Source organism: Nymphaea colorata, chromosome 2 (assembly GCF_008831285.2).
Source record: "Nymphaea colorata isolate Beijing-Zhang1983 chromosome 2, ASM883128v2, whole genome shotgun sequence".
NCBI lineage: Eukaryota > Viridiplantae > Streptophyta > Magnoliopsida > Nymphaeales > Nymphaeaceae > Nymphaea > Nymphaea colorata.
In genome coordinates this window covers 21,106,750-21,178,838 of record NC_045139.1, presented here as the reverse complement: position 1 = coordinate 21,178,838, position 72,089 = coordinate 21,106,750, and the positions used below count along the sequence as shown (strand labels likewise).

General features: G+C 39.4%; 3 protein-coding genes across 7 annotated transcripts; all 3 read left to right on the top strand.

Moving 5' to 3' along the window:
* Positions 1–39,424: 39,424 nt before the first annotated feature.
* LOC116247176 (thylakoid lumenal 17.9 kDa protein, chloroplastic) lies at positions 39,425–43,148 on the top strand. Of its 3 annotated transcripts, XM_031619186.2 has the most exons (5): positions 39,425–39,794; positions 39,930–40,044; positions 40,130–40,199; positions 40,618–40,759; positions 42,694–42,834. In XM_031619186.2, the coding sequence occupies exons 1-5, from the start codon at positions 39,466–39,468 to the stop codon at positions 42,716–42,718; spliced, it is 681 nt and encodes a 226-aa protein (XP_031475046.1). In that variant the 5' UTR covers positions 39,425–39,465; the 3' UTR covers positions 42,719–42,834. The 3 variants fall into 3 exon arrangements, with proteins under 3 accessions (XP_031475046.1, XP_031475045.1, XP_031475047.1); XM_031619185.2 differs by lacking the exon at positions 40,618–40,759 and having other exon boundaries at positions 39,433–39,794; positions 42,694–43,148; XM_031619187.2 differs by lacking the exon at positions 39,425–39,794 and having other exon boundaries at positions 39,976–40,044; positions 42,694–43,148.
* Positions 43,149–54,917: 11,769 nt separating this feature from the next.
* Positions 54,918–58,872, top strand: LOC116248198 (protein NUCLEAR FUSION DEFECTIVE 4-like). 2 transcript variants are annotated; one of them, XM_050076273.1, is made up of 4 exons: positions 54,918–55,049; positions 55,180–55,925; positions 56,664–57,601; positions 57,994–58,872. In XM_050076273.1, the coding sequence occupies exons 2-4, from the start codon at positions 55,590–55,592 to the stop codon at positions 58,508–58,510; spliced, it is 1,791 nt and encodes a 596-aa protein (XP_049932230.1). In that variant the 5' UTR covers positions 54,918–55,049; positions 55,180–55,589; the 3' UTR covers positions 58,511–58,872. The 2 variants fall into 2 exon arrangements, with proteins under 2 accessions (XP_049932230.1, XP_049932228.1); XM_050076271.1 differs by lacking the exon at positions 54,918–55,049 and having other exon boundaries at positions 55,062–55,925.
* A 3,126-nt stretch (positions 58,873–61,998) lies between these two features.
* LOC116247141 (uncharacterized) lies at positions 61,999–65,414 on the top strand. 2 transcript variants are annotated; one of them, XM_031619129.2, is made up of 3 exons: positions 61,999–62,167; positions 62,417–62,528; positions 62,632–65,414. In XM_031619129.2, the coding sequence occupies exon 3, from the start codon at positions 62,729–62,731 to the stop codon at positions 65,048–65,050; it is 2,322 nt and encodes a 773-aa protein (XP_031474989.1). In that variant the 5' UTR covers positions 61,999–62,167; positions 62,417–62,528; positions 62,632–62,728; the 3' UTR covers positions 65,051–65,414. The 2 variants fall into 2 exon arrangements, with proteins under 2 accessions (XP_031474989.1, XP_049931868.1); XM_050075911.1 differs by having other exon boundaries at positions 62,417–65,414.
* Positions 65,415–72,089: the final 6,675 nt, after the last annotated feature.

The following is a 72,089-nucleotide window of genomic DNA, read 5'->3' as shown; positions in this document are numbered from 1 at the left end:
CAATACAAACACTGGCAACTAAACATGGATAACAAATTGAAGATTAACTCTACGATATTCTAGATTATTCTCCTATTCTTCCTGAATTCGATTATTCAATCTGCATATATACAACGATTGATTTAAAAGGTAATCCACAGAGAAGCAGGATACAAATGGCCATCGGCGCAATAGGCAAGAAGATTCATGATAAGGGAAACCAAAAAATTAAGTAGATAAATCAATCCCTTTATTGAATAAATTAACAGATCATACACTAATTCAGATCTTTCAACGGTTGGACATTTCAGTTCATCATTACAACTGAGTTTTCCAAAACTAACTCTGAAACATCAAAAAGTTCAAACAACAATAAACATTATATTTAGAGATATCATACTAATCTATGGCTTCACATATACCTTTGCATCTACGTCTTTCATATATATCATCTTTAGAGCCCACAACTGTCTCCCAAACATACGATTACCATATACGATAGGTGCCCAGGACACAATTGACCTTTTTCTTTATTGCTCTCTCTCTCTCTCTCTCTAAAATCAGACATTACAAGCTGTAACTTGAGCACCATTCCATTGAAGTGGGGCGGTCTTTAAGAAAGTGACTTAAGTGGTTCGACCACCAACACACAAGCAGCTCTACTCACCTAACACGCCTCTCCGGGGCTAATCACCAAGGACATTATGCTTTCTTTTATATAGTTTTTTATAATATTATTTATATTGTTGATCCCCTTCAGAATATCCCAAGTTGGCTCAAGTTCTTAACCTTGTTAATTAATTAGGTGCACCACTTGCTACGTACGTTATATGCATGTGCCTCCCACCAACTTGCCCACTTGCAGGCTTTCCATGCACCTGTTGTCCTTTACACCTCAACTACTTGATCCAGATTGCTTCTATAGAGAGAGAGCTCCAACAGAATAGGAGAGGACGAGAAGCTTTCAGGAGGAAACTAAAAAAAAAAAAGGAAAACAGTCTGTGGTTTGACGCTGGAGCATTTTTGCCGACACTTTTGCAACACCTGATATGTGAAAGTGGCAGCCAACTTGCTGGGTTGCTGGCAGTGCGTTTGTTTTTGAGCATGTGCTCCTTCATTTTTATTCAGCTGGACATCACGCAATTGTGTTAGAAAGCAACTAGGGAAGAAGAAACGAAAGAAATTAAATGACCAGAGAGACGAGAAAAGTGTATTGTATTATGAGCAGAGAAGATGCGCAAGCTCATCCACAATGGTAGGTGAGTTCATTAGTACCGTTGCTATTATATATTATTGTATTACCTTCATGAAATAATTAATAGGACCAAAGTTTTTTGCACGTCCTATTTCCAGGCCAAATATATGCTTCGGGTTTTAGTTTCGGTGGTGTGATTGTTCACATGCATGCTTGTCATTACAGATTGTGAATGTATATCTATTGATGTCAATGGATCTGATTCGAATCATGTCCACTTTTTCTTTCAGATATTCGTATATTCAAATTCAGATTTGGATTCAAATACAAATGAAGAAAAGTCATATCCAAATCCTATTCTGAAATCCAAGTTTACAATCTGAATCCAATCCGTATATGATTTAAAATCTGAATCCGAATTTTGAACCAAATCTGTGGAGTTTGATATAGGTTATTTGTTTAAAAATAATTTTAATCCAAATCATAATCTGAATCCAATTGAATATTTATGTATGTCCGAATCTAATCTGATGTTGTTTCTTATATCTGAATCCGATCTAATTTCTTAACCGGATATTACATTTTTTCTCATATCCATTTTTTTGTTGAAACAGTTTGATCGAATATTCGATCCAAATTGGATATATTTACATTGTCCGTGTAGGTTAATCATGGAGGGAAATCAAACAAAACTGTATTCACAACAAATTTTGTTTTTGATAAAATTTTTCTTTTAACAAACTTATTTCAAAAACAGTTCTACAATATAAACCTGAGAATCCAATGTTCGCATCTTGATCGAAGATGGACAAGACAGAGATAGAGGGCAAACGAGCTTCATAAGGAAGGAGTGCGTGATAAATAGGCCGCAATTATTTATTGCACCGAAAAATCTGCTGAGCGCTTTATTTTGCTTGTGGTCTTGCCTGACGATCACCACCAGTCCAAGAACACCTTACTGCCCTTTCCCCTTCACCTCCTCGTTTCCACTTCTATCTTTTTCATTTGTTTTGATCCGTCTGTTGCAGCTAATACTGATTTAAGTTATCCAGCTGGCCACACGCTAAACCGGAAACAGAATGTATGCAGGTGTTCATAAGTTCCATACAGACGTCCCACAAGTTGCGAATGTATGCACTCTTTCAGTAATTTATGTATGGTAACTCTGCATTGTTTGAATGTCAAATATGTGATTGAATTTGTCAGGACTAACAGTTAGGTAGCCACTTCGGTACAATACATTATAAAACTTTTTCTAGTTTTCGGAAATGAATAGCTACATAGCATTTTCATAATTATTTTGATCTCAAGTATAATACCTTTGTAGAGAAAAGATTTAAGTAACTACTCTTACCAAATGGTCTTTGGCAAGTGCATCTACAGGGCTAGATTTTGAAAGAAAAAAAATTTTGGGCCAAAAAATTTTAACTATTCCCACCAGATGGATCCCTGCAATTAGTGTGTCTGTGGTGCTAGATTTTGAAAAGGAAGATTCAAAGACTTAGAAAATTTTAATATCATATATATATATATATATATATATATAGATATATAGATATATAGAGTAATTGATAAATACCAGACCACTTGGGTAATGGATAAAAACCAGATCTCTTAAACTTGTATTACCAAGTCTTTTAAACAAAGTGTGAACCTCGTAATGTGTTTATAAATACTAAGTTTATGTAATTCATGTTTTTGTTCAAGTTATTTTTTGTAGAAAAATCGTTCTTTTCTACCAATTATGTTATAAGGGCATTCATTTTTTTTATTATGAGAAAACATTACTAAAATAAAAATGACCAACGTGACATATGTTTCTCACCAAATCACAAGCACTCTTAAGATCACATGTACATGGTTACATTGCAGAAAAAAATATTTCATGATTAATATTATTAAGTAGCATGTTTTTACTACATACCACACCTCACTTAGACACCCGAGGCGAGCCAGTTGCGGATATGAGCCAATTCTAAGTGAGGCTATCTTCCAGAGACAGAACACGACGGCTAATGCTGAGCCTAGCGACCTGGTTACGGGCAACACTAGCGCCCAATCCCACCTAGATGACGAAGGTGTGTTGGAGCGTTGAGGATGGGTCCGGACTCAGCGTACGGCCAGGTGCACACTCGACAGAAGACCTAGGCGAGCAGCGCCTAGTTGGCTCAATGGACGAGATAGGTTCGGGTCAAGGTCAAGATGGATCTTCTTCAGCAGCAGCCTAGGGCGAACCTAGGCGAGTGCGGGCGCGAACCCAGTTTTCTTTCAGCACAATAAAGGTGGACTTGGACCAGGATGAGCTCAGGCGCAACCTGAGCAAGTGCGGGCAAGGACCCGGTTTAGTTCTTGTTCTTTGCTTATGTTTTGTTTCAGTTTTCTTTATATATCGTCTCAACTTGAGACAGTTTTGTTTGAAGCGGATTGACTTGATCATATAAAAGCTAAACCATGCATGTAACCCTAATTATCCAATCATTAATCAAAGTTTGAAGTTTCTTCCTGCATGGAGAGTTTGCCCTAGCAGCGTGGCCCTCGAGGCACTATAACCCAAAAGCTCACCGGCGTTAGTTCCATTGCCGGATTTTCTAGAGCAACGGCGGCCAGTTGCCGCTACCGGATGATTCGACAAAGCATTTTCCCAACCGAGGGATTCGGAGGTACACAGTGGTGTATTCTCCTCGAACACGGAGGAGTTTAGAGGTTGTTGATCTATCAGGAACTTGGAGGAGGATGACGGCACCGGTGGCTCTGGTGCGGCTTCCAAATCTATACATCCGACCACCAACAAGGCTCCAAATCGCAGCTAAGTATTCGTTTCTCTCGGTACTTTCTGTAGGAGCCTAGGTTACAATCGGTCAAGTTGATCTAACGCTACGAAAACCCACATGATTCCGTTGAAAACTAGTCTAACCTGTGAGTAGATCGGGGATCGGGCGATTTCAGCCGAGATCAAAGGTTGGACCGATCGAGCAGTTAGGGTGATATCCCAACACATTCATTTGTCGATTCGGCGAAGGTCTAACACCAGATTATCAGTCCGGTTGGTCTCGGTTTGATATGCATTCCTTGTCTGTGACTTATTAATCGATTTACTTAGATTGCACGGAGAAGAATGGAGGAGAACAAGGAAGGAAGAGAGCCAACAATCGGCACTCACCCGAAGGCGATTGGTGGCAGGAACCCATGAAAGTGCTGGCTGAACAGGGGCCAGAATCCAGCATCCAGACAATGATTGGAGGGTGCGACCTATACCAAAAGGAATGCCCTGATTTGAGGCATCTTCAGTCTAAGTGTGAAGCAAATCAGCGTTCATTTAGAGAGGCAACGGCCGGTGGCCAGATCTCGAGCGTGCCCCGACAGAGAACCGGAAACTCTACCGCCGATCGGTGACTGTTTCCCCAAATTCCTTCCAGATTTGGTTTCTTTCTGAAATCCAATGACGCTTCCATAATTGCCCTTGCATTTGAATTCTTTACTAATTTGGATTATGATTTGGTCATGTGTTGTGGGCTGTCAACAAGGAAGACGCATCCAATTTGGTAAGTGAGGATCACGTCGAGATTGAAAAGAAGGTGATCACGCCAAATTCGAAGGAGAGGCTACCACATGTGGATTGAGGAGATCAGCCTTGTGCCAAAGTTGGAAGGTGGCATTGCCACGTGTTGATTGAGGAGATCATTCTCGCACCCTAGTCGAAAAGTGTGACCACGCCTCACTTGGAAGGAGATAACACCAAGAGCAGTCCCCCCTAATTGGAAGGTGCTCTCATGTCCAAATCGGATGGAGATCCGCAACAAATCCAACAGGTGATAAGCATGACAATATCGGAAGGGGATCTTGCCGATCCTAAGCACCCAACAGAGAAGGTGATCCATAACCTAAACGGAAGGAGGACTTCGCATACCAAGGAAGGGACCTCGACGTGGCTAGAGTGGGACCCACACCGGTGTTGGAAGACATGCGTTCGTTTGTGCTTCCAACGATTGCCTCCCCCAATTCGAATCTTCCTTGGGGTCCACTTACTCTCTGGTGACGTGTTCTAACTTGGGCAGTAATTCAAATTGATTTCATTCCCAATCGTAACTGCCCTTTTTTGTTTTTGGGTGAGCTTACTTCAGTTGGTTGACTTGGTGACCGACGGACCGGTGTAGCCGACGACCATACGAGTGAAGCAACCTGAGATTGTGAGTAGGGCCGCAGCGACCACCAGCGTTTTCCGGCAACTATCTCTCCTAATCAATACATTGACTGGGGTTTATACGGTAACACAGTGACGACTCTACCCACCAGATTTCACTGTTAATATCTAATTCTGACAGTGATGTGCTGTTTTTCTATTATTATCATTGCAAAACAGCCAAGGAGCAGGAGCTACAACCCGCGGCAGTGAGTTGGTTGCAGCTGTGAGAAGGAAGGCACCAGCTGGTGACATCTAGCAACTTCATCCCCCATATATTCATTCAACTTGCGGTATATTGGGCATCCGGTGATTGCATATCCATTCTCTAATTTCTGCTGTATTAATTGATAGAATGGTGACTCCTTGTCGCTTGATTCTAGAAAGGTGTGGCCGGACATTGTAGCTGCCCGTTCTTGAAGGAAGCCGAATACCACGTTGCAGTCCATGCTTCCGGCAATCAACCTTGGTGATTTGCTCAAGGTGATGTCAGGCATGGCCCGACAGGTGAGACCAGAACCCCCTATAGAACCGGGGAAGGGTGCATTTGTTTTCCAACGAGCCTACTTGGCGTATAACTGGTGGGGATTCTTTCAAAGCACATTCGGATGAGGACACAATCCTAGGTTACCTTGCCCTACCTAAAGGGTGCAGGGTGTTGCATCGCCTAAGAATTGTATGACGGGATGGTTTGTACACGGTTTGGATGAATGTCTGAGTGAAGAGTGAATTTATATATCGCTCCCGTTTGTATTAAGCCTCACACACTCCTAGTTTTTGTAGTAGGCTGAAAACGGCCTGGGTTAACCTCACTTGTAAACCGTCCCAAGGTTTGATTTTGCTCTGGGGTGACTATCCGGTCGGGATTTAAAAGTGTAATTAATATTTATTGTCTTTGATCATCACCTACCTCCATAAATCTTGGGAGTAGGATCGGCCGTCGGTGACACTTGATGCCGCATCCAGGTCGAGTCTTGGTATCAGAGCAGTTGGAGTGGTAGAACAACATGCTGGAATTTGGTGATACCGATCTAACAGTGGTACTAGGGCAGGTTTGGTGATACAGGTAGACTTGCGATATCAGATATTCGGTGTTTTCAGCAAGTATATTAGTTGGTACAGCCAGTATTTGTTAGATTTTGTCGGTATGACACGTAAGGAGAAGACGGTTGAGGTCGATGTTATTGAACCCGTGGAAGAAGCAGAAATTGACTGTGATCAAGATAGAGGGAACCATTTGGGCAATGATAATAATATGAACGAAATTTGTGACCAACTTGCTTATATATCCAAGTTTATAAAAAAATGACCAATAGTTTTCAGCAACAAGTCCAAAGAATTTATGCCTTGAAAAACGTAAGGAGAATCTGAGATCCCACACCTCATCTTACTATAGACGCCATGAGCCAATTGGTGTCGTGAGTGCAGCCTTTCTAGAAGATGCACATAGAGCTGCTAGTCAAGTTAGGGAGGAGGTAGCCTTACAAAACAATGCCCAAACCTGTGAGCAAGGAGAGGCGCCCCAATTACCTAGTAGACATGAAGGACCCCGTGAATGGGTACATGTGGGCATGAGGGCTAGGAGAGCCGATGATGGACGTGCTACCATTGAGGCTAGACGGACTACCAACCATGGTGAAAGGCAGCCAAGGGTTAGACCCCTAGAGCAAGGTGATGGCAATAGCCGGCGATCTATTGGGAATTCCATAGCATTTGAGGATATTGAGGCCAACATTGAGCATGAATTTGGGGATGTGATTATCTGAATGAGAGACCACGACATATGGGACATCACCATGAAGAAAGGAGAAGAAGAAATCATGAGAAACCAAGACTTCCAAGTGTCAAATTTGATTTTCTATAATTTAATGGCTGGAAAGTCCAAGATTGGATCTTCAAAGCCAAACAATACTTCTTATGCCGAAACATCCCAAATAAGCAAAAAGTGATTCTTGCCGTGATGCACTTCGAAGATGAAGCGATGCAATGGTATGGATGGCTAGCCCACGTTTGAGATGAAATCACTTGGAGGGATTTCAAAAGTGACTTCTCTTGAGATTTGGAGATTCTTCGTTTTTGAATTATGAGGTCAAACTCAAAGACCTCAAACAAATATCCATGGTACAATAATACCAAGGACGGTTTGAGAACCTTGTGTGTAAGGTTAGAGATTAGCCAGAGAAAGCATTGATTGGCACCTTCATTGGGGGTTTGAAAGAAGAAATTCGTATAGAAATGCTAGCACAACCACCGATAGAACTACGTAATCATTTAGCTATGGCTAGAAAGGTCGAAGAAAAGAATAGGCATTTGTATGCTTTGAGAAAATCTTTCAAATCTGGGGAATCATCTAACCCAAAACCAACCTTGTGAGGGCACCACAACCATTTAAGAAAGTGGAAACTAAGCTGGCATTCCAAGACAATACTTGTATCAACTGTATCAGCCTCAAAGATAGAGAGGAATGTTTCAAGAAAGACCTTTGCTTCACATGTGATGTGAAGTGGGATAGAGGCCACAAATGTAAGCACCTTCAACTCTATGAGGTGCAAGATGATAGTGAGGAGGAAGACCAATGCACTTCCCAAGAGGATCCATCGGGGATCTAGAGTCCAAGACTGAAGTTGAGAGTGATGGACTATGTCATGCACTCACAAATCCAAATGGTTCGAATTTGATGAGAGTTATGGGGAAGATTGCTAATCACAGGGTTATGGTTTTCCTGGATACGGGGGCAACACATAACTTCATGAGCTCCAAAACAGCCCAAGTGGTTAGAGACAAGCTAACTGCACAAGCTTCATTCAATGTGATGGTTGGAGATGGTTCACGTCTAACTTGTAGTGAGGTTTGCAAGGATGTTGAGTTGGTGATGCATAAGGTTCTTTTCAAAGTCGACTTGTTTGTTTTGCCCATCGGGGGAGTCGATGTAGTTCTTGGTGTACAATGGACAAAAACGGTAGGTAAAATAACTTGGGACTTTGACAACATGTCTATGTCATTTCTTAAGGAAGGTGGCAATGGCCATGTCACCCTAACGGCAGTAAAAAATAATGTAGAACCTAAATCTGCCTTGAAGGCACTCACGGCCCAATAACTGCATATTGGTTAGTTTCCATGGCAGCCAATGTCTTGCCCATAGAAGATGAAGAGAAAGAGGTACCAAAAGAGGTGCAACAGGTGTTGTCTGAGTTCACGGATATCTTTGATGAACCTAAGGGACTACCGCAAAAAATGGCCTACAATCATCAAGTCATCTTAACTCATGGGGCAGAACCCGTGAATGTTAGGCCATACAGATATGGATACGCTCAAAAATCTGAAATTGAGAGGCTGATCAAGGAGATGTTAGAGAGTGGGATCATACGCCCTAGTAGCAGCCCTTTCTCATCTTCTGTCCTTCTAGTGAAGAAGAAGGATAACATGTGGAGGTTCTGTGTGGATTATAAAGCACTAAATGAGGCCGCAGTTAAAGATCATCATCTCATACCCATGATAGATGAGTATTGGATGAACTCATGGGTGCGTCCGTATTCTGAAAGTTGGACTTAAGGGCAGGATACCATGGACATTACGAGTTTCTAGTAATGCCTTTTTGTTTGATGAATGCACCAACTACATTCCAATGGTGCATGAATGATATATTCCGACAACATTTGAGAGACTTCATCTTAGTCTTCTTCAATGACATATTGGTATATAGCTAGTGTGGAATAGCATGTTGAGCACCTGAGAAGAGTACTACAGATCTTGCATGAGCATACCCTTTATGCTGAAATGTCTAAGTGCAGCTTTGGATAGTCATCTATTGGTTATCTTGGACATATAGTTTCAAGAGATAGGGTACGGGTTGACTCCGAAAAACTCCAAGCAATGGTGTGATGGCCCCTACCTAAGGACCCACGAGGGTTAAGGGGATTTCCTAGTCTAACCGGGTACTATAGGCGATTCACCTAGGGATATGGGATGATAGCCTCTCCCTTGACTCAGATGTTGATGAAGGGGGAATTTACATGGACAAACAAATCACGGTTGGCTTTTGAAAAGTTGAAATCCTTTATGTTGTCAACACCAGTACTAGTCTTACCGGATTTTACTAAGGAGTTTGTAGCGGAAACCGATGCTAGCGACACCGGAGTGGGTGTCGTGCTCAGTCAGGCGGACACCCTATTGCATTTATGTCGAAGGTACTGACAAACTGAGCCAAGCCGTTATCCCCATATGAGAAAGAACTCCTTGCTATCGTCCTAGCCTTAGAGAAATGGAGACCATATCTGATTAGACAAAGAGTATCTACTCCTACGCAATAGAGGTGGTTGGAAAAGTTACTTGGGTATTATTTTATCATCGAGTATAAACGTGGACCCGAGAATACTGCAGCATATTCACTCTCCAGATTGAGCGAACATGTGATGACCCTGTCGATAGTAGAGTCAGGTATTTGGTCACAGATAGTAGCTGAGCAGGAAGAGGGTGATAGCCTACGACTGATGAAAGCCTCCCTAAGGCAGAACTCGAGGTCCATTCCCAACTATAACCTAAGAGGTGATGTGTTATATCACAAAAATCAAGCAGTGCTACCCAAGGGTTCCCATTTAAAGCACGAATTGATTACTCACTTCCACACTTCAGCTACTGCAGGCCATGAGGGAGCAGCCAAGACCACGAGCCAGATCAAGTCCCAATTTTGGTGGCAAGGGATGAAGTCGGACTTCAGAGAGTATGTTAGATGATGTCAGGTTTGCCAGCATGAGAAATATAAGGAAACTAACCCTCTAGGACACATGAACCCACTACCCATACTGACTAGACCATGGCGGGATGTTTCAAATGGACTTTATAGAAGCCATGTCATGGTCAGAAGGCAAGGAAGTAGTTATGGTAGTAGTGGACTGTCTCACCAAATACAGTCACTTTGCACCGTTACCCAGGCCTTACCAAGGTCCAGTCGTAGTGATAGTGTATAAGGATTACATTGGCAAACTTCATCGTATGCCAAATACCATCGTGAGTGATAGAGATTCTATCTTCCTAGGGGCATTTTGGCAAGAGTATATGAGGATGGTTGGAAATACTCTCCATTTTAGTACAACCTATCATCCTCAAACGGATGGATAGAGTGAGAATGTGAATCGGACCCTAGAGACATACTTAAGTTTCTATGTAGGGGACCACCCCAATACGTCGATACGTCATCTTTCTTGGGTTGAGTGGTCCTACAATACGAGCCTACCTTCAAGTACAGGGGTTACTCTATACAAAGCTCTATATGGCTTTACACCACCCACTATTCCAAGATACGAGACAGGAACTACAATTGATGATGATATTGATAGTGACTTATGTACCAGAGAGGAGATTCTTGATTCCTTAAGAGTGCACATCACGAAGGCCCAGAATAGAATAAAACAGGTTTATGACAAGTGTAGAAAGGGTCGTGAGTTCAGTGTAGGTGATTATGTGTGGTTGAAGGGACTTCTTCTCAGACAGAATTCACTCTTGGGGTAACTTTATTGGAAGCTCCTACCTCGCTATTATGGATCGTATCATGTGTTACAACGAGTAGGAAAGGTGGCTTACAAACTTGCCCTATCGCAAGCAACCAAGTACATTCTGTTTTCCATGTTACATGGATGAAACCTCATCATGGTCAGCTTTCAGGTCAAATTGAACACATCTCCAATTAACAACCGACACCATATCATATTGTCGGCGTAGATATGTACCATGTAATAGGTGTCAGAGACATGAGGTGCATGTGGAATAGGAGGGCCCAGATGGGGGCACATCCTGGGAAGAATTGGGACAAATTCGCCTTCGCTTCCTAGGTTCACGAGCTTGGGGACAAGCTCGATCTAAGGAGGGTGGGTTTGATACAGGCTAGCCTGGCACACTGCCGAGCGTGCCCGAGAACCTAGCCGAAGACGATGTTGAGTCAGCCGAGAGAGAGGCATTAGCGCTTAGTGAGGTTATCCTTCCCACCAAGCATCGAGCGATGCCGACGGATGTCGCTAACAATGCCGAGATGCAACCAACGAGGGTCGACGAGTGTTGAGAGAATTCGACCGACCGCCGCTGAGAGTTGTTGAGGAAAATCGACCAAGGACTGTTGAGCATGGGTGAGGAAGAAGACAACAACAATGCTGATAGCCAAGACGAGAGAAATTCTAGTGAGATTAACACCCGAAGTGAGCCAGATGATGAAGGTGCATTGAAGCTAGGTGCGGGTAAGGACAAGTACCAGGTTGAGGATGGGTCTGGACTCAGTGTGCGACCAGGTGCATACTCGACAGAAGACCTAGGTGAGCAGCCCCTAATTGGTTCAGGGGACGAGACAGGTTCGGGTCAAGGTTAAGATGGATCTTCAACAGTGGCCTAGGGTGAACCTAAGCGAGTGCGGGCGCGAGCGCGAGCCCAGTTTCTTTCCAACACAATAAAGGTGGACTTGGACCAGGACCAGCTCAGGTGCAACCTGAGCAAGTGTGGGCGAGGACCCAGTTTAGTTATTGTTCTTTGCTTATGTTTTGTTTTAGTTTTCTTTATGTACCATCTCAACTCGAGACAATTTTGTTTGAAATAGTTCAGCTTGATCATATAAAAGCTAAACCGCGCATGTAACCCTAATTATCTTATCATTAATCAAAGTTTGAAGTTTCTTCCTGTATGGAGAGTTTTCCCTAGTGGTGTGACCCTCGAGGCACTACAACCCAAAAGCTCACCGGCATCAATTCCATTGCCGAATTTTCTAGAGGAGCGGCGGCCAGTTGCCGCTACCGGAGGATTCGACAATGCATTTTCCCAACCGAGTGATTCGAAGGTAGATGGCGGTGCATTCTCCTCGAACACGGAGGAGTTTAGAGGCTGTTGATCTACTTAGAACTTGGAGGAGGACAATGGCTCCTATGGCTCTGGCGGCAGCTTCCAAATGTACACATCCGACTACCAGCAAGGCTCCAAATCGCAGCTAAGTATTTGTTTCTCCCTATAGTTTCTGTAGGAATTTTGGTTACAACCGATCAAGTTGATGTAACGCTACAAAGACCCACATGATTCCGATGAAAACCAGTCTAACGTGTGAGTAGATCGGGCGATTTCAGTCAAGATCAAATTTTGGACCGATCGAGCAGTTAGGGTGATATCCCTATGCATTCATTCGTCGATTCGGCGAAGGCCCAACACCGGGTTATCAGTCTGATTGGTCTCGGTTTGATGCAGCATTCCCCGTCTGTGACTTATTAATCGATTTACTTAGATTGGTCGAAGAAGAATGGAGGAGAACAAGAAAGGAAAAGTGCCAACGATCGACACTCACCCGGAGGCGATTGGTGGCTCGAACTTGTGAGGGTGCTAGCTGAACAAGGGCTAGAATCTGGCATCCAGACAATGATTGGAGCGTGCGACCTATACCAAAAGGAATGCCCTGATCTGAGGCATCTTCAATCAAAGTGTGAAGCGAATCAGCATCGTTTGGAGAAACAACAGCTGGTGACCGGATCTCGGGCACCCCCAGGCGAATAACCAGAAACTCTATCGCCGATCATCGACTGTTTCCCCAAATTCCTTCCAGATTTAGGTTCTTTCTGAAATCCGGTGACGCTTCCATAATAGTCCTTGCATTTTAATTCTTTACTAATTTGGATTATGATCTGGTCGTGCATTGTGGGCTGTCAACAAGGAAGGCGCATCCAATTGAGCAAGTGAGGATCACGCCAGGAGCAGTCCGCCCTAATTGGAAGGTGCTCTTGTGTCCAAATCGAAAGGTGATTCGTAACAAATCCGGCAGGTGATAAGCACACCAATGTTGGAAGGGGATCTTATCGATCCTAGGTGCCCTACTCAGAAGGTGATCCTTAACCTAAACGGAAGGAGGATTTTGCATACCAAGGAAGGGACCTCGACGTGGCTGGAGCGGGACCCACACCAGCACTATAAGATACACGTTCGTTGGCGCTTCCAACAATTGCCTCCTCCAATTCAAATCTTCCTTGGGATCCCCTTACTCTCCAGTGACATGTTCTAACTTGGGCAGTAATTCAAATTGATTTCATTCCCAATCGTAACTGCCCTTTTTCTGTTTTTGGGCGAGCTTACTTCGGCAGGTTGACTTGGTGACTAATGGACCAGTGTAGCCGATGACCATACGAGTGCAGCAACCTGAGATTGTGAGTAGAGACATAGCGACCGCTGGCGTTCTCTGGCGACTGCCTTCCCTAATCAATATATTGACCGGGGTTTATACGGTCACACGGTGACGACTCTACCCATTGGATTTCACTATTAATATCTAATTCCGACAGTGATCTGCTGTCTTCCTATTCTTATCATTGCAAAACAGCCAAGGAGCAGGAGCTACTACCCACAGCCATGAGTTAGTTGCAGCCATGAGATGGAAGGCGCCCGCCGATGACATCTAGCGACTGCATCCCCCATACGTTCTTTCAACTTGGGGTATATTGGTCATCCGGTGATTGCATATCCCTTCTCTAATTTCTGTTGTATTAATTGATAGAACAATGACTCCTTGTCGCTTGATTCTAGCAAGGTGTGGCCGGACATTGTAGCTGCCCATTCTTGGAGGAAGCTGAATACCAAGGTGCAGCCCTTGCTGTCGGCAATCAACCTTGGTGATTTGCTCGAGGAGACGTCGGTTATGGCCGTAGATGAGATCGGAACTCCCTATAGAACCAAGGAAGGGTGCATTTGTTTTCCAGCCAGCCTACTTGGCGTGTATCCGGTGGGGATTCCTCCAAAGCACATTCGGCTAAGGACACAATCCCGGGTTACCTTGGCCTACCTAAGGGGTGTAGGGTGTGGTTTGCATCGCCTAAAGATTGTATGACATGATGGTTTGTGCATGGCTTGGATGAATGTCTAAGTAAGGAGTGAATTTATGCATTTGCTTGCGTTTGTATCAAGCCTCACACACTCCTAGTTTTTGTAGTAGGCTGAAAACAGGTTGGGTTAACCTCACTTGTAAACCGTCCCAGGGTTTGATTTTGCGCTAGGGTGACTGTCCGGCCAGGATTTAAAAGTGTAATTAATGTTTATTATCTTTGATCATCGACCCTGCTGCGGCTGAAAGTGTCTCTGACGGCCGATCCTACTCCCAACATCTATGGAGATAGGCGATGATCAAAGATAATAAATACTAATTAAACCTTTAAATCCCAGTCAAATAGTCATCCCGGTGCAAAATCAAACCCTGGGATGGTTACAAGTGAGGTTAACCCAGCCCGTTTTCTGCCTACTACAGAAACTAGGAGTGTGTGAGGCTTAATACAAATGCAAGCAATACATAAATTCACTCCTCACTCAAACATTCATCCAAACCATGTACAAACCATCCTATCATACAATCTTTGGGCGATGCAAACCACACCCTGCACCCCTTAGGTAGGCCAAGGTAACTCAGGATTGTGTCCTCAGCCAAATGTGGTTTGGAGGAATCCCTGCCGGTTTCATGCCAAGTAGGCGTGTTGGAAAACAAATCACCCTTCCCTAGTTCTGTGAGGGGTTTCGCCCACCTGCCAGGGCCAGGCCTGGCATCTCTTCGAGCAAATCACCAAGGTTGATTGCCAGCAGCTAGGGCTGCACCTTGGTATTTGGCTTCCTCCATGTATTATCCTTCTTCTTCACTAGAAGGACAAGAGATGAGAAAGGGCTGCTACTAAGGCGTATGATCCTACTCTCTAACATCTCCTTGATCAGCCTCTCGATTTCAGATTTTTGAGTGTATCCATATCTATATGGCCTAACATTCATGGGTTCTGCCCCATAAGTTAAGATGACTTCATGATTGTAGGCCCTTTTTGGCGGTAGTCCCTTAGGTTCATCAAAGATATCCGTGAACTCAGACAACACTTGTTGCACCTCTTTTGGTACCTCTTCTTCTTCCTTTTCTGTGGGCAAGACATTGACTGCCATGGAAACTAAACAATATGCTGGTTGTTGGGCCGTGTGTGCCTTCAAGGCAGCTTTAGGTTCCACATTATTTTTTACTGCCGTTAGGGTGATGTGGCCATCGCCACCCTCCTTAGGAAATGATGTAGACATGTTGTCAAAGTCCCAAGTTATCTTCCCTAACATTTTCATCTGTTGTACCCCAAGAACTACATCAACTCCTCCGATGGGCAAAACAAACAAGTCGACTTTGAAAGGAACCTTATGCATCACCAACTCAACATCCTTGCAAACCTCACTACAAGTTAGACGAGAACCATCTCCAACCATCACATTGAATGAAACTTGCGCACTTAGCTTGTCTCTAACCACTTAGGCTGTTTTGGAGCTCATGAAGTCATGTTTTGCCCTCATATCTAGGAGAACCATAACCCTATGATTAGCAATCTTCCCCATAACTCTCATCGAATTCGGCCCATTTGGATTTGTGAGTGTATGACATAGCCCATCACTCTCAACTTCGGTCTTGGACTCTAGATCACCCGATGGATCCTCTTGGAAAGTGCATTGGTCTTAACTACGTTGCATGATTTGCTTTTTTCCATGTTACCACTGGTGATGGCCGATGCTTGTACTTGTGGGAAAAGACACCTTCCTAGAGCATGGTTAACTAAATCTTTTAAAAACCCCGTTACTAGAATATTGAAATTGCTGTTCACCCCCTATCAATTCCTGAGAACAACTAGGTGAATAGATAACTGCTGCTTCCCAAGCCAATTATTAAGAAAGAAGATGAATATGATAATTTCAAAAATTTTGCAACCTGATCGATGTATGGCAAGCTGATGGAAGCGTTGGAGCAACACAATATCTTATGTGTACTTACACTGCAGCCCTAATGGGAACTGCCACGACATTTTATTTCTGAAAAGTCAAGTTGCAAAATGTACAAAGACTGAGAGGATGAACTCTAACTCAGAGCGAGTATCTCGTATTCTCCTAGATGCTAGCAAGCACGATTTTAGGACTAAGAGGACCACTGAGGCTGCATCAAATCCATATTGTTAGTTAGTTAGATTTTTTCTTTTCTTTTTTTAAGGGTGAGTGGTTCATTTCCACCACCCCTTATGAGAGGCCATTGTCCCCCCATGCCCACTTCCCTGGGTTCACAAAGGATGCTTTGGAACCTTTACAGTCCAGAGATACAGTGACCATTCCTGGATTCAAAGACGAGTCCCTATAGGAGGTGGACCACTTTGCCGCCCAGTACACTACCACCCCTCAGGGTTTATGTTTTGTGCATTAATCATCCATGTATTTACAAATTAAAGTTGTTTGTATTATGAATTTATGCTTCGAAATTGATGTAAATTTGACTTAATTAAAATGGAGGAGATGTTGAGTTTTTACGGTTTTGGAACAAAAGATAGAGATCCTGATCCAAATCTAGAGCTCAGAAACCATAACGTGGGTCCAAACTTCAAATTTGGACACAAGATCGTGATCCACTTAAGGAGAGCTGAAGCGTATTGCAACAATTCCATTCAGTAGGGTGGCCCTTTTCCTTGCTATGTTCAACACAACTTAAAATTGTTTGCAGTTTTAACAAAAGTTATGGATTGGTCTTGCAAAGATTGTTGAATTGAAATGTTTTGTTAAGAACGTGGGAGAGCATCCAACAAAACGTGCCCAAGCTTTTGAGATTTTGAGTCCCTCTATTCATCCTCAAACAAACCACAACATGGATTCTCATGGGGTTTTGGTGATCTTCAATAGGCCGATGGCGATTCTCACAGCTGGATTTACCATTCTCCACGTCTCCTCCATTCTGTTTTCTGCACTTTATTGTGATTTTTCTCCTCTAGGTTGCTGATGTTGCAGGTTTTCATCAAGGAGCAAGGAAAAATCACCGGCGAATGGGGATTCATGAGCCACTCCCACTTGGTGCAAGGGGATTCTCCTCACCAAGTTCTCTCTCACCTCTGTCCAACCTTCCTTCTTCCAAAGTTTGTGTTGGAAAATTTCAAATTTAATTCCACACTTTTAGCTTATGTCAAATGTCCCCCACTTTCATTGGTGCACCAAACAGTTTGGTGCTCTAATAGATTAATTGTGGCATTAACATGAAATCCTCAAGCTTGATTTCCTTAGGAATTCGCTATTGTCTACACTGCTTTTTATGTGAACAGATGAATTGAGTGTTCAATGTTATGATTGAATGTTCTTGTTCGAACAACACTTGTTTTTATTAATGCTGTTGAACATTATGTATGCGATTATAGATTGGTCATGTTCAGTTTATAAGTTTTTCAATTACTTTACTTGCATCTTAATATATTACTTAACAATGTTCTTTTGTTAACATTCGTGCATGTCAGAAATGAAAGAGGTTGCTCAAAGAAGAGATGAACTTGAATACGTTCTCGATTACTGTGCTATGTGTTCTTTCAATCACTTGCTGATATATTTATTTTGCTTATTTTCTTAGGACAAAATTTACTGTGTTGTCAAAACACCAAACCCTAGTAGCTTTGCCAGGTGTCAACATTCTATATGCCAGATGGTTCCAAGGTTGTTAGTCTTCAAATGCCACTTTAGGTTGTGATTTTCTTTCTAAGACTTCAGTAGATATTCCATAAATTCTTGTTTCGTCTTTCCCGTCAGCATCTAATGCTAAAAAATCGGCAAACTTTTGCTCCTTTTTTTACAAACCATATAAATCCAAGATGTGGACTGAAAACTAGGCAGATGGTAAATTTTCTCTCAGATGCTTTACATCTGCTTGAAATACTTTTCTTTTCAAATCAACCGTGTATTTCTTCAAATAGGTTCATGTTGGTCTGCTCATATGCAGGACATGGGAGTTTGGACGACTTGTTGAGAGTCAGGTTTAGACTATCTACTACCTTCTTTTAAACTTTTTATCCTTTTCATTCTGCAATGTCTAGAGATTTTGGTGGTGTAGTTCCCCATCATCCTCCTGAAGACATTGCAGAGGAATTGAGAATAAACAAAAGAAATGAAAACCTTCACTTTGCTCCACTCAAAGGTATGACAGACACCCTCTCATTTGGACTGACAAAAACGTAGGATTCCAAGTGAGCAAGTACATGCCCTTCGGCTCATCCTTTACCCTCTTAGGAGAGCAGAGAAAAATAAGGGCCCTTATTTATGATCCTTATTTTGGCCATTTTCTAGCATCCAGTGCTTTGTTGGCCTGGAAATGGTGAAATAAAATCAAGCTCTTGATAATATAGAGCACAGAAAGGAGGAGGACAAAAAACTAAACTGATCGAAAGAATATTGAGGCAGCAGGTGGCAAACACTAATCGTATGAAGTCTGAGACCTCTAGTTGAATTAGTCTTGTGGTCATACAGGAATTGTAACAGGAAGAAGAATGGCTCCATGTCAAGCACCATTTGCTGATGGTTGCTTGTAGAGCCATCTAGCAATCCTCACTGGTTGCACAAATGTGGTCTTTAATACTGCATTGCAATGGTGAGACTTTAATGATATTGGCTTCCTTTTCAGTTTGATCAATTACATGAATGCCCAGTCAAGAGTTGGCCGATGTTGGTACAAGTTAGCGTTCAAGTTTCTTTCCGTATCTTTTTTGCTTGATGGTCGGTAGATGATTATTGACTTGTTGCTGTACAGGTGGACCTAGGGAATGATGCCAACCACTGCTTATGTAAAACAAAATTAGCGTAGAATCTTCTCGAATATCAACAGTCGAGTATTCTTTTCGGGTTCATATAACTGTTTCTGCCTGTTTTCATGATAAACATTAGTAAGTTACACGTACTCCATTTTTTTTGTGTCACGTCTGCAGTTTATATATGTTTTGCCTCCAAATACCCCACGTTTACATAAACTTGATGGAAGCGAATAGCTCAAACACACGTTAGAAAGGTCTACCTATGGAGAAATCATTTCAAGTTGCCAAGAGCTTGATAAGGAACTGAGTGCCTCTTATGGGAAGCATCTTATTCAACCCGTGGACTTACTATTTCACGTTGTGATGTTAAGAAAAAAGAACTTCTCAAAGCTAACTTTGTCTAGCAAAATGAATTGATGTAGCAAAACTCTTTAATTTATTTTATGTTTTCAGATATATTCAGCAATTGTGGTTTGTGTAAATGTAGATTAATTGAACAAACTCATATGTATGCATGTATATTTTTGTATGTCAAATGTGACTGATGTAAAATACACAACACATGATGTATAGATTTCAATTTCTATTCTCACATAATATATCAGGTTTCACCGACAGTTTGAGCAGTTAGCAAAAAAAATATGTTGTTGCGTCTTACTCATCATTATGTGAGAAAAGAAATATTGATTGGGATGCATGACTCCATTGGTTTACAATGCAAAACTATTTTACTTGTTTTCACACAAACAAGAAAAAAAAATCACATTGTCAACCACATCAGTAGCGAAGTAAAAAATTTGTGGTGATAAAATTTCTAAGTAATAGCAAAAATGGGCTCTTCCGGTGACATGTCGAGAGAAGTTACTTCGGGCTTTTACCCAACAACGGGGCTGCCTGTGTTGCGACAACCGTCACCATCACATGGGAAAGCTGGGCAAAACCTTTGGCCCAGAGGCGGAGCCAAAAAATTTTCATGAGGGGGATCAAATTAAAGTTTCTAAATTTTGACACGGGCTGAAATCTCATTTTTCAAAATTTTTACATAGGACAAGTAAAATTTAAAAAAAAAATTTGAGGTGGGGCTAGGGCCCATGCAGGCCGTCCCATGGCTCTGCCCCTGCTTTGGTCGACTTTGCATAATTGCCGGTCAAATTTCCTACAGACCATATACAAACATATATAGTTGTTGATATATATATATATATATATATATATATATATACCTGTGAATCTAAATTAGAGAGAAAAGGTTCTTCCATATTCAAATTTCTTTATTAATTTAATTAAATTTAGATATCAAACATAAGTTACAACAAAAAGCAATATTAAGGTTCCCATAGGAATTTTTTTTATGCACAAAAAATTAAGCTGGATTGGATCACACTTCCCCCATTACAAAAAGGATGCCCTTACAAAATGCTTGGCCTTGTAAACTTGTAAAGAAAGAGCACGAAGGGAAGAAAAATATAAGCGCACAAATATGTTTTTCAATGGCGTTTCAGGGATGCCCTAGGTTGTCATTTCCAATGGAATTTGCAGGATGCCATAAAAATTTTGCCATTTCAATGGCATGGATAAACACAGGAAGGAAGGAAGAGAGAGAAGAGAACCCCAAATCGATGCAAAGGAGCCAAAACCCTAGTTACTGAAAATCAAAGACAAATAGAGGGAGGGAGAGAGAGAGAAAACAAGAGAAAGAGAGAAAAATGAGAACCGGGCCTCACCTGGAAAAAGTTATTCACGGCAATGGAGCTCCTTGCTGCAATGAAGTTGATCGCACGACCCGTCGTCGATGGAATGGAGGAAGCAAGACCTGTTAGTTGATGGAATGGAGGAAGAGAGCAACAGACAGAGTAAGGGAGAGACTCAGAAGAGAGAAGGGGCAGAGACAGAGGAGAAGGAGAGAAAGGGCAAGGGCAGCTCGGGGGCAGCTCGGGGGCAGCTCGGGGGTGAGAGGAATGTTATGTTCCATGCTATTCTAAGGGTTAGCTCAGAACAATATGGAACAGGGGTAATTTATACCCCTTGTTCAATCATCTGTCGTGTCCATCTTGTACTGTGGATGGTGTTTGATAACAAAATTGACTAAACAGGACACATGAGTTCCGTTCCACATGCCCTGTGGCCATCCATGCTATTCTAAGGGTTAGCTCAGAACAATATGGAACAGGGGTAATTTATACCCCCTGTTCAATCATCTGTCTTGTCCATCTTGTACTGTGGATGGTGTTTGATAACAAAATTGACTAAACAGGACACATGAGTTCCGTTCCACATGCCCTGTGGCCATCAAATGCCCTCTTATGGGATGTGGTTTACTTCAGAAACCAAAGTCGGCTCATTTTTTAAGTTTCAACCATAGGGATGTTGTTTAATCTGTACAACCAAAAACTTAAAAGTTCCAATCTTAAATCAACTCTTTGACTTGAAACTACGATTGGTCATATAACTCAAAAAATTGAAAAAAAAAAAGTTACACCATTGATTCTTTTGTTCTTTGAATATCTTTTTTTATATCAAAAGTAACTTGCCAGGTTGAGCACATTAGTTCTTTTATCAGTGTGAAGAAGATTTAGAAGATTAATTTACAATTCATGGACACATAAAAAGCAATTGGCGTGCATGAGGCAAGAAAATGCCTATTTCATACACTTACCCCTATCAAAAACAATAACTGTTAAAAAATCCCAAACCCACCCCAACCATCAAACGAATGTACTAGTAGACATAACGCAATCAGTATGTTATTGTTGTTTCTGCATATTGATTTTCTCAATGACTGCACGAAGCAACAAGTTCATGTTCCTTAACAACTACAGAATTGGCTTGTAAGGAGAATTGCAAAAAGGAAAATTTTGCATGCAAGGATCTAGATGTTCCTAAACATCATAAGTAATAATATGCTTTATCCATTAAGATCAAGGCACAAAAAGGATTACTGAGAAAGAGAGAGATGGAGACAGAGAGAGGCAGATGCAAATGATCGATCAATATAAAATTGATACAAAGAGAGCTTACCATGGATATATCCCTCAAGTTTGTCCTCCCGGATTCCTCAAAATCAAAGAATGTTTCTCTTCTTCCACAAATTTCAATCATCCTCAAGCTCCATTACGTTTATTTTGTAGTGAATCTCTGATTGCATCTATGGTTTCCACTGCTTGCTAAAGAGATAGACCATTAAACAGTGCTAAACATTGCAATCGATCAACCGATCGATAGAAGAAGAATTTACGATGAATTGGCTGATCGACCATCAAGTCCAACTATCGAACACTTAAAACAACTTAAAGAAAAAAGTTGTATTCCATCCAAACACTGAAAAATAATTATGCTGAAAATTTTTATCAAGTGTGATGAAGTTCACCAAATAAGAACAATTTTATCACAATGAAAAATGAAATGGATGAGAAATTGGATAACTGATTGCATCTGCTGAATATTTACATATTGCCCCTTAAAAGAATGTCAGTAGGCCTTATATACACACATACTACATCACCCGATCATGGCTATTCATAAAACAAATTCGTGGGAGTACAGATGGGCATCTACAAATATATCAACATTGGTTTCTAGAGAGATATGGGTGACTAGAATACATATAGCACCATGCACTTGTTCCAGCTACATTTTTTCTTACTTCCCAAATGCTTCACACATCCAACATTAAAGCTTTCACTAAACACTCGTTTCTTGCTTTACATTCAACTATCATTTTCTCAGAGCTCCTTGCTAATTATGCATATATGTAATATAAACAACATTAGATTGCCAGGAGGAGTAAGCAATGATCTGGAAACATAGAAAAGCTCCAAAGATCAAGGTCCATAAATGCTTTCATATGGTATCCTCGTTGCATCATAAAGGTCAACAAAACACATAATTCTATGATGAATCCTACTTAAACTAAAATGTCTTTTTTACATGACTTAGCAATGTCAACTGCAACCAAAGGATACTTGAACAACTCACAAATCATGAGCTAATGCGGCCATGCCAGTTGCTGAAGATATAAACTCACTTCGAGTTTGAAATCTGAACAAGGCATAAAAGATTTCAGCTTAGTGCTCGCTTTTTATGAATTAGATCATTTTGGCTGTTAGCATAGATATATGAAGCATGACAAAGAGTTGAACACATGATGTAAAATACAATATGGCCAAGGGTAAGGCGTTATCATCAAACATTCTGCAACACAAAGCAATGAATATTTAGCAGATCCAATCCTAGAAATGTTGAATCAAGATGAACAAAAAATCAGTTTCCAATGCTCAACTTGAAATTAAATGGTTCAGAATGACCAGTATGTGGTATGATATGCTCCACACAGATAAAAAAATATTTTATTCCACCACAGATTCGACCACTCAACATTGGGAACCCGAGATTTTTCTTACATCAATCATGAGTTCTTTTATGTGCATAAAATATGAATCAAACCTAGTCAAAGTTGGTTTCTGTTGGTAAGACTAGAGAAACGAAGGATTCCACAAGCTCCTGTTTGATGGATAGCATGCTACACATAGCAATAGAATAAGGAAGTATGAAGAGCAACCTTGCCCAGCCACATGGTTGTTCTAGCTGGTATATATCTTGATCACTCCAGCACATTCTCTTTGCTTCAAATTGTAGATGTTGAAGCAAACCCACAATTAGTTTTGTAGATAAAACCCATGAGACCATTATGAATGAAACAAATGCAATTAGATGGAATGTGCAAGAAGCTCTCTCATGGACATTAGGAGCAGGTTGATAAGATCTATGGTTATAAAGGAAAAGATATGGCAGACACTATTACCAAACTTGAAGAGTTATCTAAGACTGAAAATCCACTCTAGATAAGGAAAATATCGTTTCCAATATCATCTCCTGTAATCTTGCCAAAATCTGTCATAACCATGGGAATCTAGATCCTAAAATTAAGGATGTCAAATGTGTAAAATGATTATAAATACCAGTACTCTCTCTAGTGGCAATGTCCAGAAGAAAAAAGAGAGCCTTCATTGTGGACATAGGCTGTTTTTCAGCTAAACCATGTTACATCTTGAGTCCTCTTCTTTCTCCTTAGATTGTGTGCTCGTTTTATTAACTTGGTGTCAGATCTAAAGACTCACTCGTCATGGCTGCATCATCTTCTTCTGGCATCTCCCAAACTGCTCCTACTACACTAGGTACACAATGGAATGCTTTCTCAAGTTTGGTTTCAGTTAAGCTTCGTCGATCAAATTACCTTCTCTGGTGTTCTCAAAAGCTCCTGCTACACCAGGTACATGACTTCCTGAATTTCTTGATGAAGCAGACATACAAGAAAATCCTACTTATGATTTATGGTATCGTGAAGACCAACTTGCTTGCAGTTGAATCAAAGTCATTGTGAGTCAACCAGTTATGTCACAACTGGTTCGCGTTGGCATGGCTAGAGATGCTTGACACATCCTTGAAAAATAGTATGTCTTGCAAAATAATCTTCGTATTATTCAATTGAAAAGAGAACTGTAAAACATCAAGAAAGGAGGAACATCTATGACTGATTACCTTCAACACATTAGTTTTTCAAATGATTCTCTTAGCCCCATGCAGCACTTTGTCTCAGATACAGATCTTGTTCTCCATACTTTGAATAGGCTGACTTCTGAATATGAGTCTTTTATTACAACGGTTATTGCTTTTAAAGATCTGTCTTCATGGTTTGAATTATATGATATGTTGGTCACTCAAAAGCAGCGACTTGGAATGCTTTCCTCACCCCAACTGGCCTAGGTTGAAGCCACAGCCACTGCCTTTATTGCATAATAGGGGTGTAGGCATGGTGGCTATAATGGTGGCAGGGGTAGAGGCCATAATGGAGGAAGAGGAAACTATGGTAGGAACAATAATAACAACAAGTTTAGCCTAGGAGTGACTTGCCAATACTGTGGAAGAAGAAATCATACAGCTCGACAGTGCTATGATATTCCAAAGGTGTTCATGGCCATGACACTCAACATGGGAAAATCTGATAATGCATCTAAAAGGCAAGAAATTGCCAACAATACGCAAGACTCATCCTAGTATCCAAACACAGGTGCCTCCCACCATGTGACGAACTCAGGTCAAAATATGCAAGGTAGATTCCCTTATCATGGATCTAATTCTATTATTGTTGGTAATGGTAGTAAGATGCTAATTAAAAATATAAGAAATGTGTCCCCACCTAGCAATACATCATCTTTTGTTTTGTAAAATGTGCTGCATGCCCCTGAGGCACACAAGAATCTTATGTCAGTAGCAAGGTTTACCGAAGTTAATCAATGCTCTATTGAATTTTCCTCTATTGACTTTATTGTTAAGAATATGTAGATGGGAAAGATCCTTCACATAGGGCTGATTGAGAAAGGAGGACTCTATAGATGGACGATAGAGAGAGAAATGACTGTAAAGGCAATCCAACCAGCATTGAAGATTATGGTCAATTAAAGACTGCTAATACTTCTTTAGTTTCATAGAATTCTTGCTCGATTTTTAGTTATGGCATTTGCATCTAGGACGTGCTCACTTTTAGTTATTGAACTCCTTGAAAGCTGCTAGTTTGATTTCTGTTGATGACAAATATAAATTGGATTTTTGTTCTTTATGTGTGCTTGGAGAAATGCATAAAATTCCTTTTTCTAAGGTTGAATTTCATGAATTGTTACAGGCTAATCTTTGGGGGCCAGCACCATGTGCTTCATGAGAAGGGTACATGTATTATTGTTTTAATAGTTGATGACTATTCTCGCTTCTCATGGATCTTTCCCTTGTCCAAGAAAAATGATATGTTTTCATGTTTTAAAACTTTTTTCAGCATAGTGGAGCATCAACTTGAGAAAAAAATTAAATTTTTTTGTTCATATGGAGGAGGGGAATTCATGAGCAAAGAATTACCATATTTCTTGAAAACCAAGGTATTCGTCGATGGATAACATATCCTTATACATCCCAGTAGAATAGAATAGTAGAAAGAAAACATAGACATTTGGTGGAAATGGAACTTACCATGATTATTCATGCCAATATGCCACAGAAATGCTGGTTTGATGCTTTTAAAATGGCTGCTCATCTTATTAACAGGTTGCCCATTGCAGACTTGCAAATGATGCCATATGAGAAGCTCTTGCATGAAGTTCCCAAAATATAATCACATAAGAACCTTTGGATGTACCATATATCCTTTGAATGGCCCTACACATGCTTCAAAATTAGAACCCAAAGCTCAAGTTTGCATCTTCATTGGCTATGGAAGCTGTCATAAAGGTTATATTTGTTACAATCCAGTTTTCAATCGTGTCATCATATTTAGACATGTTATATTTGACGAAGGAAATTTTCTATACTCTCATTGTGGTTCCTCTGTTACAGCCTCAAACATTTCAAGTTGGCTAAAGTCGTCTAGCTCTGAGTCCATTAAACCTAGACCGATTGACGATTCTAAAATGAGTTTGCCCCTTATTGAGTTGCCTATATCATTCCTAGCCAACCAAGTCAATACCAGATTCCTCAAAATTCCCTAGTAGTCCAAACTCATCCTAATCCCTCTGAGTCTCCTTCATATGATGAACCTAATAACCAGTTAGTCGAGCCCACTAGATCCCATCACATGGTAAGGAAGTCCCAAGATGGGATTCGTCGGCCTAGAGTCTTCACCCACTTGACCCAAATCATTCCTAAAACTGAGCCTACCTCTCTAGGAGAGACTCAACGGAATCATAATTGGGTGAATGCTATGAAAAGTGAGATGGATGCTTTCTACAAAAATGAAACATGGGATCTTGTGTCAAGACAATCTCACTTTAATGTCATTGGATGCAGATGGGTCTACAAAATCAAGCGACACTTTGATGGCACAATGACAAGATACAAGGCCACATTAGTGGCCAAAGGATATAATCAAAGAGAACAACTGGATTATTTTGATACTTTTAGTCCGGTTGTTAAACTGACTACTATTCGACTTGTCTTGTCTATTGCTTTCAGTCATGGATGGTGCATTCAACAACTCGACGTCAACAATGTCTTCCTTCACGGGACATTAAAAGAAGAAGTCTTTATGATTCAACTTCTAGGGTTTGAAGATTCAAAATTGCCTAACCATGTTTGCAGACTCAAAAAACTCTTTATGGACTCAAACAAGCTACCTGAGCATGGTTCGATTAAGCCTGGGCACTGGGCCGGCTCGGCTTGGCCTGATAACGAGTTGGGCCCGCGCCCAGGCCAGCCCGACATCCAAAAATTGGGCCAGGGTCCGGCCCGATTAAATTTAAAAATATACTTTTTAATATAACATAATATATAAATATAAGTATTTATAATAAAATATTATACATAAATTAACAAAAAAATTTAAAAAATAAATTATTGGGCCCGAATTGGGCCTATTGAGCCCACCCGAGCACCATTTTCCCGGGCCCGAATCAGGCCGGGTATCGGGTACCCGACGGCGGCCCGGCCCGGTGCCCAGCTTTAGGTTCTATAGCTTGAAGTAGTTTCTTATCAATCAAGGATTTCAGAAATCACAACCTGACTTGTCACTATTTATCCGCGATTTTGGTTCCACCACTATTTATTTTTTGATCTATGTCGATGACATTATTTTGACTGGTAGCTTCAAGATAGAGATACAAAATTTTTTTAGAAAAGCTTGGACAACGCTTTCCCTCAAGGACTTAGGGCAAATTCACTACTTCCTTAGAATTGAGGTGCAGTTTGACAAAGACCATCTTGTTCTTTGTTAAAAAAAATATATATCCTTGATCTTCTTAACAAGGCTAGGATGGAGAAATGTAAAAAACGTCTTTACCCCTACTGTTCCTTCTTCCCATGTATGTCTTCCGAAATGGCAGCATGAAATGAGTGGGACGTCCCGCCACCTGCTTTTTCCTCTTTCTTTTTGATCCTATTGGTCAGCTGCAAATGAGCAAGAAGGAGTGACGGCTCGCTCGTTCGTTAGTTGCATGCCAATCGTGTCTTCGAAAAAAACAGAAGTTCTATGAAGCTGGGGTAATGGAGAGTTGGGAGAGGTAGAACACGACCAATATGAGGGGCAGGCTGGTCATTTTCCCACCCATCCCAGGATGGCTCGCCTAGTTGCGTGGGTTAGCCAGGGGGCTTGGGGATCAGAATTAGGGAAGATGTTTCTACCTAGTCAAAGGAGTGGGAAGGGTGGTGTAGGGGGGAACGAATTCTCTCTCATTATCCAACCTTTCGGGTAGGTTAGGGAACAAGAGAGTGCTTGAGCTCCGATTCCATAATCGAAGGGCAGAGCAGCTATAGGTGGACCTTTCGCCAACCGAACGAGAACCCAACCCCCCTGAATGAGCCTTCGTTAATAGAAATAATGGCACCGATGGATGATGTTTGTTCCCTCACTCGCTGGGTTGTTCCCCCTATTGGATTGAGAGTCGCTTCCCCTATAGGAATCTATTGCAGTTCCTCGTATAGAAGTAGAAGGCCCTGATCCGCCGACCCTGAACTACTTAGATTATGGACAATAGAGATGGCTGGGTTTCCCGTACTCTCTGATAACAACTGTACAGATGGATTAGGAGCATTGTTGGAGCCTTGCAGTATGCCACCCTCACTCGACCAGATATTTCCTTTCTTGTTAATAAAGCGTACCAATTTATGCATGTTCATACAGATTTTCATTGGGGACACATCAAACGCATTCTTTGGTACCTATAGGGCACAAGCATTTATGGTCTTCAAATTGAAAGAAACAAGTCTATGATGTTACAAGCATATGCCGATGCCGATTGGGCTGGTTGCCTAGATGATAGGAGATCAACCAGTGGATTTGTTACTCTTCTTGGAGGAAATATTATCTCTTGGGGATCAACTAAACAACATATTGTAGCTTGTTCAACCACTGAAGCTGAATATAAAGCTCTTGCAACTGTCGTTTCAGAAATTGTTTTGTTGAAATCACTTCTTAAAGAACTCTTAGCACCACTAATACTCAGATGTGATACCCTTGGAGCCACTTACCTTGCCGCTAACCCTGTTTTTCATGAAAGAACAAAATATATTGAAATCAACTTTCACTTTGTTAGAGAGAAAGTCGCCAAAAAGGAGGTTCAAATTGAGTTCATCACATCAAAAGAACAGTCGATTGGTATCTTGACCAAAGCACTGTTTGGATCATGGTTTACTTATCGACACCAAGATTAGCTTGTGGGGGAATGATAAGATATAAGGTTCTAAAGGAAAAGATATGGCAGACACTATTTCCAAACATGAAGAGTTATCTAAAACTGGAAAATCTCCTCTAGATAAGGAAGATATCGTTTCCAATATGATCTCCTGTAATCTTGCCAAAATCTATCATAACCATGAGAATCTAGATCCTAAAATCAGGATCTCAAATGTGTAAAATGATTATAAATACCAGTACTCTCTCTAGTGGCAATGTTCAGAAGAAACGAGGGAGTCTTCATTGTGGACTTAGGCTGCTTTTCAGTTGAACCACGTTACATCTTGTGTCCTCTTCTTTCTTCTTAGATTGTGTGCTCGTTTTATTAACTTAGGTACTCGGTTCTAAGGCATGGACAACATAATGGGAAAATGGTGGTAGCGTACACAAACTTGAAATAAGAGGAAAAGTAGCAAAAATAAGTGAAAGGCTGCTAGCCAGTTGCCCTTGTTGAAATATTGCCAGTGGCAGCCCTTGCTTGGACAAACTATGATCGGCAGATTGTCTCAGATCCTCATTGGCAAATCACACATATACCAATGCCTATCCTCACTATTGTCTATACCCATTTCAACATGCTGCTAACTATGCTACAAGTCCAATCCATTAGAGGGTATGTGAGGAACTTTGGAACCTATACCAGTAAAAAAGATTACCGTCAAAGGTAAAGTATTATCATTGTTTTTCATGAGATTGAGTTGCTTTCACTCAATTGAAAAAAAAAGGTTGGGTATTTTAGAAATTTTTTATAAAAAAATATTGCCGTTTAGTATTTTCATAAGTCTATTCTTGTCCTATGCACAGGAGTATGCATGCAATTAACCATTATATTGGAGACTTAGTACGGCCTTGGTCTTTCTCAACCACACAAATACTTACTCTTTTATGTCCTTTACTTTTTTTCTTCTTGCCTATATTGACTAGAGACTTAGTACGGCCTTGGTCTTTCTCAACCACACAAATACTTGCCCTTTTATGTCCTTTACTTTTTTCTTTTTCTTGATCTTTGAGAGTGTGAAGAGATATTTGATCAATTGGCAACATACTTTAAAAGGGTAAGATCATCTTTGAAGTATAATAACAAAGAACCATAACGTCAAGATAAAGCTACAAATATATAGTTGGCCATTTAGTATAGCAATTAAAATTCATTTCATATCTCTAAAGCATAAAAAGAATAGTTTGAAATCTCTTCGACTTTTCAAATACTGCCTCACAGGAGGATGATAATGGGAAGTATTATGTGAAATATCTAATGTTATCAAATACGGTGTTCCCAATAAAGAGAAGGTTATTATTGTTAAAGATAATATTGCGACCAAAGGGAATGATATCTATGGATGTAAAGACTTCAGGCCGATGGCCTTTTATAGGTGCATCTTTACATTATTTACGACTTTGCCATTTTTACAAGTAGGGATGAGTGTCACTCGGCCAGCGACCATGTGTCACTGTGTTGGCCCGCTCGTTATCTGTTGAAGCAGTCCAACCTTTCGAACCTTCGCAGCGGAGTTCGTATCACCCATGGGATCTGAGATGATCATCTATGTCGGTCCAATCGTGTGTCGCACATGCATCTCTAAATGATCTAGGCTAGTCAGCCAGTACCAGGCCTTTATCTTCTGCTAACACTTGCCTGCTCAGATACTTCAAAGAATCTCCACCTCAAACATCCACACGAAGAGATTTGTCCAAGCTGTTCCTTAGGGACTCCGGATTCATAATGAAATGGTGCTAAGTAATTGATTGATCGAAGTATTCATAACAGGGCTTTGCTCTGACATATCTATGGCTGAATTGCTCACATAGTGAATCAGCAACATGTGCTTCTGGAGAGTCCTGAGTTTAGCCACACATTGACTCCCCAATAGTTAGGCCAGTTCTTTCAGTTGTATGCCAACAAGTGCCTACTTTGGATGTGGCCATGTTCTGCCTAAGTCGGAATCACCCATAAATTATGCAACAAGTAAATAACTCCAAACAACAGCCTACTAAGCCCGGCCCGGCCCGACTCCCCGCCCTCGGGCCTCCGTCCCCCACTCTCCCCTCCCTCTCCGCAGTCCGCTCCCTCTCTGCTCTTCCTCTCCCTCTCCCTCTCTGCTCCCCTCTCCCTCTCTGCTCCCCTCTCCCTCTCCCTTCCTGTTTCCCTCTCCGTTCCCCCTCTGCTTCCCTCTCCCTCTCTGCTCCCTCTCTCCCTCTCCCTCTCTGGCCTCTGCTCTCGCTGGGCCGCTCCCCCTCTCCCTCTCCCTCTCCGCTTCCCCTCTCCCTCCCCCTCCTCCGTCTCCCTCCCCCTCCCTCCTCTGTCTCCCTCCACCTCCGTCTCCCTCCCCCTTCCCCTCTTCCTCCAATGGAGGGTGACGGGAGGGCGGGGGAAAAGGGGGTCGGGAGAGGGAAAGCCGGAAAGGGAAAGGGGGTCGGGTGGGCGGGGAAAGGGAGAGGGGTGGGCGGGCCGGGTCCGGGTCGGGCTGAGCGGCCCGACGGGCCGGGCAGGGCCCGGGCCTGATCGGGCCGGTCCTTACCCGGCCGGCCCGGCTCAGCCCGGCCCAATGCCCAGGCTTACAGCCTACGTACCAAGGCTGTCCACTAAGCCTCGGCAAGCAAAGAACTTTTCATGGCTGAGTTTTTGGCCATGTTACTGGCACTAACAAAAATAAATATAACATTGTTTTCAACAAGGAAGGAATTGTGAAAAAAATCAAGAAAAATATCTAATGATTATTATAAACTGAAAGTATAAATATCAGATCTCACACTATTGATCCTTAAGGCCAATCGTAGTATTCCATCCAATGGTAGCATTCTGTGATTAAAAAAAGCTATGCTAACTATCCTCCTTTCATTATTTTTTATGTTTCTGGACAACATCCAAAGATGCCCACACAAGCCTATAAGAGAACGAGAAAGTAAAGGAATTGATTGTATTGACTATTGATGATTGATGCGTACAACTGATCTGGTTTTTTTATATCCTCTCCTTGTATATTTTAAAGAAAAATATAATACATACAATGGAAAATCAAAACTGATTTACAATAGGTAAAGAAAGAAAATATTCTGATACTAAAAAACAGCAACTGCAGCTCAAGATTTGATCTTGACATTTTTATCCAAAAGGAATTGTCACAATAACGTCAACCTTATCTTCTTTTAAATGTTCTCATTTACTTTCCTTAACATGCTCCCTCAAGCTGAATGTTGGCTCCACCACGTCCAGTTTGTCTTGAAACAACTTGAACTAACTATTGCTAAGCGTCATTCCATTGGCCAATTGCTCAGTAGATCATATGAATCTGACTTGAATATTTCTTTGATTGACGTGATCACAAACAAAATGAAAATCCACCTCCACATGCTTAGTTCGAGCAAGTAAAACAGGATTAGCTGCGAGGTATAATGCTCCAATGTTGTCACACCAAAGAATGGGTGAGAATGAGGAAATTATTCCCAATTCTTTGAAGAGTGATTTTAACCAAAGAAGTTCACCTGCAGTACATGCCATGGACTTGTATTCAGCTTCAGTGCTGGATCGGGCTACAGTCCTTTGTTTCCTAGATGCCCAAGATATGATATTATTTCCTAAGAAAACAATGAAACCACCTATCCATTTTCTATCTTCTGGGCTTCCTACCCAATTGGCATTCACAAAAGCACAAAGTCGCAATGCTAAATATGCCTTGAGATGAAGTGCATAATGACTGGTTCCACTCAATTATCGTAGGATCCGTTTAACCATAACCCAATGATCTATCATAGGAAAATGCATAAATGGCAAGCTCAATTGACGGCAAACACTAGGTCTGGTCGAGTCATGGTGGCATATTGTAATGCCCCCACCACACTATGATATAATGATGGACTATCAAAAGGTGTCTGAGATGACTCATTGCCCTTAGTAGTACTCAAAGGAAAAACAGTAGGCTTGGCCATGGCCATATTAGCTCACTTGATAATATTTGTATTATAAGACTGTTGACATAGATATAATGATTGTGCTTTCCATGTGACTTCAACCCCAAGAAAATAGGATAAAGGTCCAAGATCTTTCACTGAAAATGTATCCTTTAGTCACCGAATAATCCAATCAACTAGTAGTGGAGAGGATCCTGTAATGATTAAATCGTCAACATAGACAAGCATGTAAAACTTGTCATTGCCTTTGGAATAGATAAAAAGAGATGCATTTGTGAAATAAAGAAACCAAGCTGTTGAAGGTTGCAACTGAACCTATGGTATCAAGCTCGAGGAGCTTGTTTAAGGCCATAGAGGGCTTTTTCGAGCTTGCATATATAATTAGGATGTTCTTGATCTTTAAATCCTTCAGGTTGAGTCATATAGACATCTTCATCAAGATAGCTATTGAGAAATGCATTGTCAAAGTCAAGTTGTCGAAGAGACTACCCATGTTGCACAACTAAGAAGATCAAAACCTGAATAGTAGGTTTCACTGTTGGACTGAATGTTTCTGAATAGTTGATACCTGCCTCTTGTAAGAAACCACGAGCAACAAATCATGTCATATGTCTAGCTATGGACCCATCAATGTTTAGTTTAAGTTTGTAAACCCAGTTTGAACTAATGACATGATGACCAGGTTGTAAGGGGATGAGACGCCACGTCTTATTTTGATTAAGTGCTTCAATCACATTTTTTGTTGCTTGCTACCAAGCTCTATCCTTATTTGCCTCTTTAAAAGTTATTGGTTCAGTCTGATCAAATATGGCACAAAAGGTTTTTGGTGCCAAGGAACCAGTCATCGACCTCATGACAATAGGATGTGTATGGTGTGAAGATCAAATGATGGTGGAATGATGATGGAATCTTGAGTTTGTGTTGTAGAGGTTGCTAAAGGTCTGGTGGTTGCATTGATGATTTCATGCTGCGTGATTCCATGTCCAGCATTCTCTTGTATGGATGAGATGGATGATTCATTGAAGTCATCATCAGAATGTGACCAATTTGTAACAAGTGGCAATAAAGATCTTGGTTGTTGCTGCATGGATCCATCATCATGACAAGTTGAACAGGTTCCAACAAGTGGCAATAAAGATCTAGGTTGTTGTTGCATGGAACCATTTCCAGCATTACCTTGTATAGGACAAGTGGACATGTCATTGCAATCATCATGAGAAAGTAAAAAATCTGTAACGTGTGGCAATAAAGAGCTTTGTTGTTGAGATGGTAAAGATGCATGATTGACTAGGGGAAGAATAATATCTTGAGGCACGTGCTCGACTAATGGAGGAATCTTGTCTTGAGAAATTCTGTCCAAAATTATCACCCTTACCTTGATCAAGTCTAGTATTAAGCATCCATAGTGATAGATTAAAAGATGTTGAAGGTTGCCCTTTACAAAATCTTCATCAAAAATTACATGCCGAGAAATAATAGTCATTTCAAGTGTGGCATCATAACAAATGTACCGTTTATGTCTGCCTGCATAGCCAAGAAAAATGCAGCGAGTAGTCTTCGGTTGAAATTTAGAGTTGTTAGATAGAGAGAGAAGTGGATAACATGCAGATCCAAAAGCTCGTAAATGAGTATAATCTGGTACCTTGTCAAACAACAATTGAAAAGGAGTCTTCTGATTAAGCCTGAGGGTTGGGAGCCGATTAATAACATATACTGCAGTCCTGAAAGATTCAACCCAAAATTTGTAGTCGAGACTAGCATTATGCAATATACTCAATCTAGTTTCTACAACATGTCTATTTTTCCTTTAAACTATGTCATTTTGTTTAGGTATATATGGGCATGAAAACCGATAAAGAATTCCATTTTCTTCAGAAAATGATTTCAATGTCTTGTTGCAAAATTCTCCACCATTGTCAGATTGAATGATGGCAATAGTCAAGCTTAGTTGTTTTTCCAGTGGAGTTTTATAATTGCAAAAACATTCAACCACTTCAGATTTTGGCTGTAGAGGAAACATTCATGCGTAGCGAGAAAAACTATCAATTATCAAAAAGAAATATTTAAATCCATCTTTAGAGGACATGGGAGCGGGTCCCCAAATGTCCATGTGCAGCACTTCAAGAGTTCGAGAAGAAGGATATGGTTGTTTATGCATTTTGCTAACAAGACAAGATTCACAAACATCTCTTCTAGATGGAGAGTTTACTGAAATTAAACAACTAGAATTTAAAAGATTCATAATCCTTTTATTGGCATATCCTAACCGGCAGTGCCATAACTCATAAGAAGTTGCAACATTATTATGTGAAAACAAACTGCTAAAGGCTGCTTTTTCTTCATTTTCCCCAGCTCTCATCACCAAAATGGGGCAAAGTCCATTATGCTTCTTTGGCCCCCAAAGAAGAATCTTGTTTGTTCGCCAATCCTTGATCACAAAATCATACGTTGAGAACTCAAAAATGCAGTCATTATCAGAAGTAAATTTTCCAACTGACACTAGATTATGAGCAATGGTGGGGGCGTGAAGAGCATTATTAAGTTTAAATAAATTCCCATTCATATTGACTAATAAATCACTAGTGTGTTTAATAGAAAGATGAGAACCATTACCAATCATAACATTCTCTAGTCCATTATGAGTAGCCTTGTTTTGCACCATATCATCACTTGCTATAATATGATTTGTAGCACCGGTATCAGTGTATCAACATTCATTCAATTGAGTCTTGTAGACTCATAGCAGAGTAGGCCTGAGAGATGTCATAACATGTTCTAGCTGAGTGTCCATTCCTTCTACAATATGGCAAAGTATGCGTTGATGATTTTCACTATTGGTAGAACTAGAGTGTTGATGTTGTGACTGGTGGGACTGATTTCCTCGTCCCTTGGCAAAATTTCCACGACCTCCTTAATACCTTCCTCATGGGCCACGAAAAAACCCTCGGCCTCTGCGTCGCCCACAAAAAGCATTGAATGCAGTTTGGTTGACAATTTGTTGTGCTGGCTGGACAAATTCAACAGATTAATGAAGGAGATTTTAAGTATGGCAAGTCGTTTTTCCTGATTGAGCGGTAGATCAAATAGTTTACAAAAAGAGAGATTTGACGATGATGGACCGATAAGCATTGTTATGAAACTTTCATACTTTGACGAAAGTTCATTAAGAGAGATTTGGACTAAGTCTTGATTAGAGATATCTTGACCAACAGTAGATAGAGCATCGGAAAGAAACTTGACTTTATCTAAATAAGATTGCATAGACATACTTTTCTTCTTTATAAGAAGCAACTCCTTATGTAGCAGCATGACTCTTAGAGAGACTGAGAACCTATGTCATATGGGTGCGGGTACGATATGGGTACGGGGATACGAGTGCGAACACGGCAATTTTCAAATTTTTTTGGATACACGGATACAGCTAATTTTATACTCTCAAAAATGATAAAATGAAAAAAAAAACATTAAACTAAAACTAATGTAGTAAGAACCATTTATTTTTCTATGTTTAAAAAATATATTAGAATTAATAAAATAATCAGCGCAAATTATCTTATTGGCTAAATCACTCACATGCTCAAGATCATATTTATTTATAAGGTTAGATCGCATAAAAAATACGTTAATAATAAATTTTAATGGATTCGGGTTTCTCGGTTATATATACATATAACCCTAACCATCGACGGCAACATCAATTCTTCCCTTTCCTCCTCCTCCTCTTCTACTCTCACCATAAAAATCATGGACAAGCCGACACCCCAGGGTAAATGCGATGCTGCCCGCCGAGCCCGCTGGGAGGTCGACGTCCTCTCCAACCTCCACCTCCCTTTCCTCCCTTGCCACTTCCTTCCTTGCCACCTTGGATGCCGACGACGATGATGGCTTCTCCGACTGGGCCATCCCCTCCTGCCCAGGCGGCGACCTCAACGTCCTCCGTCAGCGCCAGTTCGACCTCGTTTCTCCCCCTCTGTCATCCTTTTCTACCTCGCCGAGCTCGTTCTCGCCCCCCAGAACCTCCACACTCACCACGACCTCAAAGCCCAAGAACGTCCTCATCCAAGAGTCCGACCACATCATGCTCACCGACTTTGATCTCTCCATCCAAGATGCTCCCGCTTTCGACCGCCGACCTCGTCGGTGAAGTGGGAAGAGGTCGATATAAATCGGGTGTTTTGTTGGGTTCGGATCGGGTTTGACCCAGACCCGATCTAAACGTATCCACCACCAATCGGTGTCGGAATTGCCGTATTGGAGTATAGACATGAGTACGTGAGCTAAATACAGGTATCCGTGTGTCATAGCTGAGAACCAAGCATCATGAGCGGATGTGGAGTGCATGATCTACCCAGTACAACCTCTGTGACCGTTGCCTGACCGTTGCCTTGATGCGAGTTGATCCAACCTTTTCCATGCAACAAATTATGGGTTTACTTCAATCTTACCATCCATTGTTTTTTTCTTTCTGTGGCACAATTTTGGTCCCATCAACTAACTAAAGAAGATCTTGAGAGTCCTTTATTTAATGACTCTAGTTGACTTTGTCATAATAAGTAGTTACAGAGACCAGTGCAGCAGCTGCATTCCATTCGGTATTCGGTTGATGACACAACAGCCATGAGACTTCCATTCGGTTGATGACACAACAGCCATGAGACTTCTAAATGAAGAAGACCATAGCTCTGATACCATAAGAGAACGAGAGAGTAAAGGAATTGATTGTATTGACTATTGATGATTGATGCATACAATTGATCTGGTGTTTGTATCCTCTTCTTGTATATTTTAAGAAAAGATATAATGCATACAACAGGTAAAAAAAGAAAATATTCTTATACTAAAAAACAGCAACTGCAGCTCACAATTTGATCTTGACATTTTTATCCAAAAGGAACCGTCACAGTCTTAACGTCAACCTTATCTTCTTTTAAATGTTCTCGTTTACTTTCCTTAACAGCCTAAACTTGCCATTGATCACTTTAGAGAATGTGTTTGCCATTTTATTTTCATCGGGAAAGTTTTTCCTTTTTTTTTTTTTTGCAGATTTGTGGGTTACTGTTTGCTTTTATAAGTATACAATCACCACCAAAGCCAACTTACCGAGAAACCTGCTTTTCCCCCTAAAATGAACGAAAAATACAAAAAAAAATAAAATACTTGAAAAATAAGTAAAATATAAGATATACATTTGGAAAAATCGTCCTTTTCCATGTTTCACCAGTTTAACAAAATAGCTATTTCAATGGGCGCTTAACTGTTCCTCAATACAATTAGCTGAGTGTTTCCCTAGTTTTTATCATAATTGATTGAGGAGGTGAATTGCTGAAGCTGTCGTTTTGGTGGATGTTCAGATTTTCACTGATTTAACTGAATAAATTGGCCCATGGGTATCGATAAAAAATTATCAAAAGATTTGTTTTTTCAAAAAAATAAATGAAATAATGCTTTAAAATAATTAAAAGTTTCAAATATATATATATATATTCAACCGATTCGAATCTTTGTATATTCAGGACCAATCAATAAGTCATGGGAACACTATGATGGAACGGATGCCAGAAGAACTCTGGTTCTGCTTGCAATGTCACAATTATTATCAAACGCCCTTTAGAGATCAACACTTTTTGCAGCTACTTTATTGTATCAGCTGACTAATTTAGGGATCATGCACCATCAGAACGCACATAAAGTCAAACACGTACAATGGCATTCACTCATCTAGGTGCTTACATGAGTTCCTGCATATATTCCTACTATAAGAACCATCATCTACATAATAAATCTGAATTAAGGAATTGTCGGAAGTTTATGGTAGAGAGGAACAAAAGAAGAGCTTGAAATTGCTTTTTTTTTTTTCTAATTCATGTGTCTACTGCTCTTGATTTCTCCATCTCTGTCTCTAAAGGCTTATTTTAGTCAATATGTGCTTCAAAGGCAGTCCAAATTATCATGAAAAACTCAAGGTAGAAAGCCGTTAATGAGTTATATTGATTATATTTCAAAAGTTGGCATAACCAATTTTGGTCTGTAATTTAAATAATGCTTAGTTTAGTGTTTGAAACACACCCTATTACTACTACGACACTATTGATATGCAATGCCTCAAGATACAATGGGAAACATTCTATCTAGCCATTCAAGCACCTTCAAGAAAAAAGAAGATTGTTGGAGAAAAAAATAGGATCAATGAGTAGGTGGAAACAAAATAGGAATGTACAGTTCCCACTTTTTTCAAAGTAAATTTTCAAGAAATATGATGAGCCAAAATTTTCTGTTTGATTACTTAGAGTGGCCTTTGTTTTAAATACCCAGTGCCAATAGATAACGAAATATGAGACCGAACAGCCCAGCCCAGCCCACTTGAGTCCGATCGTTTAGCTGGCTAAGAAGAAGCTCTTAAAAGTATAGAGGGAGAGAGAGATTCAGCCACACAATGAACATAGCAATGGTCGCACAAGGCCTTCCCCCAAGCCTCATCCTCCCAAACGCGCCCGAAGACAGACGTTGCCCCCAAAAATGGCGCCCCGACGGAAATCCCTCAGCTCCCTCGAAAATTCAAATTTCAACGGCTGCTTCTCTCGATTCAAAAATCAGGCCTTCCCTCTCTTCCATTCTAACCTCGGCGGCCGTTGCTCTGTCTTTATTGTGCTCGCCTTCTTCTTCTTTGGCTATCCCATATCCGATCTCTTCGAGTTCGAGCCCTCTCACGACCTCCACTCCTTACTTCCAAGCCCAGAATCAGCAATTCGGTCTCGAAGATGGGTATTTATCACTTTAGGCTGCCGCCTTCCTTCCTTTTTTCTGTTTCTTTTATCTCATTGGTTTGTCTTTTTATTTGTTTATGGAGTTGGCTTCCATTTGATCCTTTTTCCACGATGTCTTTTTGTGGGATTTTAGAAAGATTAGGCCATGCCCATCCATGAATCCTGGGTGCATCTCCACGAACCCGAAATCATCATCGTTTGCTTTCCCCTGGATAATCCCTCAAACTGATGCAGAAAACCCTCTCCAGGTTTGTTTGATTGGCAACTGTAATTCCGAATCGTTGGTTCTTTTACTTTGTTTAAGATATTGGTTCCATTAACGTGATTCTGCAGAAAATTGAGGATGCAATACGGAAAACGCAGGGGAACCCGAAGATTAGAGCGAGAGAAAGCACACCTTATGGTTAGTATTGTCAAATAAGAGGTTTTTTACTGACTGAGGGGTTCTTGAAATGGATCCTTTTACCTGCTAGTGTCCGGATTATTCTCCTGTTCTTGTTCATTTGCAATTTGACCTTCTTTAGAATGTGTATTTGGTAATCTGCTGCAAGATAGTGTTAGTTGTTTGTAATGTGTTTTCTGACAACCAATTTATAGGTTTCATATGAGTGATGGTTTTTCTTGATAACAATCTATTCCACTTGAAAATTCTGTATTTAGTTGAATTTGGATTTGTTTCATGGAACTCCTATTTGTCTTTAATTTATAGTGGTGCTTTCCTATTAAACTCAATTGGGTTGTCATGCTTGAAACACGGTGCTTGCTTTTCATGATTTTGGCTTCCCTCGAGAAGGGACTGAATTTTAGTGGGTTGGCCACAGGTTCTGCGCAGCAAGCTATCTTGGAGCCAGTTTCCTTCCCTTGTGGCCCCTCCCCTACGGATATATTATCTCAGCCTGTTGCTCCTACCATCTCGTTGCCTGAGTGTCCACCCACAAGCGAAAGACAACAGGGATGGAGGAAGTAATGGCCCCCTGTTCGCCTCCCCATACTCATCAATCATTTTCTACTCTCGCTCCATAGAATATGGGGCAGTAATAAAGTAGTATCTCTATAGCTCAGACACATTACATCTACTTTGTAGATCTCTCCTATTGATTGATGGGTAAAGGAGGGATGAAGGTATGTCCCTTACAATGTACGTCCATCGATCAATCATCCATTTACACCCTCAAAATGCCCTGTTGAATAGCATATTGGGAATGCCAAGGCCTATTCCTGAACTCCATTTAGACTTCTCCATGTTTGAAGAATCCCAGGTCATAGTCGCAATATCATTCTCAAGAAGATAGTATTCGGAACTTCTTGCTAATTTTTTCTCTCAGGAAAATATTGAAATTCAGTAAAAGTTAAAGGTATAATATAATAAATTATAAAATACTTCTTTTGCACTTTTTTCTCTTACAAAATTGACAAACGTAAGAACACATTTAAAATACAACACTTTCTAGATGGTAAAAGTATGGCGAATTATTTGTGGTACTTATTTTCTGCCCATATTTTGAAAGTGTCATGATCGCCTGCCAAGAATATCTGTCAGCTTCAAATGTGGATAATATCATGATATTTTCAAAATTATTGGCAACATTTATGATTGTGCTCTGTTGCTGCCAACTAGAATCCAGTTCTGTCCGATCAAGAACCAATATGGCTATGCACGCTGCAGTCAAGTCTCATGCTAATGAAACTTAAGTTTTTACCAACTCAGAGCAAAGTAGTCTTGGTATGTCTCTATTGACCGTGCAAAGCCCAGAAACTTTTAGGTATTATTTTTTCAGGATGGAGTAGTGAAGTCATGGTTTGTGGGTTTCATGTAGACTGGTATCTATAATTTATCTAGGATTGAGTAATTACGCTGTATGCCAACTGATATCTGAAGCAGTCCTACATGATGTGATCTATGCAAGTACCAAGTTTTTTTTCCCTTTTTTTAGAGGGTAAATGAACAAGTGATTTGCTTATTATGTTTCTGTGATAATCAAGAGTTAGATTGCTTTCTAGTTTCTATGTTGACATTACGATTCCAGTCATTTTGAAATTAGGGTCCTGCATTTGGGAAAGATATTCAAGAAGTTCAAAATTTCATTTGGCTTTTTGTCCGGTTACTGCCTAAATGAAAAAGCACGGCTGAGGTTGGTGGAATGTTTAAATGGAAACTACTTCCAGTGCAACTGCCTAGCCATTACAGCCACTAGCTTTTGTTGTCAGTGTACCTACAGTGTCCTTGATACAGTGTCCATGGGAGACTTTTCAGTGGCTAACCTGATCTCCTCTCAATTTTCATATGGTGGTTACCCCCTGCAGGAAGGGTGCCCTCTTTCCATTTAACGTAAATCCTGTCACATGCTTTTGAATTTTAAATTGTAAGTAATGAGAAGTGCTGTTTTTTTAACTTGTCAATTTAAAAATCTTAGTTCATAGTCAGATGTCAAGATATAGAAGACCTAGCATCCCAAAATGCAGATGGTCATGGTTGGTAGGAAAAAAAAAAGGGTTGTAGGCATGCATTCATCTGCTTGCAGATTGTGATTCTCTAACAACGTGAATAGTAAGTAATAAAATAGGATAGTAGCACAAGATGGTCCAAGAATCTCTTGGTGCTCTTCTGGATCCCTTAAATTTAGGTGCCAATTTTAATATATAGCTGAAGAGTTTCTTTGAAGTAATATAGATTTTTTCAGTACTTTCTTTAGTCTCATTTTTCTTTTGTTTATACTGCTCTCTGTGGTATGTGCATTTGCTAAAGATGGATAATGTTAAAGCTTTCGTGGTACTTTTCTTATGATTTCATGTTCTTATCAAAATTGCAAGTTGAACTCTAGGATTTACTTTAACGTGATCAATAATTTGAAGTCATTTCAGCATAGCAACTGATCATTGAAAAGGCCAAATTACAGGGCAGTATCTACAAGCAGAAGTTGATGGAGGTCTAGGGCGTGATATGCTCGAGTTCTTGGTAAAGGAGGATGTAGTTGCATATAGGTGCATGGCTACAAAAGTCACATATATCTACCCCTTTACCACAGCTTTTGGAGATTCTAAAGGACAGCATGAAAGACTTAAGAAAATAAGTGATGTATTGGGATGGTATGCTCCTGATTTTGAGACTATGAATGAATAACTTCTAAATTTTTACCGCACACTGATATCAATTTTTTTTTTCTCTTGTATGTATTTCTTCTCTTCTTTCAATGGCATCATGTGAATTCCGATTTGTGGGATCACTTGCTCTGGTGCATTTATTACTTGTTAGTCAAGCATGTATAGTCCTGTAGCTTCTGTGGTGTAGTATGAATGTATGTTGTTTGAGGAATTGTTATAGAAGAAGAATCTCACAGTATCTTTCGCTTAATTGATTGAGAAACCGCACCATGCATTTTTCATGGGTATGTACGCTCTTATAGAGGGTGCATATCTTCTTCTACAGTACCTAGAAGTTCACACTATTAAAAGGTCAGAAGCAAACAAATTTTCGTGTGTTTAAAACTTTTCCTATTGTTATCTGGGTTGCCATTTTGCTTAGTTAGATTAATGGAGAAAAAGTGAAAATTTCAATAATATGATATTTTTCGTTGCCTGTCTTTGGGGCTTAACGGTCTGATCAGCATGCACTTATTCAAGCTTGATGTACATAATGAGTTCTGTGACAGCCGTACGAGTTTTCTTGTCTGCTTTTGTTTCTTAGCGGGTAATCAAATTTTTATTAGGAGGTTTAGTTATGTAGCCTAAAGAAATCTAGGTTGCTACTCTCATGAAAAGTTGAATAGATTGTAAAGAAGTATTAGGTGCAAAATGTTATTGTTTAGTCCAACTGAGCAGCATTCATCATTGTAATCTTTTTTAACTTCGGCCTGATGCCCTTTCATCATTAAGTTGTACATATATTTTGGTTGTTGCGTTTGATTACCCTACATCTTAGATATGAGAGTTTGACCTTACGTGGGACTCGCTTCATGATTCTGGTTTAATCAGGAGAAAAAATCAAGTTTCTGGCAAAGTATATATTTGGAAAATACCGACTTACAATCCTCAATATGACCTGAGATTTTAAGACCCCTTGTTCTTAGATCCAAAGTAATCAAACAGACTTTTGATCTAATATCTGAGAAAGTGAATAATAAACCCCAAGATCATGTACCCAACATCATAAATTTATAAAGTTGCATCTTAAAATATATAGCTCAAGTCAAACCCCTCCTTATCCAGGCTTAACATCCACGATTTTCGGGTGTGTTGTGGATCTTAAATTCATTATTTCAAATCTACAAATTGTTCAAATTACAAATCTAAGGGGTGGTCTTTCATAAAAACATACCTTCATATCTAAGTTTTATGGTAATCAAATGCCGATAAGGGAAAATCTCCCTCTTGCTCTCTCTCTAAGAAAATGCTAGTTAAAATATACCAATTGAACAGACCTTCCATTTTTTGACGGGTTAATTGGCAAGGTCCAGGCTTTGCAACTAATAATAGTCAAGGAAGCTGTCATGGCCACCAATGAACAGACTTACCATACTAAGATCTTTGTTGTGCTCTATACTGAAAGTAAATACTCTTTTTGGGAACAACTTTGTTGAAAGTCTTGATTACATTGTCGAGTTGTTTGACCGTTTTTATATTGTTAAAGAGATATTATTTACAACAATAAGATCCTGATGATAAGGAGTGATTTGAATGCTAAAATGTCTACGGCTGTCTAACATGTGGAGTTGTTCCAACAAGAGGATATGCACATTACAAGTGAATATACATGGATCTTTTTTCCTTAAGTCACACCTGATATGCATAAATCTCCTTTCCTTAAGTCATGCCTTTTTTCATATGAGATTGCCTTTGATGAATCTAACAGATTGCTTTAGATCACTTTCACTAATACACCTCCTCAATTTGAGGGTGGCATGTTCCACTCTCAGATTGCCTCGAAATTGCCTCGAAATTGTCCAAACATGACTGATCTGAGTGGTTTAGTGACTCCATTGGCTACTTGCTCATTGGTGTGGTTGAACTGAATTGCAATGTGCCCCTTATTGGCATGATCATTAATGAACTGGAAGTCTACTTCCACGTGTATAATCCTTGCGTGAAAAATAAGATTGGATTGGCTACTTGCTCATTGGTGCAGTTGAACTGAATTGCAATGTGCCCCTTATTGGCATGATCATTAACGAACTGGAAGTCTACTTCCACGTATATAATCGTTGCGTGAAAAATAAGATTGGAGGCCACGTATAGGTCGCCGATATTATCACACCATATAATTGGAGCTTTAGGCATTTGAAAGCCTAGTTTGTGCAATAACGATTGAACCCAAAATTGTTCAACAACTCCTATTGCCAATGCTTTATATTCTGCTTTCATATTTGTTAAAGCAACGTTGAATACCAAGTAATAGCATTGTTGCTCAGATACACAATGCAACCTCCAACCTCCTGTAGACTTTCTATCATCCACACACTCTGCCCAATCGGCATCAACAAATGCTTGCAAAAGAAAAGGATGATGAGACCTTGTAAGCACAAACGAAGATCAAGTGTGCCATCTAGATACATGAGAATTCGTTTAATCGTTTTCCAGTGATTCTCTGTAGGGGCGTGCATATACTAACATACATTATTTACTACAAATGATATATCAGGTCTAGTAAGACGCATATTGTAAAGCACCTGCAATACTTTTGTATTGAGTGACATTCATGCAAAAGGTCCATTTATTGTGGAGAGACACTGTTGAACTCGTTGGTGTGGATGTCAGTTTTACAATATTCATTTCAGCTCATTTCAAAATATTAAGTAAATAATCCTTTTGACTCAACAACCTGCCATCACAGTGGTATTTGATTTCTACCCCAAGAAAAAAAAAAAGTTGTCCCATATCCTTTATAGATGAATGATTTTTCAGTTAAAAAATAATATTGCATATACCTAAGGATGATGCTTCATTTATGTTTATATCATCGACATAAACCAACATATGTATTTTTGTTGTCTTGGATATAAACAGGAAGGCGTCAGATTGAGATACTTTGAATCTTTGTTCAAGTAAGAATTGACTCAGTCATAGGTGCCAAGCTTGTGGGGCTTGTTTCAATCCACATAGAGCTTTGATGAGTTTGCAAACATGATTTGGATAATGTGGATTAGCACATCCTTCTAGTTGCGCCATGTGTGCTTCTTTAGTAATAAAGTCATTCAAAAAAGCACTATCGAAGTCCATTTTACGAATGTCCTAGTGATAATGTGTGGCTAAAAATAGTAAAATTCTAATTGATGTAGGCTTAATAACTGAGCATAAAGTTTTAGTAAAATAATTCCAGCTTCTTGCAAATACCCTTTTGCTTGTACTCTTGCCTTGTACCTAGATATAAACCCGTCTGGATTTCGTTTGAGTTTATATACCCATTTGGAATCGATGACATTGAAATGTAGTTTTTTGGATACAAAAACCTAAGTTTTGTTAAGTTGAAGAGCAGCATATTCTTTATTCATGGCAGTACTCCATTATTTTAGATAGGATGTCTCTTGGTAAGTTGATGGTTCATAAAAAAATAGGAATGAGGTGGCCAACATAAAGGCTTTCGGTTCTAGGGATTGACCTACTGATCATTCTATGTGTGTGGATTGAGGTTGATGGGTATAGTAAAATTTCTGTTATAGGTGGTAAAAATGGTGGGTCTGTTCTAGAAGGTGGTGATGGTGAGACTACAAGGGTCAGTTGAGGAGGTGGGTCATGGGTTAGAAAGGATATGGTCGACATTTTGGGTGTTTTAGTGAGCAGTTGAGAAAGTGGTGCTCGTGTGAAAGATGTGGCTTCAACTTGTAGGCTTGGGTCAACAAAGAGTTGAATCGGTTGAGGTAAAACTTCATCATTGGATACTTAGGAGCCATTTGGAACAGGTGTAAGATTGTCCTCCATGATAGCATTCGATAGAAAGATTCTCTACCTGTCCTCCATGATAGCATTCGATAGAAAGATTCTCTACCTTGACAAGTCGCTTGAATCTTGCGCACATGAGTTAGAATACCCAAGTTTCTCTTCATTAAAAAACACATTTGCAAAGATAGAATCGATGTGTTGTTGGGTCTAGATACATTTATCCTTTGTGTCTCACACCACAACCCACAAAGATGCACACTTTAGTTCTAGGCTCAAGTTTATGCGACTTGTAGTCCTTGAGCACCAAGTAGCATATTGAGCTAAAAAATTAATTTCAAATGAGGTCTTGTGTTCTGCATTTTTTGCAGTAGCCGATTGATAATATATGCAATTGTTTTGAAGGAGTAAAAACCAAAAAGTGCAAGGCAAGTTAGCAGCATGTATCATAGAGAAACCCATTTCTACCATTTGTGTGCTTTCTTTCTACCAATCTATTTTATTTGCAGGTCCACGAGCAAGAAAGCCAATGAAGGATTCCTTGTTCAATCAAAAATTTCTTTAGTCGCTCACTAGTAAACTCATCTCCATTGTTTGTTTGCAATATTTTGATTTTTTTTATTTCATTGATTTTTAATAATTTCTTTGAAATCAATAAAGTGATCGTAAAGTTTAGATTTATAATGAAGAGGGAACAACCACACAAACCAAGAAAAATGATCAACTGATAGAAAATAATAGAAGAACCCTTCCCACTACTCAGTGGGAGAGGGTCTCCATACATCTCCATGAAGGATTTCTAGAGGCTTAGATGTTCTATGAGTAGCCGACTTAAAGGAAAGGTAATGTGTCTTACAAGAAAGCTCCCACAAATGATATCATTTTTATCATTCAAATGAATATACTATTGCAAATGTAGATGATCTATAACTGTCTTATTTGAGTGGCCAAGCCGCCAATGCCAAATCTCATGGGAATTTTCTCACTATGTCTGATGCACAAGTAGTGTTTCCTTTGGTTGAAATTGAAATTGATAGAAGTCCGGTTAAGTTCTCTTACCCCAAAGAAGCCTTTCCCGTGTCTAATTATCCTTAACAAGAAATTCAACTGGTGTGAATTCATTTGAATAATTAATCTCCATAGTAAATTGACCCACAGACAAGACCTTTTGTAATTTTGGGGACATGCAGTACTCATCTTAATTTAGAATTTGATGTCCTTATATGAATAGTTAAGCTGCCAGCTTGTGAACTGAGAACTCGAGATCCCTTACCAACAATTATACTTTTTCCACCTTGGTATGGTTGCTTATCAGAGAATTGAGATTCTTTCATAATAATATGGTTGGGGGCTTCTGTGTCGAGCTACCAATTTTCATCCTTAATTTTGTCAAGGGTCATGGCTGAAAAAGCTTTGAGTATATCAACATGTTTTCAGCATAATGACCTCTTCTTTGATAGTATTGACAAGTAATAAGTTGTTTCTGTGTATTCTTTTGCTAGTTGTTGTCATTGTTTGAATCTCCACTTCCACCAGAGTTTGGTTGATACTGAAACTGACCACCACAATCTCCTTGATATGAGTCACGACTTTGATCCCTATAAGTAACAAAAACAATTTGAGAATTTTCAAAAATTTTCATAACCTTTGGTTTCATCATTTGCACTCATTCTCTTGGTTTAGTAGGAGATCATATAAATTTCTCAATGGTGGAGCTAGTGGTAATGGATGTCACAAAGCTCTCATAGTCATTCAGTAGTCCATTCAATGTGATTTGAACTAAGTCAAAATTTGGAATCGGACTGCTTGCGGCAGTGAGAGTATTGGCAAGGGACTTTTATATGTTCAAGATATGTGACCATGTCAGCTTCATCATTCTTGATACACTTTAGTTAATTTTTCAGCAATATAATTCGTAATGGTGACTGCAATCCATATTATTTTTAAAGTTCTAGCCAGGCCTCGCGAGAAGTTTGTACATGAAGAATCTGCCCTAACACTTGCTCAGTGACCATCGTTTTGATCCCACTTAGGGCAAGTTGGAAAACACATGCCAAGATATGGAATGACTTCTTGTTGGCCATTTTCCCTGGTGACAGGTTTTGCTAAAGCTTCACTCGAGCTATCTACATATTTCATCAAATCTTGTGATTCTATTACACATTCCATCTTATTTTTCCAAAGAAGATAGTTACTTTTGTTCAGCTTGATGGACATTAAGCTAGATGTCGTGTCTACTAAGGAACATGAGATGAAGATGATGACAACATGGTGAGGACAATCCATAGCTGGATGATGACAGGCTTAGAGAACCATGGGCTCAGATACTATGAAAGTAAACACTCTTTCTGGGAACAACTTTCTTGACAGTCTTGATTATATGTGTTGAGTTGTTTTACCATTTCTTATATGATCAAAAAAATATTATTTATAGAAATAAGATCCTGATGATAAGGAACAATTTAAATGCTAAAATATCTTCAACTGTCTAATAGGTGACAATTGTTACAACAAGAAGATATGCACGTTATAACAAGTGGATATACATGGATCTTCTTTCCTTAAGTCACACTTGATATGCATGGATCTCATTTCCTTAAGACATGCCATTTTTGTATATGTGATTGCCCTTGATGAATCTCGATAGATTGCTTTGGATCACTTTCACTAATATATACAATTTTGCCAACCTTCTTGCAAAATGAATTAACTTTTTCGAGAACAAATACAAATTAGTTATGGAATAAGAAATGATCTCTCATTTTTATGGATATTTATTAAATTAAAATCAATTTCTTTTAGACATGTCTAATCTAATTGTATCGATCACAGTCCTAAGGTCATGTTAAAGAAGCAACAACATGTGGACATGATTCTATGTCCTTAAGGGTACTAGAGAATCAGAGATAAAATTTTTTATATCCCAATAAAGAAAGATGAATAGGTTTTCAATTTTGGATATTAAGCTAACATAGAATTATTAACACAGCATATGTGACATAACTCATATACTACAACAATTTTGTTTATGCCTAATAAATGTTAGAAGAAGCAGTAAAACATTTATCATTAGAAAACATATCTAGATTTAATATTTAGCAAACCATTCAATGAATAACTAAAATGCGTCATGTCATAATAGATGCACTCATTTGTTTTGAGATAAAAGCCTATTCCATGTTTGAGAAAATATAAATGAAAACAAAGTTGCTAAACTTGTCAATCTGTCTCCTGAATCACCTAAGTCACTTCAGATTGTTCATATATTAGGTCACAAGCCAAGACCCGGGTGAAGTAGCACCAGTTTTGAAGGAATCAGATTAAACCATCCAACTCGAGTTATTGACTCGATTTGGGATAACGATCCAAGCATGATTTTTTTAATGAATGTATACTCATGTTTTTTCAATACAACTTATCCATTTTGAACCAGTTATAAAGAGAAAGATCACTCTCTCCCACAAGTCTAACTTCTTTTCTCCCTCTTTGAGACCCAAGTCTCTCCAAGGTTTATCGTTGCATAATTATGGGCATAGGTCATGGACATCAACGTCAACCATCTGCCAATGATGAGAATCCACCAACAATGTCATGTGACAACAACTCTTAGGAAGGCCACCTCTCTTCCTCTCTCTCTCTCTCTCTCTCTCTCTTTCTCCATATATATATACATATATACACACACACACAGTAGGCCAATAGACTTTAGCAGTTTGGCATCCCAGAAGTGGTTTGCGGGAAATCTCTCTATCTCTACTTCATGGATTATCCTGTCAATTTTGCCCAATTTTAACCAATACATTTTAAGGCCAATTGAAAGGGTTCTAAAATGTTTCACCATCAGTTTGTAAAATTTTGCCCATATTCAGGCACATTTCATTGGTTCATTAGCTTTTGAACCAGTATAGGGCAATTTGTCATGTCATTCTAGTTATTTATGGATTCTTTTAACATGTTTCCTATATTGTTCAAAGTAAGTTATGTACTTAGATGAATATTTGGAATGTGAATTTAATAGTTAGTCATGTCTCATCATGATGAATGAGTACATTTATGTTTTATGTTGCTAAGTGACCTCTATTGTATGAATTTACTTGTTTAGAATATTAGAAATTAGCATGTTGAATCTATGCAAGTAGTAGGTGGCCCAAATGAAGGTTGTTCTTTCAGGTAATGATTTGGAAGAATCACGTGTTCCTATCTTCTTCCTTCATTCATCACATTTTTGTTTTGTCTCTCCACTACATCTCTTAAAGAACCAGATTGTGATTGAGGTCCTTCATAGTTGAAGCCTGCTTCACTGGACAGACTCCAATCCTTCTCTGTTTCAGAATCAAGGAAATCTAACTTGCTATACAACTCTTTGATTTTCTTGCTAAGATTACCTCCCTTCTCCCATTCCATTTACTAAGATTTTTTTTTACCCTGTCAAGTTTAGTAAGAACTAACATCAAGCATCCATAGCATGTTGTGCTCCATTCTCTCTTAATAATATCCTGGCACTGAGAGTTAAGAAACTAAAACTAGAAAAATCCAAATAGGCTAGGTTTTACATTCCTAGGGGAATATTCTATTGAAATAAGAACGAGGACCTTATGATCAAAAGTAAGCATGGGCTTGGTTTGCATTAAACTGTTCTTGGTAGGATTGACTTATGAAGCACCAATCCAACTTGCACCACACACTATTCCCATCTTCTCTTCTATTATTAATCCACATGTGCAAGCTATCTCTATCAATTATTTCCTTTAGTCTGATTTCAGCTATAAACATACAAACCTACAAAATGATTGAATGGACTGCAATCTACCAGTTTTTTTCTTTTTTTTTGCAGGCTACCTTCATGGCATTAAAGTCCCTCACCATGATGGGGATCCATTTGCGTGATATAATCAGTCAACTCTCCAAGAAAAGAACCTCTCGTCAGTGGTTGCACATATAGGTAGCTATCACTTTGACTCTCTTCTACTATTTGTTTACTAGAATGTGCTAGACAACCGCCATTGTCTCATGTGCCAACACTCATATTGAGCCTCATTTTCATTAAAACAAACTGAGCATTAGGTTGCATTTGGTAATCTTCAGTATAAACAAACTGAGGATCTGAATAGCGTGGATCTTAAGTCCATGTTAAATGTAGAAAACCATGGACTTAAGGTAGGATAAGGGGTCTTTGGGATGTTGGGGGGGTGGATCCGACCTTAAATCTGGGAATCTGAAATGCTAGTGATCTCAGATCATCACGGATCTGAAACAAACACACCCTATGTCTTCTGCATTTGCGATAAAATTAGAGAAATTCATTCTCTTCTGTACAACCTTTTAAAACACCATTCTTACTAAAGCATCTGGTGATAAACAGAGGTGGACTTTTATTCTCTCAACAACAATATGGGATCAAGTTGGGCTGCTACCCTTTCAGCTCCTATTATATTCCAACTAGTAGCTTCAAGAATCATTGAGGGTTCGGATGAGCCGTCTCCAACTTGAGTAGCCTGTGCCATAGCAGTCTGCTCTTTCTTTTTGCCCTTCCGGCTCTTTATCTTCATAACTTCTTCATCACTTCTTTCTTGGGGTCTTTTCCTTCAAACTGGGATCCAACCTTCATTTGAGAGTCACAATTTTTTTTGTCTTTTTCGAACATGCCTTTATTTATTCATCAATTAATATTATAAATGAAGTTAAAAAAAAAAACAGTAAAAGTAAAAAAAAAAAATGAACAGTAAATGTAAGCCTTCATTTCTAGGCTTACTGTTATGGTGAGATCCTTTAATGGAGGTTGAGTTAACTGCGGCCATTCAGCTCTTCCTAATGGAAGACAAATTAGCATAAGTAACAAGTTGGTGTTTCTCCTTAGCAGTAAAGACAAAGCCCGCCCAAGGGAGCTGAGGTTCTCCCCACACATTTAGCCGACAATAACGGAGATAATGGGTTAGAGTTAGAGATGGACTAAGGAGTACCTAGGTCATCCTTATCTCTATGATAGTTCTACTTAGTGAGGTCAACGCATCCGCTTTTAATACCATGAAGTTTAGAACCAGTCGAGATTTCGGAATTCACACATTCGGATTCAAACTTGAAAAAAACAATGATATCTGAATCTATAATCTGAAATCTGATTTATAATTTGAATCTGATTTTTACATTCATATCTGAATCTGAATCCAAATTTTTAATCGAATTTGACAGATTTTCAAAATGTTAGAGCATTAGATATAGATATTTGTTTAAAAAATAAGTTCGATATGAATCTGCATCTGAATCCAATGAGATATTAGTTTTTTTTGTCTGCTCGAATGTCATTTCTTAAATCCGATCGAATGTCATTTCTTAAATCCATGTCTTGTAATCGGATATTAGTTTTTTTTTATGTCTAATTTTTTCAAAGTGGTTCATCAAATATCCGCTTCAAATCAGACATATTGACATCCCTAGTTCTATCTTCCTCTCCTTCCCCATCCCCATCCTCGCGGAGACCTTGGTTCAGCATATTATCCTTAGATTGACAGTGTAGAGGTTGATTTGGGTGAACTGATCGTCCACACTGAGTTCTCCCCTCAAACCCCCAGGGGTTTCCTTAAAATATATTCAAATGGCACAGGAAGCTTCACCTGCGTCTCCTTCTTGAGATGACAATATGAAGGCATCCAAATGTGCAAGTCACATAGTTGAACTTTAAAACATGAATGGGCTTTGTTTATTTTATTCACAAAGTTATTTGTTTTGTTAAAAAAACTATTTTAATCCATAGAAACTAAATTTCGGCTTTCTAACAAATATGGCACGAATGACAACTCTAAGGCAAAAAGTGAGACCAATTTTTAATTTCGTTTAGAGGCCTACCGCTTGGTTATAATATCCAAAATCAATTTTTTTATGTGTGGTCTTCACTTTTGAAGGCCTTCTGCCCCAAAGAAAAGCACCAACCCAAAATGAAGTCATGCTGGATCGCATTGAAATTTACGCTTTGCAATGTTTTGCTTTTGCGGCAAAGAAAGAGCATCATTGCTTGCATGATGAGTGAATGTCGGAGACGCTTCGACCTAAAATATTCCTTTTCCCCTTTTCCGGTCACACTTTGAGGCGCGTGACAAATTTTTCAGGGAAACTTTATATTTTTAAAGAGAAGTTAAATCCCAGGATGTCCACTGAACGCAAACTACCCTGTTTGTTTGAGTGAAGAGAGTGCCGCCAGGACGCTCTACCTCTTTGACCTCCCCAACCATTCGAACATGCCTTTATTTATTCATCAACTAATATTATAAATGAAGTGAAAAAAAAAGAACAGTAAAAGTAAAAAAAAAAATTAACAGTAAAAGTAAGCCTTCATTCATACCACTTGTTTGTGAAAGTAAAGCTTTTATAGGGAAATCAATCCTTTGTTTTCTAGAGCAAAAAGTAGACCGTAGGTATGGACTACAATTATGTAAATTTCTACAAATAATTTTTCTCATGGTGAATTTTTTTAGACATTAATTTGTCAAAATTTCACTTGCCTGATTGGGTACTTAAAGTCGATTATGAGGAGCAAAAAATTGTTATGATTAGAAACGAAAAAAAATTAACTTGTGAACACGATACACACGCTTTCCCTCAAGATGGGTGCAGGTATAGTTATGGATATAACAGTTATAGTAAGTCACAGATTTGGATTCGAATCAAATATATACTTTATTCTAACTTTTTTTTTTTGAATACCTATATATTTGAGTTCAAATTTAAATTCGAATTCTGATGAATTTTTTTTTATTATAACTGAATTCAAAATCTGAACTCATAATCCAAATCCGATTTTTAGATTAACATTCTGATTTTTAAACTAAATCTAAACCATATTATAAACATTGAGTATATGATATTTATTTAAAATTATATCGCCAATTTGAATCTGAATCTGACCAATATATTCTGAATCCGATCAGATGTCATTTTTATATTTAGATCCGATCCAAATTATTAATCGAATGTAAAAAAAAAAAATTCTATCTTATTTTTCCATATGGTTCGGTCGGATATTGGGTTTAAATTAAATTTATTGATATCTCTAAACAAGGGGCTCATTTTCTTTTGTCCAGGAGTCACGCATTCCTTCCTTTACCTTGGTAGTAGAGTTTCACAGAGAGTAAGTTATTTGGAGTAGTCTGAAATGGGGCATCCCGACTGTGTCCTTTCATGCTACTTTCTTACCTAAAGAAGCATAACGCACAAGCTTCTTCAGCATAGCTTCCTGTGTTAACAATCTGTGGTCTTGAAATGATCCCTTCATTCTCTTTACTTTCACAATCCTAAGAGACCTGTAGTCGGCTATTTTCAAGTTGACGCCCCCACGTTTTTACTACCCCAATTAAAGAAGTGGCACCGATATACATGCAATGTAAAAAAGGTAACACGCAGGTCCCTCCTTCACAGGTGCCACAGACTGTGAGGAGGCACTGATCGAGAGATTTTTTTGTTCAACGTAGTCCCATCGATTTTTGCGAAGGTTTAATCATTGACATGAAATATTGTGCAAGGGATGCCTTGAACCTGAGCCTGAGAATGAATCTGAACCTGAACCTGAGGAGTCTGCCACACGTAGCCGTGACGTATCCATTCCACCCTCCCGGATGGACGGTCTGTCTCCTTCTGCTCGGACTTTGGTTTGCTGACATGTGAAGATAAGGATCGCCTTCTCTGTCCTTTGTTCACTTGAATTGAAGAAGAGCGAGAGAGGGAGAAAGAGAGACGATGATCAAATAAAAAACTGTGGGAACTTTTTCCTGAGATCCCCATGACGGAGTGTTGAGCTTGAGTCCTCTTCATTTTTTCTTTAAGCAAAAAATGGAAGTGGGAATGGTTTTCTGAGATCCCCTTAAGAAGTAATCATCTTGACAACTCTTGATTTTTCTGTTAACAGTTTCCTTCGCTCTGAAACGTGGTAAGCATGAACTTCTGGAATAGGAGAACGGTGGGTTTCTTCAACAGCAGATGGCTTGTGTTTGTGTCGTCAATGTGGTTGCTGTCATGCGCAGGAATTGGATACCTTTTTGGCAGCCTCTCTCCTATAATAAAGAGCTCCCTTGGTTACAATCAGAAACAGATTGCCGGGGTGGGAGTTGCAAAGAACTTGGGTGACAGTGTTGGTTTCCTTGCAGGGAGCCTCTGTGAGGTTCTGCCTACTTGGGCTGCCATCTTTATTGGGGCTCTTCAGAATTTATTTGGGTATGGATGGGTTTGGCTGATTGTCACGCACAGGGTTCCTACCCCGCCTATTTGGGCTGTAAGTTAACTCCTTATCTCTTGCTTTAGGCGATAATCTATTGGTGTCTTGTGATGGTCTTCATGTTCCCGTTAATGAATGAAAGTCTGTGTTGTGGCTGTTATGGGTAATGCCTTTGTGTTGGTTCTTAAGGAGCATATCTGCATTCACTTTTTTTTTCTTTTTTTCTTGCTCAATCTGTGGTTCCCTCTGCTATTTTTGTAGCACTTCGCTCTTCCGTTGCCAAAAAGGAAAAAACAAAAAAGAGTAGTGAGGCATCGTCTTGAAGGGTTTGGAGTGTTTGAAGCGAGTACTAGTGGTGGTTTCCATTTTGTCATTGGAATCTTTTCATGGAGACATATTTAGTGTTTATCTCGAAGGACTTCGATTTTGGGATGGGACGCCTTTGTGTTTTATCTCACAACATTTGGCCCCCATTTTTCTGGTCATTGTTCAGTTCAAAATGATCAGAAGAGTTTCATTACGTTCGCTAATCCATGAAATGATCTTACTTATTGGGAGCTCGATGTGGAAGATACCAACTTGCATTCATAACCTCATTGCTTTGAATTCTATGTTTACCTTGATCACCTTTATGACTCTCTGTGGTGGCATTGCATCGGAAACCCCTGTTGCTTGCCAACCATAATTTCATGTCCTCAAAATTTCAAGGGTTTTGGACTCGATATGAGTACATGTGGTTATTTGGAATTAGTTGTTTTTTTGTTCCTTGGCATTAACAAGTTGAAATTCATGCAGATGTGTATTCTTATATTCATTGGAACAAATGGTGAGACTTATTTCAATACAGCTGCATTGGTCTCTTGTGTACAAAACTTCCCGAAGAACAGAGGTCCGGTAGTTGGTATTTTGAAAGGATTTGCAGGCCTAAGTGGAGCTATTTTAACTCAGGTATATGCATTGATAAATGCACCTGATAAAGCTGCATTGATATTTATGGTGGCTGTTGGACCTACCATGGTGGGCATTGGCCTGATGTTTGTTGTCCGCCCTGTTGGAGGGCATAGACAGGTTTATGCTTCTGATGGTTCTAGTTTTACATTCATATACAGTATATGCTTGCTTCTAGCAGCTTACCTGATGGGAGTCATGCTTTTGGAAGATTTGATCAACGTAAGTCGATGGGTGGTGATTTTGTTTAGTCTTCTGCTATTTATGCTTCTATTGCTTCCTGTTGTTGTACCGCTGTGGTTGGGCTGTTATCTACAACTTGGATCAGATGTCGAAGAAAGTCTGCTGATACAGTCTCAGAAGGATGAAAATGATAAAGCAACGCAATCTGTTGATGCCAATGAGGTGATTTTGAGTGAGGTTGAGGATGAAAAGCCTAGGGAGGTAGATTTGCTCCCTGCTGTCGAGAGACAAAAAAGGATTGCCCAATTGCAGGCACGTCTTTTTCAGGCAGCAGCTGATGGTGCTGTAAGGGTAAAGAGGAGAAAAGGGCCACGAAGAGGAGAAGATTTTACCTTGTCACAGGCACTGGTCAAGGCAGACTTTTGGCTCATGTGGTTTTCTCTTCTTCTTGGCTCAGGGTCAGGTTTGACAGTCATTGATAATCTGGGTCAGATGAGCCAGTCCCTCAGGTATGACAACACACATATATTTGTGTCAATGATTAGCATATGGAATTTTCTTGGACGCATTGGTGGAGGATACTTCTCTGAAATTATCATCAGGTAAGTTCATTGATTGTTCATTTTGTTTTGTTGATATCTAATTGATTCATCTGTATGATCTTGCAAACTTGGTTGCCTGGAGCCCTGGGCCATGTCTGTCAGGGTAGTTATCTACAAGTTCTCTATCCATCAAGTTGGTAATATAATTTAAACCCTTTTGCTTTCCTTATTTTTGAAATAATGTGTCTGTTCTGTATGCCACTTTCATGCAAGAACGAAGCTTTACAGCTATTTATTTTATTTAATAGGATTCTAAAATATTATTTTGCTTATATATTCATGTACCTACCACTCGAAATCTTGTCATATATTTATGTTATATTATTCTAAATTTATTGCGCACTTATGCTTCTCAAAAAAGTTTGCTTCTAAGCTATTGTCATAATTTGCAGAGACTATGCATACCCAAGGCCAGTGGCATTGGCTGTAGCACAGTTCATAATGGCAATTGGTCACTTTTCTGTTGCAATGGCATGGCCTGGTGCCATGTATATATCCACTTTGCTGATTGGTCTCGGGTATGGAGCACATTGGTCAATTGTGCCAGCTGCTGCTTCAGAATTGTTTGGATTGAAAAGTTTTGGTGCCTTGTACAATTTTCTCACCGTGGCTAATCCTGTGGGTTCATTGATTTTTTCTGGGTTAATTGCTAGCACTATTTATGATTATGAGGCAGAGAAGCAGGCTCACATGCATCACCACCACCGTGGTTCATCAAGAAGCCTAGAGAAGGTGTTTCTCGATGCTTTAAACTTAGAAGACTCACTAAAATGTGAAGGCGCCATTTGTTTCTTCCTTACTTCGGTCATCATGTCAGGACTGTGCATTGTTGCTCTTTTCTTGAGCATGATTCTTGTGTACAGAACGAAAATTGTGTACTCTAATCTCTATGGGAAATCACATTCATAAATCAGTTAGTGCATGAACAGCACATGGGGACTGCCGGCTGAAAGCAGGTTACGTTGCAAGTTATATTTGCTTCAAGTGGTCAGACACTTGCCTTATTGTATTCCTCGAGAGCAAAATAGCCACTTGACAGCTCATGCACCTATGGGGCTATAGGTGTTCTCCAAATATTTGTTCCATCAGGTCTATACAAAATGCCAATGCCTCCTCTATGGAGAAAGTTGATGAGATCCACAGTTCAGTATTTACTATGATAGATGGCTTAACAGAATTTATGAATTTATTTTTTCAAAATGTATTATTCCCACACAATTTTTATATAAGATGGTACAGTTTACTCTTTTCAGCAATGATTGATTTTGTCATGTCTTCAGACTCTTTCCCTTTTTTATGTTCCTTGCATGCCCATAGCCGTGAAATATTTCATGCTAAGGCAAAAGAAGGCATGTTGTATTCGTATTATCCTTCTTGTTCAGATAAAGGTCAGATCCCTTGGTGTTGCATGTACAACACCGCGGGTGGACTACACATCTCTGGCTGGCTTGTCAATACATACTGATGATGGTACACCGACCAAGAAGTGTGTCTCTAATCTGATTGATGACTCACAAAGTGCCCTCTGAAAATTTACTTTTTGCAAAGCCAAGTTCAAGCTATCATCTTTTTTTTACAAAAAATAACTTCACATATAGCATGTTGTAAACGATTGATTAAATTGATTGGATGGCTTATAATCAGTTAACATAATTTTCATGTTTATTTAATCTTCATATTCTGTGAACCCTATATACATCTGTGCGTGTGTATGTTCTATGATGTTATGAATGTTCAAGCGACAAGAAGGGGATAACCTGCTGCTGTTGCCAATTCACCAGAACTTCCCCGTAGGTTACCTGACCTACACTCTTGCTGAAAGCAGCTCATAGAAAACAATTTCAAATATCTTGGTTTTATGTGGTTTAAATGTTGAGATCTAAAATCTGCTTAACTTCTAGAATGATGGAATTTATGATTTCCCGGTGTAGCAAAAGAGGAGTGTCTTTCTGCACGAGTGTCTCTGTATTGAGATTTTGAAAATGCAGATAGTACCAGTATTTTATAGTTTTTTTGTATAGCAACTAAATCATTGGAGATCACCTACGGAATGCTTATGAGAGTCAGATGAGTTATTTTTTAGCAATTGAATTTGTTTTATGTGGTCAATTTAACTTTTTCCATCTTCAGTAGATCCTTGCCAAGTCTTCCAAAAGGGATGATGGAAATAGTCAAGAGTTTAAACTGCAGATATATATGTACGCATGCAAGGGAGAATTCAGTATCTTCCCTACCAATCTTCAAGAAGCAGCCAGTAGAACACATCGATCACATCTTAAAACTTTAGATTAGAACTTGAATATGTTATTTACCCGAGGACAAAGTGAGCTGATACTAGAATGTCAGAAAACAGACTGCTGTCTTCCGAAACAAAATTGTTCTGCTTTCCATTCATGCTCAAAGCAGCATTGTGTTAAGGAAACCAACACAATTTAGTCAAATTTTTGACAGATCATTCGAATGATGTTCTACATGAGCAGAAGCACGGCTTTTCACCATGAGTTCGTGAATAGATCCAGTACGACACTAAGCCTTTATAAAGTGCATGTTCATCATGCATAAAACACCTCTCGGGCTGGTGGTGGGCACCTGCACCATTTGTGCACATCGAGGCACATGGGTTGCTTCCTATATGGCCAAACAATCACCAAATCTCATCTCGATGACTTACAGCTAGAATTTTCAACCAATTTTGAGCTTTTGGTCCAGAGAGTTTCTTTATTTTGAGATTCCAAGGGGTCTGCAGTCTCACCAACATAGTCTCATGTTCGTGGACGTTTGGGTTCCAACTGTTGGCACCATCTCTTGCAGAAACAGTCGCATTGTCAGAAGTTCCTGCAATCAAACATGTTCTTAAGCCACTAAGGATCAATTCAATAGATTGGCATATGGGATGCATCTTATGCCATAATCTCATTGCAATAAGGAGTCTGCTCAATGTTAGCTTGTCAATTGACAACAAAAGCATATGCATAAGGATAAGAACTTATACCTCTGATGGTTTTTCCAAACCTGCATGTACCAAATGTTCAAAATGGTCCTTTTCCATTGCTGTCGACTATGAGTAAATATGATGTTATTACAAAAGTCTGACATTGAATGTGTTATTAATGACAAAACAGAAAATTCAGGGTTCCTGACTATAACTTGAAAATGATGCTTTATGTCTATGAGAAGATGATTCAGGTTAGTGGACTATGATTCAAATGGCGACATAAAAATATAACTGGTTCATTCCATTTATAATGCATGTTCCATAATTTTGAACTCTTCATCGACACTGGTTTTCTAAATACTCCAAGAGAGTATCAGTAGTACATTCCAGAGTGTGCGCTCGGGAAAACTTGATAACACACCAGACACTGCAAAAATCTTCTTTGGTCATTCCCCATGATTCACTGCAGAGCCAGCAATTGGCATGTTCTAATTGATATCAACGAACAAAACTATCGGTTAATTTGAATGCCATGCACAAGTCCACAGTTTTAGTTACACATGCAACAGTATTGCTCAACATCATGAACACCAACGAGTGAACTGATAGTTGATACAACTTCAAAGGACTCTCTCCTCTCTCTCTCTCTCTCTGTGATGTATATATACTCAACACACACACACACACGTATATTTATACTTATATATATGCATGTGTATGTGTGTATATGTAATGGCAAAAAAATTTCATTGAAGTATGTAGATACACGTAGACATTTTATTTGATGCATTTTGATGAGCATAAATTCAGATGCATTTCAAATTTAACTCTTTCTTATTGGCATGTCTTTATAATTATTATGGCGCATGTAAGGGTTTTATATATTAAGGACAAGGGCTGTAGAAAAAAAGGCAAGCTGGTGGGACCCACATGAAAGAGATTTTCACACTCAAGGGATTCCGGAAGGAGGGATCCTTTCCTTGGGTGGTCCATCGACTTCTCATGACCATGGAAAGGGTGATCTTAACCTTGCTGTTAACCATGGTTAGCCACCGGACAAAGCCCTAAGTTTAAGCCCTGGGTTAGAAGGCTTACCCTTGTGCAGAGCTCTGATGGGTCCCACCACCCACTATTATTTTTTTTTTCTTAGCCATAATTAATAAAAATAATGCACTTATAAACCTTGTTTACTTTCCATTCACCTGCAAAGCCATGACTTATTATATATAATATAAAGAAACACATGATAAATAAAATAAACATATATTTCCATTATCGAGTCCCTTCAAAACTTTCGTTACCATCAAAAATAACTATTTTTAGCAGCAATGCCTGACCATATCTAAAGTTAAAAACTAACCCTAGTTAGGTTTTGGGGCTCCCGAAAACTATTTAAATATTAACAGCAACCGATCAGAAAATTTTCGATCAATAAATTTACGCATGTTTGGGTTTGAGAAAAATAAAGGCTCCTTTAATTTTTCTGGTAGGTGCTTGTGGTTTAGGGCCTCTGTAAAAACTCAAAAAGAAAAAAAGAAAAACAAAAGTGATGGAGATGGGGAAAAACCATGGCGGAATTGACCTAAAAGTTTTTCCTCATCATCATCGTCATCGTCAGTTTCTGTAATCAGGTAAACCCTAATTTCTCCATTTTGTACCTGTACTCTGTAGTCTGTACATCTGGGTCTTTTATGTTTGCCTTCTTTCTCTCACACTGCCCTCTTCTTTCCTGGATCAAACGGTTCCAGATTTCTCATCTCGATCTGAGAATTATCGGGAGGGATTTCTGGCCGTTGGATCGTGCCCAGCTCGTTCCTCTTTCCCGTTTCTCGATTCCTTGATTTTCCTCCTTTTTTTGTGATCCTTCTTTTGATTTTCAGTTGGAGGAGCGCGACACTGAGTTGGGGTTTGGTTGTGGAGGGAGTGAAAATTTTTGGGGTTGTTCCCCGCTTTCTGTCTCGAGGAATTGCTGCGATCGGGCGAAGTTTTGAGGTTCTGATCGTTTTCCCTCCGAATTAGTGAAATTTTTTGGCCTGATAGGGTTTCTGGTGGTTTGGTGGAAACTGACAAGCCTTGGGTGTGGGGATTTTTACAGTTTCTGATAAGGTGGTTGAGTTGCTCTGAGTTGGTTCCCGGGGTTTTGCTTCACAAGTGTAGGTGAGTGAGGATTGAGGGTTGGTAGCAGTAGGGCAATGGAGTGTAACAAGGATGAGGCCGCTAGGGCGAAGGAGATAGCGGAGAAGAAGTTCAAAGCAAAAGATCTTGAGGGCGCGAGGAAATTCGCAGTGAAGGCGTCTCAATTGTATCCGGCATTGGAGGGGATCACTCAGATGCTGGCCACCTTGGACGTGTATGCTGCAGCGGAAAAGAAGGTCAATGGGGAGACCGACTGGTACGAGATTCTCTGCGTGAATGCGATGGCGGACGACGAGACAGTGAAAAAACAATACAGGAAGTTAGCTTTGATGCTCCATCCTGATAAGAACAAATCTGTTGGAGCAGAGGGAGCGTTTAAGCTCATTTCGGAAGCGTGGAGCGTGCTGTCGGACAAGTTTCGGCGGTCGGTTTACGATCACAAGAGAAATCTTAAGGGAGTTCCCCAGAAGGTCGCACAGCCGCGAAAGCCTGCGTCTGCACCTCGAACCAGTTCATCTGCTCATGGTGCGAATGGATTCTATAATACGTCTAATAGCAATGGCGGTTCTAATGCGAGAACAGAAACTACTACTTCACATGCTGGTGCCTCTGCGCGTGGTTTGAATGGTTTGTACAAATTCTCCAACAGCGAAGCAAGTTCTGATGCTCGAACACAGAAGCCGGCGCCTCGAGCTCCACCGCCTCCATCTCATCGCCAGTCGAAGCCAAATACTTTTTGGACAAGCTGCAACAGGTGCAGAATGCAATATGAATATCTTCGTGTGTATGTTAACCACAACCTGCTATGCCCCAATTGCCACCAACCATTTTTGGCCATCGAGACAGGCACGATACCGAGTGCTTCGGGTACTTTCCCGTGGACAAGTCCGCAACAGCATGGAAAGAAGACTCACGTTCAGGGAAGGGACGGTGTTGTTCCTGGTGGGTATCCGCCGGGTCAAGGAGCTGATTCTTTTCATAAGGCAAACTTCCAGTGGGGGGCATTCTCTAGAACAGCAGGTGCTCCAAGTGCCAATGCGTCAACTTCTGCTGCTGCCGCTGCTGCCAATGTGGTTCATCAAACATATGAGAAAGTCAGAAGAGAGCGGGAGGAGGCACAAGCAGCAGCTAGAAAGGAGGACACTCGGAGGAACATCCAGGGTTTCAAGAGGTCCTCAGGTGGAAGTGAAAATTGTATTCAGAGGCCTGATAAGAAAAGAAGCATAGACAGAGATAGCCTTGCTAATGATAATGAAAATGAACATAATGCTAGTAAGGATACCTACGAGGCAGAAAAGCTGAATGGCGTTTCTAGTGGTGCGGGTAGGTTCCCTTACAAACAGTATGGCACCTCCTTGAGGGACTTGGTAATGCAGGATGCTCGCAGCGTACTCATGACAAAGGCTAGAAATGAAATTCAAAAGAAGTTAGAAGATTGGAAGAAGGAGGCTGCAGAGAAAGCCAGCGAAAAGGAAAAAGGCCTATCAAATACAAAAGAAAACCTTGTGTCCAATGGCAATGGGAATGTCCACGATCATGGTAAGTCTGATGAGTTTGTCAAAAAGAGCAGGAAGCAGAAGTCTTCGAGAGAACAAGATGATTCTAGCGATGTTCCAGATGAAGAACCTGATGTGCCATCATCAATCAATGTTATTGATCCTGATTTTTATGATTTTGACAAGGATCGAAGTGAGAAGTCCTTTGAAGCTAATCAGGTATGGGCCGCATATGATGATGATGATGGGATGCCTCGTTTTTATGCACTTATTCAGAAGGTGATATCTGTAAACCCTTTCAAGATGCGTATCAGTTGGCTCAACTCCAAAAGAAACAGTGATATTGGTCCCCTAAATTGGGTTGCATGTGGTTTTACAAAAACAAGCGGAGAGTTCAGGGTGGGTAGGTACGAAGTACATGATAATGTTAACGTGTTCTCTCATAAGGTCAGATGGGAAAAAGGTTTGCGAGGGGTCATCCGAATACTCCCAGGGAAGGGTGACGTTTGGGCCCTTTACAGAAACTGGTCAAGGGACTGGAATGAATCAACTCCAGATGAGGTGGTGCACAAGTATGACATGGTAGAGGTGGTTGGTGATTTTGTAGATGATACTGGCGTGGCCGTTGCTCCTCTAATTAAGCTTCCTAGTTTCAAAACAGTATTCCGGCGGAATGTGGACACTGAGGGAGTACAGACAATCCCAAGGGAAGAGTTATTTCGATTTTCGCACCAAGTTCCTGCTCGTCTATTGACTGGTGAAGAAGCAGAAAGTGCACCAAAGGGTTGTCTAGAGCTGGATCCAGCTGCGATTCCTATGGAACTTCTGGAAGTAGTAACAGAAGTTAAGGATGAGAAAGCAGGGCAGGATGCTAAACCGTAACAGCTTATTGTAACATTGAACACCTGGGATGATCAGCTTTGGATGACTGAATGGGTCATGGATGGGTTAGCTGCTCAATGCTACGAAAGTATCAGTTTCAGCATTTGCTGCTTTTGCCATGATCAGCGGTTCCTTGTGCAGTTCCCTTTTTTCCATACATTGGCCTATGTGTTGGATATTCCATGATGCCTTGTTAGCCACTGGCTTGCAATGTTGTCACGTGGTCTTTGTGATGATCTAACCTCAACTTTGTCTACAAATATGATGCAATTTGAAAACGGTTAACATGAATTTGGGCAACATAGGTTGGAACTTTGTTTTCCCTGTTTCTTCTATAAGCAATTTAAATGTCTTCAGTGTTCAATAGTGACATTGTTGCTTTTTGGCTTGCATGCATGGTATTCTATGACAGACTATTTACTAAGTGATAAACAATCTGCTATCAGTTGGGTTGTTTCCTTTCCAAAAAAAATTATAAGTTGCTGAGACCATTCTATTTCCTGCTTGCAGTGCAATGAATAGGTGAATATTACTTTTTTAGTGCCAATCTTATTGTTCACAACTTGCAGTTTATAAGTTAGTCTCTTGCTGTATTAAATTGCTTTCTCTTGATTGAGATTTCATCATGTTAACCATTTCTTAACTTTTCTCCCTTGAAGTGTGGGCATCAAATATTTGTGCATTCACATTTTTTTGACGTCGGGTGGGTTGTGCGACCTTTGCAACTAAGGCTGTCTAATGCATTGAGAAACTTCTTAAGTTTTCTTGGAATAAGAAAAAATTGTTTCTTTGTCTGTCCGTCGTTTCTTGATCTATGGCATGAGATATTTCCTGTAATCAAAGTGCCTTTAGTTAGATCATTGTTTTTAGGTAATGTACCTTCCAAAGCCAGTTTCCTAAGCATTATAATAAGAACCCAGACAATGATACTCTGTTTAAAAGTTTCGGTGCACATTGCAGCACATTTCAATGTTTGTACTCATATTCTGTATGTCAGGTTTTTAACCATCTTGTCCCTATGTGTTGTTTCATAACAAGCGTAATTTGTTTAGCAGACTGTAAAAGCCTGTGTGACACAGCGTTAAGGAGGTTGCTGGACACCCACTGGGTGCTGGTGCATCTACCTCTACGAAATTCAATTTTCTGCTGTGACAAGTACGGTCAACTTCTTATATGAACATTACACATGGCTTTGGCATGAAGATGGTGTTGTTAAATGAGTCACAAAATTCATGCTCGCATTAGTTTATTCTCATAAAACATTTTTTTTTGGCTATGTAAAGTTTTCATATTTTGCTGATACTAAAAGATGGTATGTGTGTGTATATATATAGGGAGAGAGAGAGAGAGTAAGAATTTCGCGGCATCAGGAATCGGATGGTTGCAATGAGAGGGAGGATTGACTGCTGGCATCCAGCATCAACAGTCATCCTTCCTATATATATATATATATATCACAAAAGGCATAATGATCTGGGCACCGTCTGTGAGAGGGGCTCATGTGTCTGTGAAGATGTGGACTACCTACACTTGGCCAGAAAGACCTGCGGTTACATATAATATATATGTGTGACTGAATATTGTGGCCCAAGTCTTTTGTGCCTGTATGTTCGCTGTCCCCAAATCATTCAACGGATTGATCAAATGGATGTGATCTACATAATTTATTTACCAAATAAGAACCTTTAAAGTTTAAAGTGCATTATTTCAAGGCATATAAAGGAAAATCAGGAGAATAAAAAGTCAACGGTTCACAATATATTAAAATTTGATGGGTCGCATGATTTCATCACCATAAAACATGATTTGCGACAAAAAAAACTATATATGGCCAAATTAAGTAAAGATCCTTGTCATTTAGCCTGATGCACACAATGGCGTGCCATCCAGTTTACTTTCTTTCTCTCTCCCTCTCTGCTTTATATATATATATATATATATATATATATATATATATATATATATATATGCATAGAAACAGAGAGAGAGAGAGAGGAAGTAAATTGTCTTATGCTTGCCTCCTTTGGAACTAGATGGAATTGTGGTGTCTTCACTTGTCAGCATAATATATATATATATATATATATATATATATATATATATATATATATATATTCTTAGATTTGCATTTTGTTGTTCATAAAATCCAAACATTTAAAAAACATTACTTTTTTCATCAATGCATTCTTGAACATCCATGGTTCTTCTGTGTAGTCAGATTTATGGAGACAAGAAAACCTAAAAGTACCATATGGAACTTTTCACTTTATAATTTTTAATAGATTGAGGAGCTGAACTATCCAATCACGGACGCTCGATACAATGCATTGGGTACGTATTTATGTATGCATTATACTTACTCACACACCCACGTGACATAGGTGAATGCGGAAAGATGGATACAGATATGCATAAGCTTTATAGTCATTCTTTTATTCATTGTCTTAGTTATCTAGTGGTTGCACGTCGTTGGCAGCTGGTTTGATATTCTTCTTGTTTTAGTTGTCCACAATTGAAATAATTCACTTGGCTTGATATGCATGTACCTTATCTTATTGCATAAGAAATTACTAACAATTTGGACAATTGAAGTAGGTCAGAAACTTTATAAATTTTTGAAGTTCAGATATACTATTTTAGCAATTAAAATGCAGCTGTTCATATGCATGATTCGTGGTCAAGAAAAATTTCAGCATTCATGTTATGTTGGTCCAGACATTGGATGCAGTACGATACTCATGTGCAGGTTTCAATTTAACAAAAATCACATGCAGTATGCTTTTTAATGAGTGAATGTACGAGGTATTGATGTTTTGATGCTTATCTGGTGACCTACATTTTTTTCTTTTAATAGGAGTATTTGATATTTTTGGGGGCCATGATTATAATATGAGCAGTTCTCTTTAGATTGCACGATACAAGAATTATCTCAAGGAAATTGTTGAGGTCATCCGTCTCCACTAAGGGCAATTACTTTCTGGAAGAGGGTGTTGTCCTCTCCTTGATTATTGGAGTTGTGTTTGTGTTGGCCATGGGCAATATTTGAGTTAGCAGCTGTAACATATGTGACCAAATAGATGCATATGTACATCAAAAGGTTAGTGATCATGTATTAGGTTACCAATGTTTTAATAAATCTATAAAGGCCTCAACTATGTCACACAGGTGTAGAATGGAGGTGCAGGTGCTGTCTTTTTCAGAAAAAGCATGAATTCTCTTTTAGTGAGGGTATGTATGCTCCAATATGTTAGTAAATGAAAGTCTATAAAAGTAAATATATAAAGGAACACTTTCGTCCTATTATTCGAAAGTTTTTTTTTTTCATAAATCTATCTGCAATTCTGCATACAAGTATGCTAAATTTATGAATATATAAGAATGAAAAAGATCCTAGGAATTTGATGTGTAGGTTAATTTTTATGCATTGTCATGTATGTCACACGGGTACTCCTCTTAAGGAGGAGTACCCGCATGGTACCGGTACGACACCCAAGTCTACTTTCGTCCGTTTTCAGACTCGGTCAAAGTTGACCGAGTCTAAAGTTGTCTGTTTTAAATCTTAACGTTTTTTCATTTTAACGTTTTAAACGATTGTAACGTGAAATTTTTTGAAACCCTATTCTCCCTTTTTCATTTCGTTTGGTTTCATTCCTTCATCTCTTACCGATGAAGGCAGGGGCGGCCACCGGCGGTTGTAGGTGATGAACGGCGACGACAGGCAGTGACCGGCGATGGCAGACGTTGAACGGCGACGGTATTTGGTTTTTTTCATTTTTTTCTCATTTTCTGTCGAGCTTCTGAGCCTTCCATCGCCTGTCGAGCTTCAGAGCATTTGTTTGTGCTTCTGCTTCTTTTATTGATCTCTCATCTCTCCGACCATCACTCACCAATCACCAGATTCACCACCCACAATCTCTCTCTCTCCCTCTCTGTGGTTCGCATGTTTTCCATATTCCATTTTCCTTTCATATTCTAGACAGTAGCATATGGTTGCTGTTTAGAACCAGGCGACCCAAAAGGCGTGTGCTGCGGCAATAATATGTGTTGTCATAAACAACACAATTTTATAGGGTATGAATCTTTTCAACACAAAAATTACAGTTATTGTTAAGCGATTGACGGAAATGGCTAAACCTACGCATTTTAAGATGTAGCATCAGTTTTCTGGGCACATGACAGATCCCAGCTCTCTCTGTTCTGGTTTCTCCTCCTTTATTCTCTACTGCTGTGACAGATCATTTTACTATGTATTGGTTGGGAGGACTTTATTCATCTTTTGATTAGGGCTTTCGATCGTTGCTTAAGCGGCACTTTGAGAGTCCATTAAGGTTTGAAATTTTTTGACATATATATATATATATGTGCATGTGTATGTACGGCCGTACCCCCGCACCCAAGTTTTTTAAAAATGATCCGTACTCATACCCGCACTGGCACTCGTACCCGTACCTATGTGACATATATTGTCATAGAAAACACGTGTTATTCGAAAAAAACGCGTATAACACGTGAAAAATAAGTCAGTCGTATAAAACGGCAATTAGATGCGTTTTTTTTTTAAAATGCCAAAAAATAAAAAACGTGAAAAAAATGCGTATTATACGTGTTTTTTGCTTTTTTTTTGTATTTTTTATTAATTTTTATTTTTTATAATTTTCACGATTTATTAAATGTTTTAAATTTTTAAAAATTTGTCAAGATTCTTCCGAGATATTCCTGAGATATACAACTTTACTGTATTATATCCAAGAAATTCCTCGCCGTATAATACCAATGCATGATATATATGACAATGTTTTTTTGAGCTGAGAAATTTAATTCCGTTGATTTAAAAAACTTTATAGGATATAATTCATACATCTAATTTGCATGATTTTTTTTCTTCTATAAATTTTAATGTTGTGTATCTATCTATGTGGTTGGATTTATTGGAAAAATAACACTCGTAGTGGTTGAGAGCTGGGAGGTGCAAATTAGCAGTCATGATTGACTGTTTCATGTGTACAATAACAAAATTAACAGTTAACACAATGTAATCTGTATGTCACGATGTGGGCCTGTATTGTTCGATACATATCATATAGGTTTGAAAAGCCTGTATGATACGCCTACGATGCACAATACTATAAGTATCATCGATGCGGGGCCATATTGTACAATACAGGCGATATACCCCCTATCATCCGATACCGGTACAAAACGAAAAAGGGGCCTTCGTACTTCTTTTTAAAACAACTCCTTCCTTTTGCTTCCCAAACATCTCTATGTTTCTAGAAAAATCAACCATGTGTTGGTGAGGACATTCCATTTAAAGGAATTGAAACAGTTAGTGAAGAAAATGAGGATGATAATGATTATCGTTGATTGGTGATAATCATGATATTTGACACTTAGTAGTGCACAATTATATGTTGTGAACTTGTGATAGATGCTCATTATGTTATTTTGAATCTATGATTTCTCATTTCTCAATGTGTTGTTGATATATTATAGTTTCTGAATAATGAATCATGAATGTTCTTTATGTATAATGAATTTTTTTTATGTGGAATATAATTTCCTGATTTTCTAAATTTTTCTTTTTTTTTTGAATTTAAAAATTAATTTTATGATGCGCTATGCTAAATTTATTATATGTTATGATACGGTGTATCTGACCACTACACATTACAATGTGCCTTTTACAGCATTGAGTTAAGAAGCTATCATTCTACCAATGATGTAACAAAAAGAAAAGCAAAATGTTGGTTGCATTACTGAAGCTGGGCTCAGGCTGCGACTATTTTGACCAGTTCCTGTAGCTTAGGGTATCAAAGAGTTCCCTTTAACACATTATTTGTCTCTTTATGATATGTGGGATCTGAACAAGTCCCACCTAGGGTTTGGTATGTCTTCTATCAATGCATGGAGGCTAACTGGATGTATCTTTTGGAAAATATGGTCAATCATGCATATGCTTTTGTAGCTGTGCGTGTTTTCTTCTGTCCAAGTGATATGGGTCAATCTTGTAGCTGATGCACGTCTTACTTTGGATGCTGATGTATGACGATTATTGTAAGGAGATTAGAATGACATTCCTATATGGTAATACAAGTGATATTTGAATTACTACTGGTATGAGATGTCAGAATTTGTACATGAATCTGATTGATTCATCTGGAGTCATTCCTGGGACTCGTGGACATCAGGGGAACATCATTGCATTCTACAGTACATGTGTGTGATTGGATCCTAGTGGATTATGTGGGTTAATGGTGCTTTATTCTGGTTGCATTCTTGTAAGGGAAATCAATGAAGTTGTAATAATATGATTAAGGTAAACTACAACTGTAAATATGCTTATTGGGCTTAATGGTACAGGAGACTGTTTTACTTCTCAGACTGCTGCTGTTTTTGTTTTTTACTTTTATTATGTCTTGCCATGTTATTTATCACATGGCATGGTGGTAAATCTTTTGCTGGCATCTCTATTTATCTTCCTAGCCAAGGTTTTCATGCTAGTGAAACAAGGACTTCTGGTTGTGGAGAATTATGCATACATTCATATTTCATGTTGTCAAGGAAAATTTTATCTCTCTCATTTATACTTTGGCATGAATCTAGCATAGTGGCTGAAGACATCTTAATTTACTCCTTTTCCAAACTTTTTTCGTATTTTATTATTGAATGAAATAAACCCATGGATTTCATGGTTTAGCAAAATTGCAAAATACACGATCTACCACAGGGAGTTGTTTTCTCTAATTAGTTTCAGATCTGATTCCTAGCCCTTCTATTAGATCTGTATTTTATGATGTTCTGTTATTATACCGCAGGTATCCAGGGCATTGGACTCGTCACAAATTCTCATCTCATTATGGTGAGAGTTTCCTTGCATGACTACATTGATGCAGGCTGCAATTCCTTTTGTTGAGCACGATGTAAAATATCTGCTACTTAGCTATTGAATCCTAGAAACATGGAATACTGAAACATTGTCCGGGTTGTTAAAGCGATTGGATATAAACACATGAGAGAGTTTTCTTGTGCAACACCCTGC

Bases quoted from the DNA above. Each gene is read 5' to 3' on its own strand.
- LOC116247176 (XM_031619185.2), top strand. From the start codon at position 39,466: ATGAACATAGCAATGGTCGCACAAGGCCTTCCCCCAAGCCTCATCCTC. The intron at 39,795-39,929 runs GTATTTATCACT...GTGGGATTTTAG, and splicing joins CAATTCGGTCTCGAAGATGG to AAAGATTAGGCCATGCCCAT. The intron at 40,200-42,693 runs GTTAGTATTGTC...GCCAAATTACAG, and splicing joins GAGAGAAAGCACACCTTATG to GGCAGTATCTACAAGCAGAA.
- LOC116248198 (XM_050076273.1), top strand. From the start codon at position 55,590: ATGAACTTCTGGAATAGGAGAACGGTGGGTTTCTTCAACAGCAGATGG. The intron at 55,926-56,663 runs GTAAGTTAACTC...AAATTCATGCAG, and splicing joins CTACCCCGCCTATTTGGGCT to ATGTGTATTCTTATATTCAT. The intron at 57,602-57,993 runs GTAAGTTCATTG...CATAATTTGCAG, and splicing joins TTCTCTGAAATTATCATCAG to AGACTATGCATACCCAAGGC.
- LOC116247141 (XM_031619129.2), top strand. From the start codon at position 62,729: ATGGAGTGTAACAAGGATGAGGCCGCTAGGGCGAAGGAGATAGCGGAG.